This window comes from Triticum aestivum, chromosome 6A (genome assembly GCF_018294505.1).
Source record: "Triticum aestivum cultivar Chinese Spring chromosome 6A, IWGSC CS RefSeq v2.1, whole genome shotgun sequence".
In the NCBI taxonomy this organism is placed as follows: domain Eukaryota; kingdom Viridiplantae; phylum Streptophyta; class Magnoliopsida; order Poales; family Poaceae; genus Triticum; species Triticum aestivum.
Window position 1 is genome coordinate 460,065,890 of NC_057809.1, and position 71,940 is coordinate 460,137,829.

General features: G+C 47.0%; 3 protein-coding genes and 1 pseudogene across 3 annotated transcripts; 3 read left to right on the forward strand and 1 right to left on the reverse strand.

Moving 5' to 3' along the window:
• Nucleotides 1-3,618: 3,618 nt before the first annotated feature.
• LOC123127925 (quinone oxidoreductase-like protein 2 homolog) lies at nt 3,619-14,092 on the forward strand. Its single transcript, XM_044547785.1, has 6 exons — nt 3,619-4,054; nt 4,346-4,454; nt 11,951-12,042; nt 12,175-12,433; nt 12,953-13,096; nt 13,682-14,092. Exons 1-6 carry the CDS (start codon nt 3,708-3,710, stop codon nt 13,769-13,771), a joined length of 1,041 nt encoding a protein of 346 aa, XP_044403720.1. The 5' UTR covers nt 3,619-3,707; the 3' UTR covers nt 13,772-14,092.
• Nucleotides 14,093-32,942: 18,850 nt separating this feature from the next.
• Nucleotides 32,943-35,381, forward strand: LOC123127926 (pentatricopeptide repeat-containing protein At5g39350-like; annotated as a pseudogene).
• Nucleotides 35,292-37,052, forward strand: LOC123127927 (actin-depolymerizing factor 1). The gene is made up of 3 exons (XM_044547787.1): nt 35,292-35,438; nt 35,539-35,804; nt 36,576-37,052. Exons 1-3 carry the CDS (start codon nt 35,436-35,438, stop codon nt 36,724-36,726), a joined length of 420 nt encoding a protein of 139 aa, XP_044403722.1. The 5' UTR covers nt 35,292-35,435; the 3' UTR covers nt 36,727-37,052.
• Nucleotides 37,053-37,513: 461 nt separating this feature from the next.
• Nucleotides 37,514-38,351, reverse strand: LOC123130746 (putative cyclin-dependent kinase F-2). The gene has a single exon (XM_044550564.1). The coding sequence runs from the start codon at nt 38,016-38,018 to the stop codon at nt 37,530-37,532; it is 489 nt and encodes a 162-aa protein (XP_044406499.1). The 5' UTR covers nt 38,019-38,351; the 3' UTR covers nt 37,514-37,529.
• Nucleotides 38,352-71,940: the final 33,589 nt, after the last annotated feature.

Below are 71,940 nucleotides of genomic sequence, written 5' to 3' on the forward strand. Positions count from 1 at the left end.
TTGTGCTTCACCCTCTTGCCATGTTTAACAACATTTAATATTGTTGGGTACATAAACAGGATCAAACTAAATAACTTATCGTGGTGTTCCGTCAATATGCAACTCGTTGCATATTTGGGCTCCACTTAATTTGTAGGATTGTTTGTGCACTTTGCCATGCCATGCATACTTAAACCGGACATGCATCATACTTGATTGTGCATCATGCCATGATTATGTGTTGGTTGTTTACTATGTTGTTTGCTTCTTTCTGGTGTTTGCTTCTTTGGGTTGGTTCCGGTCACGTCGTGTTTGTGAGGACCCGTTCGTCTTCGTCCGTGTGTCTTCTTCATGGACTCGTTCTTCTTCCTTGCGGGATCTCAGGCAAGATGACCATACCCTCGAAATCACTTCTATCTTTGCTTGCTAGATGCTCGCTCTTTTGCTATGCCTATGTTGTGATACCTACCACTTGCTTATCATGCCTCCTACTTTGTTGAACCAAGCCCCTAACCCACTTTGTCCTAGCAAACCGTTGTTTGGCTATGTTACCGCTTTGCTCAGCCCCTCTTATAGCGTTATTAGTTGCAAGTGAAGATTGAAGTTTGTTCCTTGTTGGAACATGGAGATCGTTCCTTGTTGGAACATATTTACTTGTTGGGATATCACAATATATCTTACTTAATTAATGCATCTATATACTTGGTAAAGGGTGAAAGGCTCGGCCTTATGCCTGGTGTTTTGTTCCACTCTTGCCGCCCTAGTTTCCGTCATATCGGTGTTATGTTCCCGGATTTTACGTTCCTTACACGGTTGGGTAATAATGGGAACCCCTTGACAGTTCGTCTTAAGTAAAGCTCCTCCAGCAATGCCCAACCTTGGTTTTACCATTTGCCTCACCACCACCTACTTTTCCCTTGGGAGTCGCTCTCTCGAGGGTCATCTTTATTTTAACCCCCCCGGGCCAGTGCTTGTCTAAGTGTTGGTCCGAAATGGGCAGCCTGCGGGGCCACCTCGGGGAAACTTGAGGGCTGGTTTTACTCGTAGCTTGACCTATCCGGTGTTGCCCTGAGAACGAGATATGTGCAGCTCCCATCAGGATGTCGGCGCATCGGGCGGTGTTACTGGTTTAGTTTTACCCTGTCGAAATGTCTTGTTGTACCGGGATACCGAGTCTGATCGGAACGTCTCGGGAGGAGGTCTATTCCTTCATTGACCGTGAGAGCTTGTCATGGGCTAAGTTGGGACACCCCTGCAGGGATTTGAACTTTCGAAAGCCGTGCCCGCGGTTATGGGCAGATGGGAATTTGTTAACGTCCGGTTGTAGAAAACCTGAATTTGACCTTAATTAAAATGAATCAACAGCGTGTGTTACCGTGATGGTCTCTTTCCAGCGGAGTCCGGGAAGTGAACACGGTGTTGGAGTTATGCTTGACGTAGGTTGTTATAGGATCACTTCTTGATCATACTTTTATCGACCGTGCTTTGCCTTCTCTTCTCGCTATGTTTTGCGAATAGGTTAGCCACCATATATGCTGGTCGCTTGCTGCAGCTCCATCTCATACCTTTACCTTCCTATAAGCTTAAATAGTCTTGATCGCGAGGGTGCGAGATTGCTGAGTCCCCGTGGCTCATAGATACTTCCAAAACCAGCTTGCAGGTGCCGATGAGTCCGCGCAGATGACGCAACCAAGCTCAGGAGGAGCTCGTTGAAGATCTTGTCCTTTGTGTTGTTTCGTTCTAGTTGATCAGTAGTGGAGCCCAGTTGGGGTCGATCGGGGGCCTTTGTCGCATTTGGGGTTCTTCTTTTATTTTGGTTCCGTAGTCGGACCTTGATTGTATCTGGTTGATGTAATGCTTTATTCATATAATTGTGTGAAGTGGCGAGTGTAAGCCAATTATGTATCCCTTTCCCTTATGTATTACATGGGTTGTGTGAAGATTACCTCACTTGCGACATATGCCTTCAATGCGATTATGCCTCTAAGTCGTGCCTCGACACGTGGGAGATATAGTCGCATCGAGGGCGTTACAGATGATGAACCTCTTTGTGATCGTGTTCCCCTCCGACAGAGTGCCGGAATCGGGCTCTAGATTGGATCTCGTGGTTCTGGAACTTGCGGCGGCTAAAATTATGTTTCGTCGACTCCCTTAGGATTTCTGAAATATTTAGGTATTTATAAAGCCAAGAGGCGGTGGAGGAGACCCCCATGGGCCTCACAACCCATCAGGGCACGCCAGGGGCCTCTAGCGCGCCCTGGTGTCTTGTGGGCCCCACGGGCCTCCCCTTTGGTGCTTCCTTGGCTCCCAAGTTGTCTTCTGTCCAAAAAAAAATCTCTAAAAAGTTTCGCTGCGTTTGGACTCCGTTTGATAGGAATATTCTGCGAAGTAAAAAAACAAACAAAAAAACAGCAACTGATACTGGACACTATGTCAGTAGGTTAGTTCCCCAAAAGATATAAAGTTGCTATAAAATGATTGCAAAACATCAAAAATGATAATGTAACAACATGAAATGAAAAAAATTATAAATATGTTGGAGACATATCAGGAACGCGCTCCAGAACAATGCTCTATATGACCATACACTTTTGGCGGCTCAGATCCATATGAAGACCTTGATAGAATGTTATTATCACATTTCAAAATAATAATAATAACAATAACAATGATAATAGTAATAATAAAAATCGAGTTTACTTTTGATGGAATGGATTGAGCGGAAGTGTCCTTCTGCTCTCAGGTGCATGTGCACTCACGGTAATAGTAAAGTAAGATTTTTCTTTAAGGAAATGTGATATTTTTTGTAAGAAACATCATTTCTTTTACGAGGATTGTAACAAACATCGTTGAATGTCTCACATTCGTGCAAAGTTTCGTGATGGAATGAAATACATGGAGGATTGGTGAGAAAAGAACATTGCTTCAAAATATTTTCACAAATAGAAATTTTGGAGCTTTGATTTTGCTTTTTTTAATCTAGAGCACTGATCATATTTTTTTATCACAAACTTTGCACACATGTGAAACAATCGATAATGTTTGTACAGAAAAGTTCAGTTTTTTTCTTGCCTGTTTTTTTTTCGTATTTTACTGTTCATACGGGTGCATATGCACCCTGGACTAGACACTCCACATACAGGTCATATTTGTATGGTCATATTCTTTTGACGATGTTACTAGATGTGTGGACCTTTTATGTCAGTTGGTAGATGGGTCTTCGCTTCAATGACAAGCCCGTGTGTAGGTGACACGTGTCATGTGGTCCACCGTGTCGTCGATACATGTAGGGCTTCAGTACATTAAAACGAGAAATTGCTACTGAGATGGATATGGATTATCTATGCTCGAACTCTGATACACTCACATGAACAGTAAATCTGAAAAATAGTAAAAACAGTTAAAAAAATCTAAATACTTTTATGTCAACGTATGTTCTAACATCCTTTCGGAGCACTTATTTTCTGTTTTTCGACACAGACCACTATGCATGTTTTTTGGTGGCGAAATTTTGTAGGATGGCAGAGATGTTCATAAAAGGAAAACTCATTTTTTTATATTTTTGTTACTGTACAGTTGTTTCGGAATTTTGTGCATTTGTGCGGGTATTTGAGTGACACTTCCGAGTGTACGCAACCTTCCAACGCTGTAGTAGGCAGGGCGGTTGGTGGTGCGAAAGCTCCGTCCAAATCCGAACCTCCTCCAGAGTCCAAACCCCAACCTAGGAAATGGAGGCGCTCGTGGTGCGGAAGCTCGGCGATCCCACGCTGCCTCCCGGCGGCGAGGACTCGCCGTTTGCGGCGGTCTCCGGTGACCGACCAATTCCGGAGCTGTCCTCGCCGACCTCCGTGCGGGTGCGCGTGGCGGCAACCAGCCTCAATTTTGCGACGTTCCTACAAGTGCAGGGCAAGTACCAGGAGCGCCCCCCGCTGCCCTACGTCCCGGGGTCCGACTACGCCGGCGTCGTCGACGCCGTCGGCCCCGGCGTGCGCAGATTCCGCCCCGGCGACCGCGTCTGCTCCCTCGCTAGCGTCGGGTCCTTCGCCGAGCTTGTCGTCGCCGACGAGAAGGCTCTGTGAGTTTGTTCTCCCTCTCCTGGTTGGCAATTTCTGTAGCTAGTTACTCTTTGTTAGCTTCCGGTTGTTTGATCCACACAGATATTTTCTTCTTAGATGGACGCTCGAAGTATTTTGGTTTAATGCGTTAGCATTTGGTGCGAATCAGATAGCATAGACTTAGCAAAGGACCAAATGTATCACAATCTATAGAAAAATCAGCTTAAACGAGGCAACTTTAAAATAGCAAAACCTTCTAGTTATTGCGGTGAGTTTTACTGTTAAATCGGTACCATTTTATGGTGTTCCAGATACGCAGTCCCTGATGGATGTGACCTCGTCGCTGCTGGAGCATTACCTGTTGCATTTGGTACATCACATTTGGCCCTTGCCCACAGAGCTCAACTAAAGGCTGGTCAGGTGGGCTCCCCATTTGCTTCCGACATTATTTATGTGCCATTCTATCTGATATCTATTGAACATTCTTTATATGCAATTCTATATGTACTCCCTCTGTAAAGAAATATAAGATAAACGATCTTATATTTATTTACAGCGGGAGTATATGATATGCACTGCACATTCTTTATGTGGCATTCTTAATTGGTCTTTTACTTGGAGATGCACTGAATTAAATTTTAACTGTGCATTTACACTGGTTCAAATTCTACTTGGATTACGAATTATAAACAATGGTGTATCTGAATATGAATTGAGTTGGGTAACACTCCAATTCCTAGGAAGTTTTTTTTTTCGAGAATGACGGGGGAGCGGAAGCCCCATCGGTTGTTATATTACTCGAAACGACGTGGTGTCATACAATGTTTTCCATCGAGGAGATAAAAAACAACAAGATAAAGAGGCAAAGAAACAAAAGAGAGAGAGAGAGGTAAACTAAGTGCCCGAGATAAGGAAGGAGCGGAACAGGAGGAGCTGTTCGCTCGATCCAGTCTCAAAACGTTTGGACCAAAGAAGCGCATCGTCGGCCGCGCGCCGGAGAACGTCGCCGGTCGTGCAGCTGATGGAGTTGAAGACCACATTGTTCCTGGCTTTCCACACGTCCCAAAGCAGCATGTAGAGGCCATCTCGCCAGGCAGAACCATTAATTTGCGGCGCGGGCGAAGTAGAGAGAATTTCACCCACGGAGAGAAAGGGGCCGAAGCCAAGTCTGGCCCAGACCGGTGCCACACGAGGACAGGCAGCGAAGAGATGGTCCGCCGTCTCCGCCGCATGGTAGGAGGCACAAGTCGATGAAGGAGCGCAGTCTTTGGCGTACAGATTAGCCCGAGTGCTAAGCCGATCGCCAACCAAAAGTCTTGCAAAGATCTTGATTTTTCCAGGGAGCCGAGAACCCCAGATGTCGATGGAGTCCTGATCGAGCACGCCGTGTGGTGACAGGACGCGGAAAGCAGCCCGCGAGCTGAAAGCAAGGTTGCCTCCCCACGCCATGAAGCGGCGGTCATGCACGGCCAGCAGACGAACATCCCGCAGGAGTGCGTGCACGGCTCCAAGCTGAACGCCCGCCACCGTGGAAAGCCTCGGCTGAAGCGCGGGGCCGTCCTCCATGACCGCAGCAACCGAGGCGTTGGGCCGCGTCGAGTGGGAGAAGAGCGCCTCGAAGGTGAAACAGAGCGCACCCCCTGGGAGCCACCGATCCTGCCAGAAGGAGGTAGTGCGCCCATCACCAAGCTGCACCCGAGTGATGGATCGGTAGATCGGTAGCGCTGCCTGGATGATCTTCTGGAGGAACGAAGGCGCCGAGCAGGGGTCCCCAACATCGCCCCTGACGTGACGGAGGAACCAGAGCTTCCAGGGCGGGGAGCCGGGCCGATGAAGAGCGTCGACGAAGTTGAGAAGGAGGCACATATTTTGTCTCCGGAGGTCGCGCATGCCGAGTCCGCCTTCCTGCACATCAACGCACACCTTGTCCCAAGCAATTAAACAACGAGCACCGGAGCAGGTATCCTTGCCGGTCCAAAAGAAAGCATGCCGCCGACAATCGATTGCCTCAAGCACTCCAGGGGGCAGCATATAGGAACACATGTAATAGGTGGCAAGGTTATTTAACACCGCATTGCAAAGGACAAGCCTACCGCCCGAGGAAATGAGAAGAGCGCGCCAACCGGACAAATTGCGGTCAAATGATCTGATGAGGGGGTCTGTTAGGAGCTAGGGTTCTGTTGGTTCTAGGGCGGAGATTGTAGGGGAAAGATGGAGGAAGATGAGGTCAAGGGCGCGGCGGCCGGCGGCTGGGCGCCGTCCTTGCGTGGTGGAGAAGAGGCGGCGGCGGCGCAAGAGGCGGCTAGGGTTAGGTCTCCCGGCTCCCTAAGGGAAGCCGAGCAAATACTGATTGCTTCTTGCTTGATTAGATTGATACATCTCCTCTCCTTATATAGAGAGGCTTACTTGACTCCTAAGCAAACGACCCTAATACCGATAAGATAACTGGGCTAAGCCCCTAATAACGATAAGATAACTTGGGCCACAGCCCACCTAATATGCCGGTCATAACACTTCTCCCCGCCTGCACAAACAGCTCGTCCTCGAGCTGTAAGGCGGGGAAGCGCTTGCTGAACTCCTCGAGGTGATCAACCAGCATCAAACACCTCCGCGACAGCTGGGGCGGCCAGGTCGCCGAGCCCGGCGGCGACGGCGTCCTCCTCAATGTAGTCTGCAGCCTCCAGGTAGAAGAGTCGGGGGCAGACGTGGCCGGGCATGTAGGTCTCGTCGCAGTTGAAGCACAACCCTTGGCGGCGACGCTCGAGTAGCTCGGCCGAGGTGAGCCGGCGGAACGGGCGCGCCGCGGTCGCGGCAAGGGGTGCTGCGGAAGCCTGAGCAGGCCGACCCTGCGCGGGAACATCCGGCCAGGGTGGCGGCCCAGCGGCCCGGGACGGTGATGCCTGCTGGATGGCCACCGCGCGGCGCTCGAACGCGCGGGCGTAGTACATGGCCGTCTGGAGGTCCTGGGGTCCCTGCAGCTCGACGTCCACGCGGATATGATCTGGCAGACCGCCGACGAAGAGTTCGGCCCGCTGGTGAGCCGTCACGGCGGACGCGTGGCACGCCAGGGCCTGAAAGCGGTCGTGTAGTCCTGCACCGTAGAGGTGAAGGGAAGGCGGCCCAACTCCGCCAGCCGGCTCCCACGTATCGGTAGTCCGAAGCGAAGGAGGCAGAACTCGCGAAAACGCTCCCATGGGGGCATGCCGCCCTCGTCCTGCTCGAGGGTGTAGTACCACGTCTGTGCGGCGCCGCGGAGGTGATAAGAGGCGAGCCAGGTGCGGTCCGACGCGAGCGTCCGTTGCCCCCGGAAGAACTGCTCGCACTGGTTGAGCCAGTTGAGGGGGTCCTCGGCGCCGTCGTAGGTGGCGAAGGCGAGCTTGGCGAAGCGCGGCGGTGTCTGAGCATGACCGCCATGAGTGTACGGCTCGGCGGTACGGAGCAGCGAAGAGGATGGCGTTGGTCCGATGTGCACAGGTGGTCCGCAGGAAAGCGGTGGCCCGTCGAAGCCAGCGTGGAAACCCGCGGAGCCGGAGGGCCCGTCGTACGACAGGGAGGGCGCCGGCTGGTCGCGGCCATGGTGTAGACTGGCGGTGGTGACGTCCCGGGCAACCAGGCCGGAAGCTGGGATGGCGAGGGCGGGAACTGCACTTGCTGAATCGGCACGCCCGCCGGCACGGTTGTAGTCAGCCCGGTGCTGGGTGGTGGAGGCGCCGGCAGCGGCAGCTGCTGCTGCCTGGAAACGGCGGAGGTGGCGGGTGCGGCGATGGCCGCGGCCGGCCATTGTGGCCAGATCGGGGCGGTGGCGGGGGCTGGCTGTAGCTGCAGCGGCCCGACCAGCGTCACGGTGGCCCCGGGGTGCGGCGGCTGCCAGGGCTGCCAGGGCGGTGGCGGCGACGACCCGGGTGGCGTGGGTGACGCGGCGAGGGCCGGCGCCGGCCACTGCGACCATTGGGGCGCGGCGGCAGGCGGCGGCTGAAGCGGCCAGTGGTGGTGTAGAGGCCCCGTCGGCGCCGCGGGTGCCGAATACCACGGCAGGGCGGCCGGCCCGGTCACGGCGGCCGGCGACCCGTAGGGGCCGGCTAGGTATAGTTGTATCCCCTGGACGGAGGTGACGAGATCGTTGAGGACCCCGGTGATCTCCACCGGGGAGTAGACGGCGGCCGATGGTGCGGTGGAGGGCGCCGTCATCTGGGTGGTGGCGGCGCCGGAGAATGCGACCAGCGGCACGGACGGGGAGGGCAGCGGCGCGGTGGAGAAGGCCAGCGGCGTGGTGGTGATGGTCGGCAGCGGAAGCGACGGGATGGGCGGCAGCGAAGACATGATCGGAACTGAGCTACCTGATACCAAGGTGTTAGGAGCTAGGGTTCTGTTGGTTCTAGGGCGGGGATTGTAGGGGAAAGATGGAGGAAGACGAGGTCAAGGGCGCGGCGGCCGGCGGCTGGGCGCCGTCCTTGCGTGGTGGAGAAGAGGCGGCGGCGGCACAAGAGGCGGCTAGGGTTAGGTCTCCCGGCTCCCTAAGGGAAGCCGAGCAAATACTGATTGCTTCTTGCTTGATTAGATTGATACATCTCCTCTCCTTATATAGAGAGGTTTACTTGACTCCTAAGCAAACGACCCTAATACCGATAAGATAACTGGGCTAAGCCCCTAATAACGATAAGATAACTTGGGCCACAGCCCACCTAATATGTCGGTCATAACAGGGTCATAGGCAGAGATGGGGAGTTTGAGAGGGGAGAGAGGGAGACCTAGGTAGGGTTGGGGGAAGGTGGAGATAGGACATCCGAGGATGGAGGCCATTTCGGTCGACAGCTCGGGGGCGCAATGCATGGGAATGGACCCGGACTTATGAAAGTTAATAGAAAGCCCTGTCGCGAGGGCAAAGGCATCGAGAGTTTGTTTAAGATGAGTGACGGAGGGAATGTCGGCTCGACAAAGGATAAGGGTATCGTCGGCGTACTGCAGGACGGGGCAAGGGAGGGAGGGGTCGATTGGGTGCACTAGTTGCCCGGAAGTGCTGGCCGCCCTCATGAGGCGCTGAAGGACATCGGCAACAATAATAAAGAGATAAGGGGATAGGGCATCGCCTTGGCGAAGGCCGTTCCGGCAAAGGATCCAATCCCGAGGAACATTGTTAAGAAGAACTGACGTGTGTCCGGTTGAGAGGATGGCATGGATCCATCCACACCAACGGTCGTCAAACCCCCGCGCGGACAAGATCGTGAGAAGGCTAGACCAGTTGACAGAGTCAAAAGCTTTGCGGAAGTCGATTTTAAACACCACAGTGGGGACCTTGCGCGCGTGGCAGGCATGGAGGAGGTCAGCGGCGTAAACGATGTTCTCCGAGATGCGCCTTCCGGGAAGGAACCCCGTCTGGTCCGGATCCACCAGGGAGTGGATGTGCTGCTGAAGGCGGGAGCAGAGGGCCCTTGTGATGGATTTCATGATGCAGTTTTGCAGCGAGATAGGCCGGAAGTCTGAGGGGGAGCGAGCCGCCTCAGTTTTTGGCAGGAGAACTAGGAAGGCACGGTTGATTCTAGTAAGATCGATAGTGTTGGCAAAGAAGTCGTGAAAAACAGCCTGCACATCAGCAGAAAGGACGTCCCAAAAGGAGACATAGAATGACGGTCCAAAACCGTCCGGCCCGGGGCTAGACAGACGGTTCATGTCGAAAAAGGCGCTTCGCACCTCGTCCGCGGTAAAGGGGGCTGAGAGGGAGTCGGAGAGAGGAGTTGTGTCGGGGTACAAGTCGGAGAGAGAGAAAGTCCAGGCACAAGGGGTCGTGGTGCCGAGAAGAGTTTTGTAGTAGTCCCGGAGGACGGTCGCCTTGCCCTCATGAGAAGTGATTTCGCGGCCCTCGAAGGAGAGGACAGGGATGCAGTTCCTACGGAAGCGAGCGGAAGCAGACGCATGAAAAAACCCAGTGTTTTCGTCACCGTCGATGGCATAGCGGCATTTCGCTCTAAGTTTCCAATAGGAGACACGCTCCTTAACAGAGGCATGCAGAGCTGCAACTGTGAGGGTACGAAGAAGGGCCTCAAGAGTAGAGAGGTGACGGATCTCCTCAATACGGTCAAGGATGTCAATGAGCACGCGGCAATCGTTCTCGCGCTGGGCAGCCGGCGCAACTCGTCTAGCCCAACGTTTACAACTGAGGCGACATTGACGAAGCCGTGCCACAAGATGGGCAGTGGCATCAGCCCGAAACGCAGATAGCCAAGTGGAACGAATGGAGTTTCGGAAGGACGGATGAAGCGTCCAAGAGTTCTCGAACCGGAAAATACGTGATCTGGGGGCCGCCGAGGAGATGCAAGCAAGCAGGGGGACGTGGTCAGAGGTGGAGCGTGTAAAAGATGAAAGTGTGGAGGTGGGGAAAGCAGAGTCCCAAACGGTGTTAACGAGAACACGGTCGAGGCGAGCAAGAGTCGGGGAGGTTTGCCGGCTAGACCACGTAAAATGACGATCACGGAGAGGAAGGTCGATGAGCGCGAGATCGTTAATGAAATCATTGAACCATTTAGCCTCCGAGCGAGAAAAGTTGTCGTTGCTACGGTCATCAGGCGACCTAATGAGATTAAAGTCTCCCAAGATTGTCCAGGGAACGGGGTTGTGAGGTGCATGGCCGGCCAACTCGGCGAGAAAGGCTTCTTTGGCGCCGTGGGCGCAGGGGGCATACATGTTGGTGATCCTAAGGGGAGAGCTATCTAGGCAGATAGAGAGGTCAACGGAGAGAGCATGAGAGGTGGCAAAGTGGTGGGAAAAGGAGAAGACATTAGCGTTCCAGGCCGAGCAAATCCCTCCCGACGCGCCGACTGAGTCGATGGAGAGAAAATTACGGAGAGAGGGAGGAAGGAACGAGTATTCCTAGGAAGTTGCAATATGTGGACTCTCAGATTTTGCTCGTACGTTAGTCCTAATCCTAGCTGTTGTAAGAGGCCAAAGTCATTTCTTGGTCTTCAACTTTGAAAGTCGTTCCCTTTAAGCCTTAAGTTTTTAAAGTTCCATTTGAAAGTTTTCAACTTCCATGGTTGGTCACTTTTAGGCCTCAAATTGACTGTAAATGGGGTGATGTGTTCTCTTCAAATGACTTTGTATTTTTGGTATCACTTTGTACAGACTATGTTATGGGATAAACAGTAATATCTGATGGCCTATGCAAAAGATCAATTTTGCTCACACGTTTTTTAGGGATTATTCCGTTTGAGCTCCAGATCCTCATTTTCCAGCTCCACGCTCCTGACTCTTCAAGGATCCACTTAACTAGGGATCTGCTCTAATTAATGATTCATGAAAGCTGTTAGATAGCAGGTCCGTTCCCAAAACATAAACAGTGTAGTTTGGAAGCAAACAGACCATACCGCCTCTAGTTGTTACACAAACATAGCAACTCTAGGATTGCAGCATTCCAGTGGGCAAAAATCGATTCAGCAACTAGATACACTTCTGAAAGTTCAATCATACATTCATCAACCAGATCATAACTGTACATGGTTACATTGCATTGTCTCGTATTGTGATGGCAATGGGAGAAGAGAAGTTGCACGGTGGTAGGAGATTTTTATTTCTTTTGCGGGGGAAAAGGCTGCGTACTATAGACCCAAAGTGGTCGGACCCTTCCCGGGACCCTGCGCAAGCGGGAGCTACATGCACCAGGTTGCCCTTTTTTTGCGGGGGAATTTTGCGTTCTAGTTGATGGAACTACTATATTGCCTACTGTTAATATGCACATATATAAAGACCTGCAGTGAAGGATGTTAATTGTATATGCAGGTTCTCTTAATATTTAGGGAACGATTATTTATTAAGCATGTATATACCCCAACAAATATAAAAAATAAGTACAGTATGCGTTATGCATTTATCTGCTGTACCCCCTAGGCTTTGGTGATTCTCACTAATCTAAGTTGTAATATCAGGTGCTACTTGTACTTGGTGCTGCCGGCGGTGTTGGGGTATCTGCTGTACAGATAGGAAAAGTATGCGGTGCTATTGTTATTGCAGTTGCCAGGTGATTAGCAGTTTAGCACAACAAATTAAATTCTTCAATCCTTGTTATGTATTCTGGGTCATAGGTTGTTGTTATGTTACTTCATATTTGACTAATTTTTCTGGTCCATAATATTATTCGTATTGAGTTCAGGGGAGTTGAGAAATTGCAGTATCTCAAGTCAATAGGAGCCGATCATGTGATTGACTCGAGCAAGGAGAATGTTATTGAAAGTGCCAAGTCCTTTTTAAAGGCTAGTGGTCTCAAAGGTGTCGATGTTTTATATGACCCTGTTGGTGGCAAGCTTACTCAAGATAGCTTGAAACTTCTCAATTGGGGTGCACATATTCTGCTCATTGGATTTGCTAGTGGGGATATTCCAGTTATTCGAGCTAACATTGCACTTATTAAGGTATACTGGTGTATTGAGACATGAAGGTTAAGGTCTTCTGCTTTATATGTAGAATTGACTCAATGTTGGCTTTCAGTACTTATCTTAATTGCTCTGTGTATTGGTCTTTTTACTGCATTGCTAGAATCAGAAGAGCCTACTACATGTACCTAGAATAGGCATTCGACATGACAAACTTTAGCTTGCTAAAGAAGAGACACACCACTCAAGTCTGTTGATTCCTGCAACATCATATTGAAACTAATTTGAGAATCCATCAGTCAGTACCATGGATGCAATCATACAAGTTCATATCAAAATCATAAATGCAAGATAATGCAATACGATCAATCAATGTGAAGTTGTATTTATTTCAGTAAGTTAGTTGATAGCACTAGAATATAAGATGGCAATATTCGGAATTCAGTATATTTAGACGTTACAGCACTAGAAAAGAACTTACGTAGTAAGGATACTGTGAATAGTGATAGAACTGCTTTCTGCAGAATACTACTAGCTAATGGTGGTGTGATGTTTCAGAACTGGACAATTCATGGTCTGTACTGGGGAAGCTACTTAACTCACCGGCCAGCAGTACTCATCGACTCACTTAACGAACTCCTGTCATGGCTTTCAAAGGGTTTGATAACAGTTAAACTTTCACACACCTACAGGCTCGCTGAGGTAAGCGACATTAATAAACTTCACAATAGTTGCAGCAGGCTGGAATTTCTCGTTTAGTCATTACATGACTACCTGTGGTGCTTGCCTCTGCATACCTTAACATATCCTCATGTCAGAATTTTATGGTGTCTAAGGGCGTTTTGTGAACTATGGTTGGGTAAATTGTAATTGCATTGTTTACACCATTTGACTGCCATGTCGCCTATCTATATTCATTACATTGCTATCATTTGGTGCTTACAAATTCATAGTATTTCTGTTTGTGTGCTAGGCTGCTGGAACTATCTAAGAGAACACCACTTCTCCGTGTCTATGCGTCAACATTAATGTTTTGTTTCTAACATAAAAATTTCTACCAGCATAATTTGACCTAACGTGGTGGTTTTCATCACTTTATTTCTGGTATAAATGTATATCAGGCCATCCTTAGCAGAAATGTAAGTGGTCGGTGGTCATGCTCTTATCAGAGTAGTAGTTATACTCGTATATCGAAGCTCTTAAATAGTTCTTGGATCAAATCCAAGATTGCATGTACCATCTTTCAATATGTGGAGATTTACCGTATAACTTTTGAAAATTTTACAGGCCCATCTCGCTTTTGCTGACTTGAGAGATAGGAAAGCGGTCGGTAAAGTGATGATCGTTATGGGCTCCTCAGCAAAATCAAGACTTTGATGGATGAGTTCCCTAGGGTACCGGTTAGTTCTTTTCAGCTCCTGATTCTGGAGAATCGGATTCTGAGAAACTACCCACGGAATTAGCTGTGTGTAGAATCTGTTGTCCAATTCTTTTCAGCTGTTGCAGTCTGAGATTGCTGTATAATTTGTGTGCTGAAAGCCGTCGGATTGTTCTATAAGTATGCCAGGCTACCATAAATTTCATACAGGAGGGTGGCTGAATAATCCTCTGGGTGAATAAAAGCTTTGGGTGCTATGTAAAGTTTCTGCAAATTCTCTTATCTATACCATCTATATAGTGTGCCAATAGCTTCAAATATTAGTCGTTGGATATGCCCATCCAACGGTCAAGAGATAGCAAATCCAAGCATTATCATCTGTTGGATAAAGTTTTCAACACATAGGATTTTGCCACATGGCCTTCCAATTGAACCCCCAACTCTACCATCTCATGTGTTCTAGAAGCATCTATCCACATGCTTATCTGATGCTAACAATCTGGAGGTAAGAACCAAGTTGGATCTTGTCCAATATGATTTTAGGAAAGAAAAAAATATATTCAAATGTATTTTTCTATGCTTTTTATGTATATTTAAATGACGTGCAAAGCACGAACAATTTGCTAGTGTTGATAACAGCATGATAGGTTACCGAGATACAGTACTAGCTACACGAGCATGAACCTGGGTGTGCGTGCACCCAAATTGAAAATAAAAATTAAGAAGTCAAATATTTTTGAAACATTTTGGCAACATACATGGTCTGGCATAATACTCATGTTTAAAATTTCAGGACAAAATGATTTATGCTGTATTCTATCATATTACATAGTCTGGCATAATACCTGGCCATCTCTCGGGCCGGGCTTCGGGCCAGGCCAAACAAAGCCCGACACAAAAAACCCAGGCCCGAGCTTGGCCCGGCCCGGTTGTCAGGCCTAAAAATTGGGCCCGAGCTTGGCCGATCATGCTAAAAGCCCGTCGGGCCTCGGGCCATGGGCCGGGCCTCTTCCTTAAATGGCACAAATGACAGGCCCGGGCCCGGCTCGGGCATCGGGCTCAAAACCTAGGCCCGAGCCCGGCTCGTGGACAAGGCCGGGCCGGGTCGGGTTTTTTCGGGTCGGGCTGCCCATGGCCAGGACTAGCTGGGGATACTACAATCCCTCTAATCATCCAACCACAGGTTGGTTCGCACGTCCAGACAAGTCTAGTAGCCTCTCGGACCTAGCCAAAGTAGCAGGCTAGAATAAAAGCAACTACAACTACAAAGAGTAGAAGAAAGGAAGGCTGCACCAGGCAGCAAGTGGTTTAGCAAAACATCCAGAGCCAGCAAGCGAACAAGGGGAAACCTAGGCTATTACAACAAGATGTCATCCTCGCGCAGGAACTGAGATCACCCGGAGTGCGCCTTGAGCATGAGGCCAGCCAGTCCCCCTTTCACTCCAGCCTTGGTCCTCCCTACCACGCGATGCGCAGCAGCTCGCCTCTCCGCCGGTCCAGCGGGAGGAGACAACGCCGTAGTAACACCGATTGGTCCCCTGTACATAAGATCTTCCACTGATATAGCAGAGCACAAGCTCTCCCCAAGATCACCCGTATACTTGTCCACGGCACGCCATGAAAACAGATATCGTTACATATGGTCCAAATGCTTCAAATGGTAGCAATACAGGCAATGTTAATAACAGTCTTTTTTATTATTAGCACCCCATAGTTCCGACAGGGTTGTCATGCATTGTGGATATCCAAAATCAAAAGATTCAGCAACAATTTTCCAAATCTCTTTTGCAACCACACACAAAAACAAAAACAAATGGTTCACAAATTCATTTTCACAAGAAAACAAATAGGTTTTGTCATTCATAGGACGTCTCTTGGCCATGTTATCTCTAGTAAGGATCTTATTATGGAAGGCTAACGATATAAATACCAGGTATCTATGTGGTACCAAAATTTTCCAGAAGTTCTTCCAAATAGGAGTAGAAACCCCACCCCAATTGATCATATTATATAAGGACTTAACAGAGTAAATCGCAGACGCCTCCAGCATCCAAATAGGGTGATCCTTTTCATCCCTAAGAATATTAGTAGAGAGCAGTTGAAGCAACTCCTGCCATCTGACCAGGAAGTGCACATCCACACACCACTCGAAAGTAAGTTTCAGGGTCACACCATCCCTTACTTGTGCTACAGTACATTCTTGCTGTTGGCAAATGTCATAAACCTCCCAGAATTGGGTTTTTAGACATGAGTCGCCAGCCCAAGTATCATGCCAAAAGCTAATACTATGTTCATTCCCTAGTTTTCATTTATAAAATGGTCTAGCTCCAGCAAACGCCCAGGTGACTCCTTTCTAGAAAGGGGACCCAACATCAGGATTGGCACAGAGCAACTTAGGCTTGTCAGTCTTGTATTTGTGATTAACTAAGTTTTTTCAGTCTTTGTCACCACCCAAGAAGAATCTTTTAGACCACGAGGCTAACAAAGCCATGCTAAATTCTTGTAGATTAACCACACCTAAACCACTAAAATCTTTTTTTGGGATACAAACCCCCAATTGGCCAGGTGATATTTATGATTATCACCCAAGTTCCCCCAGAAGAAGTGAGCCATTTGTGAAGTAATCGCCTTAATAGCCCATTTGGGAAATTTTATAACGGACATTAGGTACATTGGGATGCTAGCAATACAGGTTTGTAGCAACACCAGCTTAGCCTCATAACTGAGTAGCTTGCCTCTCCACCCACAAATTATTTTAATGATCTTATCAATAATGGGCCGAAGGTCCTCTCTCCTCAATTTTATATAGTGTAGTGGGACCCCGGGTATTTGAGAGGGAAAGACCCAATTTTGCAGCAAAAGATTTGCGATATCATTTTTTTACTTGTTTCATCTAAATTAATGGGGACCAACTCACATTTGTCATAGTTGATCTTTAACCCAGAAAGGTTCTCAAAGCAAGCTAGCAACCACTTGAGATTTTTGCATGATCAACGTCAGGATCTAAGAAGAGTACAATATCGTCGGCATATTTGTAAACTAATCATGCTATTAGGAATGATGTGAGGAATAATCCCCGAATTTTTTCCCCTAACGGCCTTGGCTAAAATTCTAGAGAAAACATCCGCAAATAGATTGAAAAGGATGGGATAGATGGGACCCCCCTGTTTCAATCCTTTGCCACCCACAAAATATGGGCCAATAGTATCATTAATCTTAATAGAAAAAGAGATGTTCTAGAGTATTGATAAGATCGAACTTATCCATTTAGTCCCAAAGCCTCGAGAAGTTAACATTTTGACCAAAAAGTCCCAATTAACTCTATCATACGCTTTCTCACAGTCCAATTTTAGGACAACCCTAGGCTTGCCTGTCTTGTGAAGCTCATGGATAGCTTCATGAGCAGTAACTGCGCTTTCTAAAATAAATCTGGCTCTAACAAAAGTAGAGTGACATGGAGAGAGCGATCTATTTCCAATAGGAGACACTCTGTTGCACATAGCTTTACTAAAAATCTTTATTGAGCAATTGCTAAAAAGATAGGTCTAAAATTCTTCATATGTCTACTATCTGGTTCTTTCATAATAAGAGTAACAGTAGATTAGCTGGGTCTTTGTATATCTAAAGCACCACATTCAAAGTCCCTTATCAAGGCCATAAAATCTTTTTTATCACTTCCTAGAAAGTTTGATAAAAAAGAAAGGACAAGCCATCAGGACCAGGAGCTCCATTAGCATAAGATCCCATAATGGCTTCTTTGTTTTCATCTTCTGTAAAAGGTTTCTCAAGGATTTCATTCTCAGCTTCTGTAACAAGTTCTTTAGCAGACCAAAACTGATCACCCAAATGAATATTAGGTTTCAGTTCAAAACCAAAAAGGTCTTTGTAAAAATTAGTAGCAACCTCTAACATATCTTTTGTGGAATGAATGGGGCAATCAGGGCCTTCTAACACAGACATATGGTTTTTCCGCCTACGCTGGTTAGCCACAGCGTGAAAATTAGATGTGTTTTTATCACCCTATAATATTTTCCGGTCTCTGGATCTCTGCCACATGGTAGTATTTTTTTTTCATATTTCCTCCAATTCCTTTTTGATTTCATTCATCCTGAGGATATCCTCAGCAGAGACCCTATTTTGCTCAGAAAAAACATCAAGAATATCAAATTCTTGCAGGAGATTCTTCTTTTTTCCTCAAATAGCAGCCTCAAGGTTGATACTCCAACCTTTTAGCTTTTTGTCTGAAGAGTTTAGTTTTAAACTACCATGTTTCATGGAAGAACTATAAGGAGGGGGAGTAGCCCAAACTTGTTTTACCATTTTAGAGAAACCAGGTTGTCCCAACCACCATTTTTCAAATTTGAAAGGTTTGTTCATTTTACTGCTCCCAATTCCAGTGTATAGAAGGAGAGGGGCATGATCACTGCCAATTCTAGGGAGGACACAAAGAATGGTTAAAGAGAAATGACTATCCCAGTCAGTAGTGGAAAACACTCTGTCAATAGTAGCAAAAACATGGTTACCTTGCTTATTCCCCCAGGTATAAACCCTATTAGCCAACTTCATCTCCATGAGCCCCCATTTATTGATCCAATCATTAAATAAGAAAGCCCAGGAGTTGTTAATATTGCCAGATGATTTCTCCTTGGCTTCTCTTATCAAGTTAAAATCACCTCCAAATAGAACAGGATAGGACAACCCATCACACACTTCATGCAATTCAGCTATAAAATCTACCTTGTCAACAGCATAAGTTGTACCATATACTACCACTAGGTGCCAACAAAATCATTTTTCAGAGTAACAACTAGACAATACTTTCTGCACATAACACCAATACACTCAAAAGAGCACATTTTGTCCCGAAATTTTAAACGTGTGTATTATGCTAGACTATGTTTGGCACAAAAATGCTTTGAACTTTTGTTTTGTTTATTTCTTTTATTTCTATTTTGCTGAATTAGTGGTGTGTAGACCCATGTCCCAAAAATCCACATCGAGCATGGTGGTTTATTACTGCAGTGAATCATCAAGTTTAGGCAGAAGAGCTCGTATACAAACTGGTGGTTTCTAGTTGGTGCATAATAGCCCATTCAAAAACAGCCAAGATGACCGACATAATGGTAATGTGGTGATTAAAGAGATTGTATTTAAACCAACATGCAACTAAAACTAACAAAACTAGAAATATGCCCGTGCGTTGCTGCGAGATTTGTATAAAATAATAACGGTGCAAAACGTAAACCAGCCTGTGGTTGGAGTGATAGCCTGGTCCTCGCATTTTCCTGGATTTATTTCAGGATTTCTGATGATGCACGTTCAGTGAGAGGAGGCTACAAGGCGCCTGTAGTGACTTGGTCAATCTCAAGATGATATGCCGGCTCACTCTCTTGAATGTGCTCATAAGGATATGGTCTACGTGTGTATTTATGAGATAAGTGTATGTGTATATATTTGAGCATTTGGGTTTGTATTGTGTTCTAAAAAAAGGGTTCAAAACTCTAACATGCATGAACTGTACAAAAATATCTCCTACAGATGTTCGTTTTAACTGTGCAAAATTCTAACATGCATGAACTGTACAAAATATCTTTTACAAATATGTGTTTTTAGTGATTTTGAAAAATGCATAAGGGATCAACCTATTGAAGTATTGTGTCATCGCAAAAAAAGAAAAAATGAAGTACTACTGGGGAATGGCCCTTGCACGGTCGCAATATCCCTTCCTCTCATCCCTGCCGACAAGCGTCGTGGGATCTCCACCATTGCGGTGCTTACGGCTTGGTCCATTTGACGCCATCGTAATGCTATGATCTTCGACAAGATAGCTCCCTCCACCGCCGCTCTACTAGAGGCAATTCAAGAAGAGGCACGCTCCTGACCCGCGCCGGAGCCAAAGGGCTTAGCACTATTATTCCTGTAATGTAACTGATCTTGTAGGGCTGAGCATCCCTTCCCCCTGCTCGCTTGCATCGTCGTAGCGCCTTCTTATGCACGCAACCGCGATGTAAACCTGTACTTTCTATCCCCTATCAATGCAAAGATACGCTTCCAAGCGTATTCGCGAAAAAATATATACACACATACACTCATCCATATGAACACACATGCAGACCCTATCCCTATGAGCACCTCCAAGAAAAACCTTCAAAGAAATGGCACAATTATATCTCAAAATAAAAAGGTTTTTTAACTGACCATTTCTAAAAACAAGTGTTGTCATCTTCCAAAAGTTATCGATGCCTCCTTGCTCCGCTCATATCCACTTATCCAGCGGTTGTGCCTAAAAGAAAAAAAGGAGGCCAGCGGTAGCTAGCAATGACCCCATATCCATCCCAAGCACCCGGGTGCACTGCCCGGTCACTGCCCAAGCGCAAAAATCATATCCAACCACGCCGCTCAAATTCGACCCAAACGCTCGGACTGACCGACAGTCCCCATATCCGGTCCATATCTAGAACGAATATGGGACACCCGGACGCGTTTGCCACATAGCACAGACCTCAAGGGCCACATAGTCATAGGCAGAGACTGTCGGTCCGACGGACGCCTCCTTTGGTTCTCGCTGCAGACGCATTCATAGAGTCATGTGGTTCCGCTCCAGCGTGCCGCCTGAGGGAGCATGTCCGGCTATTTAAGCCGAACGGCGGCAACCCAACCCTAGCCCATCCCCATTCCTTCACTCTCCCTCCCACCCGCGCCGCCAACTTCCATCCACCTCGTAGTCGCCATCCATGGCCTGACAGAGGATTGCCACCTATGCCATGTTGACGTTGGAACACCAGTTGTAGCTCGAGGAGGAGATCCGGGCAAGGCACACTGCTCGTGTCGCTGCCAACCTGCCTCAGGATTCGCCGAAGTAGGAGGACCAAGATGAGGAGGAGGAGCCGAAAGTGGAGCAAGACCGAGGAGGAAGATCTGGAGGAGGAGGTGGAGCCGATTATGAGCTTCGCCATGGAGGACGCCATGACGGAGTTCGAGGTCACCCTAGCGTAGGAGTTGGTAGAGTAGACCGCTATCCTCAAGTCCATCCAAGATGAGGCCTATGTGGAGGCCAACCGCACTTCATCCGACACCACAGGGCGGAGATGTCGAGCTCTTTGCCTCTAGAATGGCTTGGAGTCAAAACATCAGCGAGTTAGAGTGACACATAAGGTGAATGACTGACTCAGACGTACTGCCATAACTCCAAGGGGTTAAACGCATTGTATATGTCCGTGATCCACTTTTCATTAATGATGGTCTCACATATGGTAGGCCACTTCAAATTCGCCTCGAGACTAGGAGAAGTAGCTCGAGCGTGATCTCAAAGATCGACCAGCCCTAGATCCATTGGTCCTCCCAAAAGAGAAGAGAGCAGAGGCTCCATAACCTAATATGAATATTTTGGCTTCAAGCAACTCCAAGATCCACCTTGAAAGTACTTTCTCGCGACAACCACAAATGGTGATGCTCTCTCCCAAGGATATTTCTGCAAAGCTCAATTGTAACTTCTTTGATTGTGACTATGCTAGGGGGACAATGAGGTTAGGGCATATACAATGGCAAACATCGAATGGAAGCCCCTATTTATCTGCGGACACGTCCGAATGTGTCCACGAATACCTCACTTTTTGGGTAATCCAATGGTATTCCTCAATTGTCCGCCCCTTTGTCCAATGAAGAGAGGATGGACCGTTAAAAGCTCCAGGACCAGACGGCTTTCCTGCAAGGTTTTTCCAATGGAATTGGGGTCTAATCAAAGATGATATTATCAAGGCTGTTCAGCAATTTTTTATTTCTGGAATTATGCCTGAAGGTATTAATGATACTACTATTGTTCTCATACCAAAGATTAAGAATCCTCAATCAATCAAAGATTTTAGGCCGATCAGTCTATGCAATGTTATCTACAAGATTATTTCCAAGTGTCTCGTTAACAGGCTATGACCGCTCCTTGATGGTATGATCCCCCCTACTCAAAGTGCGTTTATTCCGGGAAGGTTAATCTCTGCTAATGCTCTCATAGCTTTTGAATGTATGCATTCCTTAAGTACGCTTAAAGATTTAAGAGGGGAATTTTGTGCTTATAAGCTGGATCTTGCCAAAGCCTATGATCGTGTGGATTGGCAATTTTTGCAAGGTATGTTGGGGGCATTGGGTTTTGCGCTGCAATGGATAAAATGGATCATGACATGTGTTAGTTCTGTGAAATTTGCGGTGCGCTTTAATGGTCAATTGTTACATTCATTCTCACCTACCCAGGGGCTCAAGCAGGGAGATCCTTTATCTCCTTATTTATTCTTATTTGTTTCTGAGGCGCTCTCCTTGTTGCTTAATGACTCTTGTGCCAGGGGAATTATTCAAGATTTCAGGCTGAATAGACAAGCACCTGGCATTTCTCACTTATTATTTGCAGATGATAGCCTGCTATTTTTCAAGGGGTCTCTCGATCAAGCTCTAGCAATTAAAAATATTCTGACGATATATGAGAAGGGAACTGGACAGTTATTGAGCCCTGAGAAGTGTTCCATCATGTTTGGGAAAAAGTGCAGCTTGGAGAAACAAGTGACTATTATGGTTATCTTAAATATTACTGTGGAGGGGTTTGAGGATAGATATCTTGGATTATCGGTCCCAGAGGGTAGAATGAAGGCTGGTAAGTTTCAGTATACTAAAGACAAATTTTTTAAAGGCTTTCTGACTGGATTGAAAAATATGCATCATCTGGAGTCAAGGAAGATTTGATCAAAACGGTAATTCAGGCTCTACCAGTGTATGCTATGGGGATTTTCAAATTTCCGGTTTCTCTTTGTGAGGAGTTATCCCAGATTATAAGGAATTTTTGGTGGGGAGATGAAGAAGATAGAAGAAAAACACATTGGTTGGCGTGGGACAAACTAACAAGACCTAAAGGTAAGGGTGGCATGGGATTTCGTGATCTCAGACTTTTTAATCAAGCGCTTTTGGCCAAACAAGCGTGGCGGCTGGTGGTTTATCTGGACTCACTGTGTGCGAAGTTGATGAAGGCAAAGTATTATCCTCAAGGACATATTCTGGATATGGTGTTTCCGCATGCTACTTCGGTAACCTGGCAAGGTTTTGCTCATGGTCTGGAACTCCTAAAGAAGGGGATCATCTGGCGGGTCTGTGATGGATCGAATATTAATATTTGGAGAGATAATTGGATACCTAGGGGGCATGGCCTTAAAATTTCAGCTAGAAGGCATAATACCAGGTTGAAGTGGGTATCTGATTTATTCATGAGCGGACACAAGTGTTGGGATGAAAATTTGGTTAAGTATCTTTTCTACCCATATGATGCGGAGGAAATTCTTAAGACTCATATTCAGGCCTCTAGGGATGGGGATTATGTTGCGTGGCACCATGAGAAGAATGGTATTTTTTTCTGTTAAAAGTGCGTACAATTTTGCGCTTAAACTGAAGAATAGTCAGGACACCTTTGGCCAATCTAGTAGCGAACCAGAGGGGGAAAGGGGGATTTGGGATTTAATCTGGAAGGCTAATATCCCTCAGAAGATCAGGATTTTTGCGTGGCGAGTTGCAACTAATAGCTTGGCGGTCCAGATGAATAGAGTTAAACACCATCAGACTGATTCAGGTACATGTTCTATTTGTGGTGTAGAAGATGAAGACACTTTTCATGCTCTAGTGAGTTGTTCTAAAGCGCGTGCTCTACGACTGACATTGAGAAAGTTGTGGAATATTCCGGATGAAGATGTCTTCAAGTGCTCGGGACCAGATTGGTTGTTGATTTTGTTGGCTCAATTGAGTGTGCAGCAGAGGGAGCAAATCTTGTTTCTTTTCTGGTAAGCATGGCATTTGAGAAATGATTTAATTTTTGGGAAGGGGAAAGAATCTGTTAATGCCTCTGCACTTTTTTTGGGCAACTATTGGGCCACCTTCACATCCAATAACGACACTGTTCAAATGGATGCTAGCAACAAAGGTAAGTAGAAAGTGAGCGGTGTTGTAGCTGATTTTACACTGTTTAAAGATAATGTGATGTGGACACCTCCCCCTAATGACCATATTAACATCAATGTTGACGCCAGTTTTGTGGAGAGTCTTAGTGCAGCCAGTGTGGGGGTTGTGGCTCATAATTCTTTCGGAGAAATTATTGTTTCTTCGTGGGATTTTATTGATCGGTGTACCAGTGTGAATGAAGCTGAACTCCGCGCCTGCCTCGCATGACTTTATATAGGTATCATGCTTCACCAATCTATTATATTAGAGGACTGTGCTTTTGTACATTCATTTCTTGCAAATGAGAAGATTGACAGGTCCCCTCTGGCTGATCTAATGAATGAGGCTCTGAGTATATCTAGGATGATCCAAAATTTTAATATCTCAAAGATAAATAGGATTGCCAATAGGGTGGCACATGAGATTGCTAAGTTTAGCTTCGATACTAGGTCCGATGGGATTCTTTTTAATTCTATTCCGCTCTGCGTGGTGTATGCTGTAACGAATGATTGTAAGAACTTTTCTTTGGATTAATTAATATATGGGGTGTTTTTTTAAAAATGAAGAGAGGAGGGTACCCCCAACGCCGAGGGTGATGCACCGCAACTCACGTCGAAGGAGACCACCGGAAGCGCGGTACGCAAGACAATCCGGCGGGCATTTTTGTACACTCGAAACCTCACACGCCCGGGAGGGACCCCGTCAGGGCGCACGGCGGCTATGGGCTGCCCTAGGTTGGCCTGACCGCCCCTAGGGCTTCGAGGTTCGCCGCCCTGCAATGAAGAAGAACGAACGAAGAACGAGGAAGAAGAAGAACTAGGGTTAAGGAGAAAAGATAAAAAAGTGGTAGATGAATTGATCGATTGTGTGTTGTTCAATCGGCCGTCACCCCTTAGATATATAAGAGGCGGCTGGACTTCCCGTGCAAGGAAAAGGCTTGAATTCACGTCCAAAACCCTAGTAAAATTCGGATTGGTTTTGTCCGAACTTTCCAAAATTGTTTGGTTTAAACTGGCTGCACCTTGCGGGTCTTTTTGTGGTGGTAAACGATCTCGGATGGAAACTATCCCAAAAGCAATCTTGACCATTTCGATGAGATGAACAACTTTCATGTTGAACGTTATTTTATCAGAGGTCATATTGAGAATCAAATCGGTCGCGCAAAACAGGCTATTCCCTCGCGCTACCCATCAGACATGTGTCTGGTGGAGCGCGCCACATCTCGCCTCGTGACAGGGCTGCACTCCGATTGCTCTAACTTTTGTATATGGACTCAGATTTGGACGATTTTTATATCAAAATCGAATTTTTCGACGAGACGAAGACAACCCGTGTAGATCATTTTTCCATTTGAGGTCGTCTTGGGGGCTTAATCGGCCAAACTGTACTCTGAATATAAGATCTTAGTACCTTGAGCATAGTTTCGGCCTTCGAGATGAAATCAGACGGTGATGACCCAAACTTCAAAGATGTTCATATCAACAATACAGAACTCTTTCATATAGATCACTTTTTCACTTGAGGCCATCTTAAATAAGTTCTTGACCGTGCCAAAATCTGGTGTCAACACATGCCCCCTGTTTTTCGGCAAAACTTGGATGCCGAAAAATAATTTGCCCAGAGTTTGTTCTAAGGACGATGTCAACACTCCATCGTCCATTTATATATGCTTAGGGCGATAATTATATATTGGCCATGTCTTTGCTTAGGGCGATATTTATATATCGGCCACTTTGATTAGCAACAAAATACAGCTAATCGAATGTATGGTGATGAGGTAAAACCCTTGCATGTTGTAAGAAGTTATATTGCGTCCATGGATCAAAATAAGTCCATGGAGGGTAAGCAGTCATACCCGAGGATGAATTCCATGTCATCGGCATTAATGGCATAGTTGGAGAATGTGGATAATGTGTGCACCGAAGACGTTGAAACCTTCGGCTTGGTCGTTCATAATTTTCACTCTTTTCCTTCTTTACCTTTGTCGGACTTCTTGCAATGGAACTTTGCACATAACTCTTGTTTTGATTATTTCCTTTGGGAACCCATGCCATGTTTCTCTTTTCGAGCTCTTGTGCACTAAGTTTTTGTAATTTCTTTTTTTGCCAATACGATACGCCAAGTGAGCGCCCCGATTGTGATTTTGTTTGAGCTAATGACAATTCTTGTTTTACCTTGTGCACTTTCAACTTCTTTTGTTCAGATTTGGCACTTTGATTCTCGATAATTGATTGCTTCATCTCATTGCCTTTAGTAGCCAATGTTAACACTTTAATTGACTCTTTATCCTTTAAGATCAAATCTGAATTGGCACTCTTGCGACCATCTTTTTTAACTCGATATAATTGTTTGATCACCTCTTCCTTCTTTCTTGAGCTCCGGACTAATTCTTTCTTATTGAAACGGTCTTGAACATATGACAGCTCACTGAACGTTGATCTTCTTGAAGCTGCATAATAATGGTGAGATGGTCTAAAATATGATGGAGAATGTGCCATTGTATCATACGTGTCCCATGATGAATATCTATCTACATGAGCATAGAGAGGCATCCACGGCATCGGCATTGGCGACCAAAAATAAGGATATGAACACGTTGCATTAAAATTCTTTTCTTGCCAATACCGATCCTTGGATTTGCGCCCAGGGGTGATCTTGATGCTTTTGCATTACTCGGTCGATAAGCACCATTCTCTTTACTTTTATTTTCATATTTATATAATAACTGTGCAAAAGTGACCTTGGATTTCTTGTGCTTGTGCTTATTCCGGCCTTTATCTCCTTTTGTTTTGCTTGCATCGATCTTTGGATTGCTTTGTTGCCCCCCAATTCTTGGCGTCTTCATTGTATCTTCGATAGAACTCATGCCTTCAAGAATATTTTCATTGTGCTCTTGAACAACTTCTTTATTTGAAAGCTTGATCCCATCATCCACTGTGTTTTCCTTCTCATCATTTAATGAATCAGCTTGAAGAAGCCGATACAAAAACTTTTTGCCATCAGGACCAATCGAAATAAACTGGTCATCCTTTGGTGTCTCAACAAATCTCAATTGTCCTTTATCAATGGCCGGTTCGACTACTTGACGAAACATATTGCAATCCTCAAAATTATGTTTGAACAAATAATGCAACCTACAATACATTCGTCCTTGAATTGATGGCTTGACATGGTGATCAAGAATCTTTATGTAATTATTTTTCAGCAACAAATCAAATATTTGATCACACATGCTTGAATTGAAGGTAAACTCTTTATTCTCTAGCCGATCTTGCCATGAGAATGGCTTTGAAGTTAAGCAAACGAATGGTTTAGATTTTGCATTACCCCATTCGGCTATGTGTTGTATTTTGCACTCTATCTCTGATGTCTTTGAAAAGGAAATTATACCATCATCGATTTTCTCAACACAGTATAACCTTGGCTTTAAATTTTTGAAATCAAAGTAGTTAGAACATACATGTCTCAGTTGAGGCCATGCATAAGCCAAGTATGAAGCAAGCAAAGCTACCCAATTAGATATGAATTTTAAATAAAGCAATGGGAAAAACTTTGGCGGCAATAATAAATCACTATCGGTCTTTGTAAATGGCATAATAGGTTGATCGATATGTTCCATAACAATTTTATTGCTAACAAGTAAATTACCCTTCTTCATTGGTCTTTCAAAATTACTTATGAGAATTTTTCTTATAGAAGCATCAACAATAAAGTTGTGACCAAATCAGAAGATAGGTAAATCACTTGCTAGACATACCTTTTCAAACACTTTGGGAAAGCATGATGGTTGCGTTACTTGAACGATATGTTGTTCCTCTTTCGAATAGCTCCCCAACACCTTGTTGTCCTCTTTTTCTAGAACAGATTCGGCATACATAATATTTGATTCGGTCTCTTTCAATAACCGAATTAACTTTGTTATCCCAATCACCACTCTTTTTGATAATTCTATCCACATTCAATGGTTTCTCTTTTTGACATAATCTAGCTTGTATTGCAGCAGAACTAATAGGTTTCCCCTCTTTCATTAATTCATTTAGAACAACATTGCACTCGTCCCAAAAAGACGTAAGATTTTTCTTAATGACCCAATCTGGATAGAATTGCCCCCGACATTTTTAGACTCTTTCGATAACGAGATGTCGCCAAAATTCTGTAATTGTGTAGGGGAAACATTGTATGCCATGGTACTAGGTGAAGGAACATGTGATCCTATAGATTTTTCAGTTATTCGGCTATTAGCGTGAAGGTGCAAAGCCGAATTATGAATACCTATAGTTGCATATGGTACCAAAACATTAGAAGCATGAGGTGTAGCATATGATGGTTGAGGGTAATTGGCTGCATAACTAGTAGTAGCATGGCCAATTCCTCTATCCACCGGCATATTTGGATTAACATATTGCAAGCTAGTTGCCGATGAATAAGAAGGAGAAACACTTTGTTGCATACTATCAGAAGTTCCCGTGTGAGGTGTTTCAACTTTATTAACCGAACTCATCATATTGTTCATCGGCATATGAATTTCTGGGGTTGCCGATGCATGGGAGTTGGAATACATATGTTGCATGTTGCTAAAATTATATGAAGTTGAAGCATGAAGATTATTCTGAATCGGCTGTTGCGCATAACAAGATGCTTGATTTATAAAACTAGGGCTAGCCGACACATTATGCTGATTAAACGATCTAGCAACACCATATGCATTATTTGCATCTACATAAGTGAATTGAGTATTCATATTACCTTTGTAGATTGCAAACCCTAGATGATGCTCTCTTCGTAGCAAGAACGTGCTGGAGACCATTCAAAGTTTCGTCCCCAGCGGAGTCATCAAAAAGTGTGTTTGCACACGAACACGTCACTGTGTACCTCCAACGCCGAGGGTGATGCACCGCAGCTCACGTCGAAGGAGACCGCCGGAAGCGCGGTACGCAAGACAATCCGGCGGGCACTTTTGTACACCCGAAACCCCACACGCCCGGGAGGGACCCCGTCAGGGCGCGCGGCGGCTATGGGCTGCCCTAGGTCGGCCTGACCGCCCCTAGGGCCTCGAGGTTCGCCGCCCGGCAATAAAGAAGAACGAACGAAGAACGAGGAAGAAGAAGAACTAGGGTTAAGAAGAAAAAATAAAAAAGTGGTAGATGAATTGATCGATTGTGTGTTGTTCAATTGGCCGTCACCCCTTAGATATATAAGAGGCGGCTGGACTTCCCGTGCAAGGAAAAGGCTTGGATTCACGTCCAAAACCCTAGTCAAATTCGGATTGGTTTTGTCCAAACTTTTCAAAACTGTTCGGTTTAAACTGGCTGCACCTTGCGGGTCTTTTTTATGGTGGTAAACGATCTCGGATGGAAACGACCCCAAAAGAAATCTTGACCGTTTCGACGAGACGAACAACTTTCATGTTGAACGTTTTTTGATCAGAGGTCATATTGAGGATCAAATCGGTCGCGCAAAACAGACTATTCCCTCGTGCTACCCATCAGACATGTGTCTGGTGGGGCGCGCCACATCTCGCTTCGTGACAGGGCTGCACTCCGATTGCTCTAACTTTTGCATACGAATTCAGATTTGGACGATTTTTATATCAAAATCGATCGTTTGGACGAGACGAAGACAACCGTGTAGATCATTTTTCCATTTGAGGTCGTCTTGGGGGCTTAATCGGCCAAACTGTACTCTGAATATAAGATCTTAGTACTTTGAGCATAGTTTCGGCCTTCGAGATGAAATCGGACGGTGATGACCCAAACTTTAAAGATGTTCATATCAACAATACGGAACTCTTTCATATAGATCACTTCTTCATTTGAGGCCATCTTAAATAAGTTCTTGACCATGCCAAAATCTGGTATCAACAATTTGGTGACTGATTGGATGACGGTGCAAACATTTTGTTCCATAAATTTGGTGATCCTAATTAGAGTTGCCCTAGAGGACTATGTATGTGATTTAAGACCTCGGGATCAATCCAAACAAATGTGATGAGCCTTGTTAGGATTTGTACAATGGTTGATAAGATATTCTTATATTAAGTCTTGCATGTAATTTAGAGATGACAAAAAGACATGCCTACAATGAGTCATCTTTTAGCCTTATCTTCAGTAACTAGCTACTTTTTCTAAAAACATGATGAGACATATTTTTCTAAGAGATCATCTTTTGTCTTTTCTTAAAGGGCGATACTCTACGCCGGCGCACCGGCCAAACGATTCGGCCGGTCCACCTAGGATTGTAGGATTCCTAGCGATGCCAATGATTGCTATCCATCGGATATGCCTCCCCCACTTTGCCCTTCTTCTTCAGTGAGTGCCGCACATCAGCTACAGGAGGCTGCGTCGCTATCGACCCCCCGCCATAATCCCCCGTGAGGCGACTGAGTCCGAAGCACCGCCGCACGCCGGGCTTGCCGACGTTCGCCGCCGCTCGCCGCCCTCACGCAATCTCCTCCCCCCGCTCAAAAATTGATCCATGGAGGCACGAATCCTCGCCGGTTCCAGCATGAAAAATCCTCATGCGCGCCACCAGATGCAGCTCCCGTCTCGTTGATGATTGCAGCTCCGTCGTCATCCCCCGCTTGCAGCTCAGCTCCGCCGTCGTCCCCTGCCTGCAGCTCTGCCGCTGTCCCCTGCTTACAGCTTATCTCCGCGGTCGATGGACCAATGGAGACGACGAAGTAACTTGCAAAAAATCACTATATATGGTTCCAGCAACCAAATTTGCCGCTTGTAGCATTTCAAGTCGCTAGTTGAAGCTCATTTTGCAATGGTCGAAGCATTTAGGCCACCTGGTTCCAGCATATTACCCGCAGGTTCCTCATCGCCGTCAAGGTCGCAGTACCATTGTGTCCGCTGTCTACCACTATCTTAGCAAACTCTGTTAGTAGCAAACTAACATCTCTGGTAGTAGCAAAACTCCAATACGGTTGCAGCAACAAAAATCCATCGCCGCCGTCGAGCAACATCGCCGTGGATGGAAGTAGCAAAAATTGACTTCGGTTCCAGCAAAATCAAACATGGTTATAGCAAAAATAATTGATCGGAAAAACACAGGGATGTAGCATCTCGTGAGAATGAATGTAGCAATCGTCAACACCCGTGGTAACAAAAAACTGACAAAAAGGTTGCATCAAGAAACACAGTCCTGGGTCTCGCATATCATGAAGATCAGATGTAGCAAGAATTCGACAAACACATGCAGTAACAAAAAATCAAAACGGTTGTAGCAAAATTGTTTGCCAGTTCCAGCAGAAAAACACCATGGGAGGAGATTTAGGGCGAGGGTAGGTGGAAGCAAAAACATGAGCCGGTTCTAGCAAAATCAAAACAAGGTTGTAGCTAGACAGGACGTTGGTGGTAGCAATTTTCATTACCGGTTGTAGCATGTAGCACAAAAATCCGCGCCGCTCGTCCTCGCCAAATGTTGCTTGGAGCAGCGCTGTCCGTCCTCGCCGTCCATGGTCACCACGCTCATCTAGCCCCTCGTCTCCAGCAAACAAGGATGGTGGTAGCAAAAAAGTTGGCTGAATCCAGCAAAAAAAGAACACGGTGGTAGCAAATTAGGAAAAGATGAGCCCCGGTTCCAGCAAACAAAGGATGGTGGTAGCAAAAACTTGAATGGATCCAGCAAATACAAAACACGGTGGCAGCAAATTTTGGAGCTCTTTCCAGCAAAAACAATGATTCCAACAAAAAAAACATCGTCTCCGTTTGCCGGCCACCGGGCGCAGTCGCCATGGTCGGCAGGCCACCCGGCGTAGGTCCCAGGACGACGGATGACTGGTTCCAGCATGGTTCGTCGCCGGTTCCGGCACGCGGCACGGTCGTGCAGTAGGAGCCCGCGGTCGATAAAAAAAAGCATCGGCGTTGGCCAGGTCGAACATGCGACGATGTCCCCCTGTACAGCCCCGCCCAATCTCCCAAGCATGACGCCCTCGCATCTGGCTTGCTTCTCAGCTAGCAGCCATTGCTGGGATTAAAGGGAGAGTGTTGTTCGGCTCGACGGCGGCGAGAAGCTGGGCGCTGGGATATGGCAGCAGAGAAAGAGATGAGGAAAAAAATGAGTGATACACACGTGAGAGGATAAGGAAGGAAGATGCTTCAGCGGTGGGGTGGGGTGGGCCTGGCAGAACACGTGGCTTGCGTACGATCGCTGGATCGTACAAGAATCCCACGACGCACGCGAGACCGGCGAAGCGTTTGGCCGGTGCGCCGGGTATAAACACTTCCCTTTCTTAAATAAGAGAAGATAAGTCTTTTCTTATAATTTCTTTTCTCTATCTCTTCTCTATAGATATGCTAGTACAAGTTCTACATGTATTGTATGGCTTTTAGACGCACATGTCAGATTACCTAAGAAACAAAATATTGGAGCATCCATATACATGCGAAGCATCTATTGAACATCTCTAAAACATGCATGGGTGAACTGATTGCTTTTTAACTACATCCAAGATAGTTACGCAATGCACTAGGGACAAAATGATCTTTTCACATCACACCTAATCCCGTTAGTGCCTAAAATAGACCAAAGTGCCATATAAGGAATGAAAATTATTTTAGGTGTCAAATAGGGAAGGAAATTTTACTTTAGGCCAAATAGGGAAATAAAATTTAAGAAAAGGCCAAATAAGGAATTCTCTCAAGATAAAACCATTGTACATGCCCGCTATCTTAGGAGTACCACATAGGATAAATAATAAGGTGGAGAAGAAAAAACTCATAAGAAAAGGCTTGTCTTCTAAGAGAAGACCAGAGATGATCACTTAGCACAATATGTCTTACCACGTTTTAAAGACTAGTTAGTTATTAAAGATAAGGCTAAGAGATGACTCATTATACATGCCCTTAGATAGCTATAAGGCTGGTCATAGTGGGGAGTAACTTATACTAGTGTCATGCATATGACACTAGTCTAAGTTATTATCTTCATAGTGCAAAGTAATATAGTAGTAGTATCATAGATGGTTTCATTTAATAGTTTGTAGACTCATCTTGCCTTGAAAAACGCTATGTTATAGTAACATATTATGTTATTACTTCTCATTAACTACTTGTCACATAAGTAATTTTTTTTTAAAGTACACTATATTACTATCTAAGTTACTTTCACTATGACTAGCCTAAAGTGTTCGGACCAATGTTTGCTGGCGTTTATAACGGTTTAACTGAGTTACAACTTACAAGTACACTCAAAAAGAAGGACCGAAGATCCAAGCACCCGCGGCCCTCCTCTGTTCCTGAATGATACTCCTACCCAGCCCGCTCGTGCGGCAATGCCTCGCCCTCCTCCACTCCAAGAACGCGATCCCCCTTGCTCCCACCACCACCGCCCAGCTCCACGCTCTCCCCCTAACGTCCGGCCACCTCCTCTACAGCAGCATCCATCCCCTCTTCATGCTGCACCGCGCCAGCGGCCGCCCCTCAGACGCCCACAACCTGCTCGCGCAAATGCCCCACCCACCTCCGGTCTCCTTAACGAACTCGCTCCTCCGCTCCTATACCGGGCTTGGCCACCACAAGGAGGCCGTCGCTCTTTACTCGCGGATGCGCGGCTTCGACCACCTCACCTTCCCCTTGGCCGCCAAGGCCTGCGCCGGCCTCCGCCTCGGCCGTACACGGGCGTGCTGTGCACTGTCGCTCGCTCGCCGCCGGCTTCGGCGGCGACGCGTACGTGCAGAATGCGTTGATATCCATGTACATGAGCTGCGGCGATGTTGCCGAGGCGGAGGCGGTGTTTCGTGCGATGCAGAACCGTTCGGTCGTGTCGTGGAATGCGGTGATTGCTGGGTGCGTCAAGAACGGCTGTGCAGAAAGGGCGTTGGAGGTGTTTGGCGAGATGGTTGGTGATGGTGCCGGTGTTGACCGTGCCACGATTGTGTCTGTGCTGCCAGCTTGTGCGCGAACCAAGAATTTGAGCATTGGAAGAGCTGTGCACCGGTTGGTTGAGGAAAGAGGCTTGGGGGACTATGCCGCGGTGAAGAACGCGCTGATTGATATGTATGGGAAGTGCGGGAGATTGGAGGATGCTCGCAGGGTCTTCGATGGACATAAATATGACAAGAATGTTGTTTCTTGGACAGTGATGATTGGTGCGTACGTGCTGAATGACCGTGTGGACGAGGCCTTTAATCTTGGTTTTGATATGCTCATGACTGGTGGTGCACCATGGCCGAATGGAGTGACCATGGCGTATCTACTCTCAGCTTGTTCCAGCTTGCCGTCATGGAGGCGTGCCAAGTGCACGCACGCAATGTGCATTAGACTTGGGCTTGAATCAGACATCGTTGTTGAGACTGCACTTATTGACACTTACGCGAAGTGCCATAAGATGAAGATGATGGAGTTGACACTTGAAAATGGCTCACGGCGGACAGAAACATGGAATGCGGCTATCTCTGGTTATAGTCGCAGTGAACGGGAGAAGAAAGCTGTAGAATTATTTAAGCGGATGATTGGAGAATCGGTGCGCCCAGACTCTGCAACACTTGCAAGCATCCTCCCTGCGTATGGAGAATCCGCGGACCTGAGACAAGCAAGGAACATCCACTGTTACTTGCTGACTCTTGGGTTTCTTCGGAGCACATCGATCACAACTGGTTTAGTCGATGTGTATGCCAAGGCAGGTGATCTGGACATGGCATGGGCACTCTTCGACGGGCTACCTGAAAAGGATGTTGTTGCCTGGACCACTATCCTCGCTGGGTACGGTATGCACGGACATGCCCGAACTGCCATCCTGCTATATGAACAGATGGTGGAGTTGGCGGTGAAGCCGAACACCGTGACGTTCACCTCCCTGCTGTACGCTTGCAGCCATGCAGGCTTGATAGACGAAGGCCTTCAGCTATTTGAGGACATGCGTAGCATTCATGGCGTGGTGCCAAATGTCGAGCACTACCTGTCCCTGATCGACATGATTGGGCGTGCTGGGAGGATCAAGGAGGCCTACCGCTTCATCAAAGATATGCCATTCGAGCCAAGTACCTCGGTATGGGGTGTTCTGCTGGGTGCTTGTGTTCTACACAAAAATGTTGAGTTTGGGGAGATTGCGGCGAAGCATCTGTTTGAGCTTGAGCCGGAGAACACCGGGAATCGTGTACTCCTTGGGAACATATATGCTGCAGCTGACAGATGGAACGATGTTCAGGATATCCGGAAAATGATGGGAAGAGAGGGTCTCATCAAAGAACCGGGATCTAGTTTGGTCGAGGCAAGGTCTGAACAATGCCGAACAGCGATGTTATAGAATGTAAGTCTTGCACTCGCGTCAGATATTATCAAAACGGTTTTTTCTTTACTGACACCATAAAAAGGAAGTGTCTTTTTTAAGAGTAAATATACACCACCCCATGTACCCTTGTTTTGATGCTGCAACGATTTCTCTGAGGGAGGGTCTGTCTATTATAGGGACGGGTGGTAGCGCGCATGTTGGGTTGGACACAAAAGTTTCTGGTTCTCCACCAAGGAGGGGCCATGCTTGGTCAAAAGCCCCTCCCTGGACGTGGTGGCATCATGCAGCAGGCCTCCCTATATTTTGCCTCCGCTCTCCTCTCTTTCAGGCCTTCAAATCTTGCCCCTGCTTGCGCGGCTGCACATCCCCCCCCCCCCCCCTTCCTTCCTCTTCCCCTCGCCACGCCCCTGTTTGCTTCTCAACCCGAGAAAGGAAGGAAGGAAACAGGAGAAAGCATCAACCATGGTGAGTACAGCTCAACCTCATTCTTCCACAATGCTGTTCAAGGAACCGTTCCCTATAATGGGGTGTGTGTTAACATGTTATGGCGCCTCCTTGTTGCTAGTCGAATTCCGCGTCCGGAATGGCCGTTTCCGACCAATGCAAACTCAAGTTCCAGGAACTCAAGGCGAAGAGGAGCTTCCGCTTCATCGTGTTCAAGATCAATGAGAAGGTGCAGCAGGTGGTGGTGGACAGGGTTGGGGAAAAAAATGAGAGCTATGATGATTTCACAGCCTGCTTGCCCGCTGACGAGTGCCGCTACGCGGTGTTTGATTTTGACTTCGTCACTGACGAGAACTGCCAGAAGAGCAAGATCTTCTTCATCTCTTGGTAACACCTGCTCGGATCACAAATATTGTTTATTTATTTTATAAATGTTCATAGAGTGTTGCATTTTCATAGTATATTACAAATTTCTTATTCAATCTTATGAAAGGCAGTTGCTGGTCCAAATTTATGAATTTAGACGGGATTCAGTTTGATAAAATCACCTCTGCATGTTAGATCAATGTAGTTCGGTATTTCATTTTCTTTATCATTTGGTTTCTACAAGCCATAATTCAACACACCCTTTGCCACTTATTGAGCAAACTAGTGCATTTATTCCATTGTCCACAAAAAAGTACATATTCGTTTCATATAACACTGGTGACCTAAACCTGTAATTTTGTTAGATCAGCTTGCAAGGGAAACGGGAAGACAATTACTAGCTTATTTACCACACGGAAATTGGGAACATAAATCCAATGTAGGAAGCATGGATCTTAAGAAACTTATATTAGAATCTCAAGAATTTGGTATTAAATTTTTGAATTGAAATTTGTGTTACAGATCGTAACACCAAGGAAGACATGCCTTGATCTTTTCTACCTATATTATGGTGGGCAGTTTTCAGCGTGACTTCAAAGTAAAACTCCAGAAAAGGCCATATGCTGTTTCTTCTAACAAGCTGCTTCCTGGTTTCAGTGCTCTGGAGTCTGCAGTATCGTAAATCCTTAAGCATGATCGTGTAAATGCACGACAAAACAGAAGTGGTTCCTGCTATTTTCAGCTGAAAACTGAAGCAGCGTTTTTTTGTGCATCCTGCTGTTTCTTCCACAGGGCTCCTGACACATCAAGGGTGAGGAGCAAGATGCTGTACGCGAGCTCCAAGGACCGCTTCAAGAGGGAGCTGGACGGCATCCAGGTGGAGCTACAGGCGACCGACCCGAGCGAGATGAGCATGGACATCGTAAAGGGGCGAGCCCTCTGAAGAAGAGAAAATCCGAGAACAGCTACTTACTACGTACACCCACATCCAAACCCAGGAGCAGGAGCAGAGGAGGCCTTCATCTGCGCCGGCTCCTGTTCTTGCAGTTCCTCCCCATCCATTTTCCCTGCCATTCTTTTCCTGGAAGCGAAGTGCTGTGTTCTGTATGAGACTGTATGCCGTCTTCATTCTTGTTTTCCCCCGTGTTTGGTGCCATAGTCTCTGACTACTGCTGTAAACTAGAACATATTCGCATTTGATGCCAGGTGTGAAAGCCTAATGTGGCGTAGGTAACCGCCGATTTTCACAAAAGAAGATTTATTTTATCCCATCTGTTGTTCTTGTTTATCTACTTCCCAATACTGTGATCTGTCTATATATTTGTCAGGAACCTTTGCCGTCGCAACAAATCATATTTTCGGGTGCAAACAGACATGCCCAGATTGCAACAGATGCGCAATTGTTCCTTCAAATAGTTGTACTACATCGTTTCTGGGCAAGAGTAGATTAGATTGATTTCCCCCAAATAATTGTACATTGTTCCACAAAAGCTGGAACAGAGACGATTACTCTGCAATCTGGAAGGAACAGAGTGCATTGCAACATTTACAACATCTTCAGCTCTAGAAGTTTTCGGCGAATATGAATTGATCATCAGCTACTCCTTCCTGGGCAACTGGCGATTGCCACCTCCTTGCCGACATCAGCACCAGCGGCAGCAGAGTTTGAGGCGTCGGCGAACCAGGGAAGCTTGAGCGCGCCGGCAGCCGTCAGCTGCTTGTCTGGGTTGCATGCGAGAAGGCCCTTCATGACCTCATATCCTTCCCCGGACAGCATCTGTCCTCCGGGATCAGCTTGCGCAGCCGGCTGCGCTGCTCCAGTTTCAGCGGCGGCATCGTGGAAGCGAACGGCAGGGAGGTGAACCCCGGCCATGTTGCGTCGTTCGGCGTTCCCAGCACCCCGAAGATAGTCCAGAGATAGGCGAACTCCTCGGGGCAGTGGCACGCGCCGCAGCAGTATGTCGCCGCTGACGAGCTCCGCCATGAAGCGACCAGCGACCACGCGTCCGTGAGCGCGTCGTAGTCCGGCTTCCCCATGAGCATCTCCGGCGTGCGGTACAGCTTCGTGCCGGCCTGCTTGCGCGGCGGCTGCTCGGTTTCCGACATGGCCAGTCCGAAGTCGCAGATCTTCAGGACTTCCCCGCCTTCCAGGACAAGGACGTTGCCGGGCTTGATGTCGCGGTGGACAATGCGGGACTCCTGCATCCCCTTGGCGCCCGTTAGGAGCTGCCGCATGAAGGCGTGCACGGTGGTCGGTGGCCTCCGGGAGCGGCGCGCCGCGTTTCTCGTGCAGGAAGCGGCTGAGGCTCTGCCCGACGAACAAATGACGAGGCCGGCTTCGCCGGTGTCGGGATCCCGCACGGTGCAGTGGAAGCCGACGACGTGAGGGTTGCCGCTGCACGCCTCGAGGAAGCGGGCCTCCCTCAGCAGTTCGCGCGGGTCGGCGGGCTCGTCGGCGCGGTCCGGCGACGAGCCGAGGAACTTGATCGCGACTGTTTGACCTGTGGCGCGGTGACGGCCCTTGTAGACGACGCTGTAGGTGCCCTCGCGGAGGTAAGAGCATCTCCACTCGTCGGCCCACAGGCGCACCCGCGGATTGTGGTTTGGCCCTTTGACCGGAGCTTTTTTTGGCCTTGGGTAATCTAGTTCTCAGCCACGCTCCCACATTTTGGCCTAAAGATGCGTATAAATTCAAACTTGACTTTTTTTGCTACCTAAAAACGCCACAAGTTCTGCGATCAACGGTTGCCACAAAGTTCGGCGATCACCATGCCACAATTCGGTGGCCGATCATACTCGAAAGTTCGGCGTTCAAAAGGAAGGACGCGTAGGCAATGCATCAAACGGCGGCGTGCTCCTCCGGCGTCGGACTGGCGGGAGTCGGCATGCTCGGACTGGTCAGCGTCGGCGCGGCTTCTGTGCTGGGCGTTGTGGAGGCATCATCACTCGGACTTGGCGGCGGTGTTGGGGTCGACGTGGGAGTTGGTGCGACCGTCGACGGCATCTGGTTCAAGATGAGGCCGCGCTCCGCCAGGTACCACGCCTTGACCTGCTCATCCATCCTCGACATGTCCGCCCCCATCAGGAATGCCAGGTCAGTGTTCCTCTTCTTCGCGGCGACGTTGGTCCGGAGTAGGTCGAGCTTGACGGCGCTGTTCGTCATCAACGCCGACCACCACGCCTTGAATTTCTCTTCCCTCTGGGCGGCGTGGTTCTTGGCATCGGCAATGCACTGCTTGATGAACACGTGCAGGCGCTCGGGAGCCGGTGCGGCGTCCTTCGCCATCTTGGCTCGTTTGTTGCCGTCAGGGCGTCCATCCGCCGCCCCCGGCATGGGCGCGTCCGACTTGTATGTCTCCTTGGCCTTGGCGAGGGTGCGCCGGACATCCGTCCACTTCTCACACCTCTCGATCCGGGAGAACACGTGGAGGTACTTGAACTCTTGGTCGGTGCTGCTGTCCTGGCGATACATGGCGAATATCCGAACCATCTGCGCCGAAGAACAAGTGTCGGCGACGCACACGACAAAAAGAAGCGAGAGCCGGCGTCTGTGCATACCTGACCCTCGACGTTGGCGCCGCTTACCGGGCGAGCCGCGATCTCCTCGACGATCCCATGCCATTTGTTGTAGGTCGTTTGGATGATCGCCTAATGGTTTGACATGGCCTTTGAGCCGCGCTGCATCTGGATGTGGCGAAGTAGGGGTCGGCCAACTTGCGCTCGTCGAACTCTGACTTGATGCGCTCCCAATACGTGTTGACGTTCTGGTTCGTGTTGGTGATCGGTGTCGGTGTCAAAACCGGTCGATCTCGGGTAGGGGGTCCCGAACTGTATGTCTAAGGATCAATGGTAATAGGAGACAAGGGGGACACAATGTTTACCCAGGTTCGGGCCCTCTTAATGGAGGTAAAAACCCTATGTCCTGCTTGATTGTATTTGATGAGTATAGGGTTACAAGAGCTGATCTATCTCGAGATCGTCATGGCTAAACCCTAGATGTCTAGCCTATATGAATTCTGATAGCCTCTACGGACTAACCCCTTCGGTTTATATAGATACCGGAGGGGCCTAGGGTTGTACAAAGTCGGTTTACAAAGAAAGAAAACTACGCATCCGGACTGCAAACTTGCCATCCACGCAAAGAAGAGTCCCATCCGGACACGGGGGAAGGCCTTCTACCTTGTATCTTCACGACCCATCAGTCTGATTCACAACACACGGACCGGACTCTCGAGGACCCCTTAGTCCAGGACTCCCTCAGTAGCCCCTGAACCAGTCTTCAATGATGATGTGTTCAGCTCGCAGATTGCCTTCGGCATTGCAAGGCGGGTTCCTTCTCCGCATACTTCAAAGTAGTCTTCTGAGCAAGAGAACTGTATCTGGCTCTGTATAACAGTTAGAACCCTCAACCACAAGGGTACAATACTTAATCAAAATAAGGTATGTCTACTGATAACTTTTTCGGGAAATATTACGTCTGGCCTTTTTATTATTTCGAACCGTTTTTGGCCTCCCGCTTCGTGTTTTGAGGCGCAACCTCCATTGACACGTCTTGTCAAAGAAGAGATCGTGTCCCCTTATTGCGGATTTCATCAATACGGGTTTGGGTAATCCAACCGTGCCATTCGCACGACCCCTTGGAAACAGGCGAGTTTTAAGGCTTCTGGGGGCGCTTGATATTCACTGCCTATATAAGCGGATAAAGATCCATCTTTTTACCCCTCGCCTTCTTCCTTCCTCAGCCTTCCCATCCTCGAGCTCCAGTGCCCAAGCTTCAATCTTTTCCACCACCCAACCTCTCCAGCCATGGCCGGATCCGGTTCGCAGGGAAAGTAGATGACTTCCTCCGTCACGGAGAAGAACGTCAGGGAACTCCGGGAAGCGGGTTACCTGGCTGCGAGTATCGCGCACATGCTCCCTACCAAAAAGCAGATCATCCCCCCTCCGGAGCCCGACGAGAGAGTGGTGTTTATCCCCCACTTCCTCCGCGGACTAGGGTTTCCTCTCCACCCTTTCGTCTGCGGCCTCATGTTCTATTATGGGCTAGATTTCCGCGATCTAGCCCCAAATTCCTTCCTCCACATTTCGGCGTTCATCGTCGTGTGCGAGGCACTCCTCTGCATCCCCCACTTTGGCCTATGGCTTAAGGTTTTCAACGTGAAGCCGAAAGTGGTCGACGGGCAACATGCGGACTGCGTCGGCGCCATGGTGAGCAAGCTCCCCAATGTCACCTGGCCCAAAGGGGCCTTCGTGGAGACCGTGAAGGGATGGCAACGGGAGTGGTTCTACATCACCGAACCCCGCGGCGCCACATGGACAGCCACTCCTGAGTTTAAATCTGGACCCCCAATGCGGCTCACGTCGTGGATTAACAAGGGCCTAGATTGGGCATCGTCCAATGAAGTGATCGTGCTACAAAAGCGCATAAAAATATGATAGAGAAGAACACCAGTCTCGCTGATGTGATCCAGGTGATGCTTTTCCGCCGGATCCTCCCCTGCCAGCGCCGTCCTCTCCACATGTGGGAGTTCAATCCGAAAGGTCCACGGATCCTGCAGCGATTCTTTGGCACGACGCACGAAGAGATCTGGAAGCTGCTTTTCAAGGCCCAGAAGTCATGGCCGGAGACGACCGATGAGATCGGCCTCGACTGCGCTCATCTGGCCACCCCGGTAAGTTTTCTAGTTTCCGAACATAACTTCAGTTCGTAAATCAAAGGGTATGTTGAGCCTTCCATCCTTCAAACAGGGCTGGACAAAGAAGGCGGAGCAGATCTAGTGTCTGGCTCCGCTACCCGAAGACCCAGCCATTCCCCTGCTAACGAGGATGCTAGTCCCGGCGCCATACCAGGCGCCAGAGAAGAAGGCCAATAAGAAGGACAAGGAGGCCAAAGGTGGCCTCCGCCATAAAGGTACTTCGGACGCTGCGTCTGGAGATACCGAAGCTCCCTCCTCCTATGAGGGAGATGAAGACGAAGAGGAGGAGGAGGAAGAGAGAAATTCTCCCCTTAAGGGGAGGAAGAAGAAAAGGGCGGCCTCTATGGACCTAGAGGAGGAGGCGTCCAAGAGGGGAAAGATATCCCTTTCGGACGGCTTGGACTCGGATGCCAAAGCCATCCCCGAGTGGCGCCTGATATGTCTCCGTCGTATCTATAATTTTTGATTCTTCCATGCCAATATTCTACAACTTTTATCTTTTAGCAACTTTTTATACTATTTTTGGGACTAACATATTGATCTAGTACCCAGTGCCAGTTCCTATATGTTGCATGTTTTTTGTTTCACAGAAAATTCATATCAAATGGAGTCCAAACGGGATAAAAACTGACAGAGATTTTTTTGGAATATATGTGATTTTTGGGAAGAAGAATCAACACGAGACGATGCGCAAAAGGGGGCCACGAGGCAGGGGGCGCGCCCCAGGGGGTCAGGCGCGCCCTGGGACCTCATGGCCACCCCGTAAGGCAGTTGGTGCCCTTGTTCCGCCTGAAGAAAGCCAATATCTGGATAGAGATCGTGTTAAAATTTCAGCCCAATCGGAGTTACGGATCTCCGGGAATTTAAGAAATGGTGAAAAGGCAGAAAAAAACGTAGAAACAGAGAGAGAGAGAGAGACATATCCAATCTCGGAGGGGCTCTCGCCCCTCCGCCGCCATGGAGGCCATGGACCAGAGGGGAAGCCCTTCTCCCATCTAGGGAGAAGGTCAAGGAATAAGAAGAAGAAGAAGGGGGGGGGGCTCTCTCCCCCTCTTTCCCGGTGGCGCCGGAATGCCGCCGGGGCCATCATCGTGTGACGGCGATCTACACCAACACCTCCGTCATATTCACCAACATCTTCATCACCTTCCCCCATCTATCTACAACGTTCCACTCTCCCACAACCCGCTGTACCCTCTACTTGAACATGGTGCTTTATGCTTCATATTATTATCCAATGATATGTTGCCATCCTATGATGTCTGAGTAGATTTTCGTTGTCCTATCGGTAATTGGTGAATTGCTATGATTGGTTTAATTTGCTTGTGGTTATGTTGCTGTCCTTTGGTGCCCATCATATGAGCGCGTGCGTGGATCACACCATAGGGTTAGTTGTATGTTGATAGGACTATGTATTGGAGGGCAAGAGTGACAGAAGCTTCAACCTAGCATAGAAATTGATGCATACGGGATTGAAGGGGGACCAATATATCTTAATGCTATGGTTGGGTTTTACCTTAATGAATGTTAGTAGTTGCGAATGCTTGCTAATAGTTCCAATCATAAGTGCATAGAATTCCATGTGAGGGATGACATGCTAGCAGTGGCCTCTCCCACATAAAACTTGCTACCGGTCTAGTAAAGTAGTCAATTGCTTAGGGACAATTTCACAAATCCTACCACCACTTTTCCACACTCGTTATACTAACTTTATTGCTTCTTTACCTAAAACAGCCCCTAGCGTTTATTTACGTGCTCTTTATATTCTTGCAAACCTATCCCGTTACACCTACAAAGTACTACTAGTTTCATACTTGTTCTAGGTAAAGCGAACACTAAGCGTGCGTAGAGTTGTATCGATGGTCGATAGAACCCGAGGGAATATTTGTTCTACCTTTAGCTCCTCGTTGGGTTCGACACTCTTACTTATCGAAAGAGGCTACAATTGATCCCCTATACTTGTGGGTTATCAAGACCTTTTTCTGGCGCCGTTGCCTGGGAGTTATAGCGTGGGGTGAATATTCTCGTGTGTGCTTGTTTGCTTTATCACTAAGTAGTTTTTATTTTGTGCTCTTGTTTTCTATCTTTAGTTATGGGTAGGAAACGCAAAATACCAAAAAAATTAGTTGTACCTACTACACCAATGGTTGAAGAACCACTCAAAATCTATCACACTCCTGAAGCTTTTTACTTGGATCGTCTTCGATCCCTATGTGCTCGTGTTGAAACCCTAACTAGCTTAGTTGAGGGCAAATCTTTAGATGAGCATGCTTGTTATGTGCGACACCGCTTATCTCGAAAAGGGAAACTTTTACTGGATCAAATTCATCGCTTGCAATGCTATGCTTGGAATTTATGTGAAATATATGATTTTACTTGTTGTTCCGAAGACCCTAAGAAACACCTTCCCTACCAATGTGAGTTTAGTGATAATGGAATCGTATCTTCGTATGCTAAGGGTGTTTATAATTACTATGATGTTCAACAAATTGAAGAATTTGTTGCTTTTAAGGGTGCTTATGAAATTGCTTCTTTGATTGGAAAGTATGATGCTACTCTTTACAAATCTGAAAATTTTGCCATACTTAAATATTGTTATGATAATTATGCTTCTAATGCCTATGTTACACCATATATTGAGGACTCCTCCGCTGTCCAAGAAGAGACTAATATTTTGCAGGAGTCTATGGAAGAAGGAATTGATGAAACTGTGGGCTCATTGGATGAAAAAGATGATGAGGAGAGCGAAGAACAAAAGGAGGAAGAGCGGATTAGCTACCCGTGCCCACCTTCTAATGAGAGTAACTCTTCAACTCATACATTGTTTAATTTCTCTTTGTGCTTACCAAAGGATGATTGCTATGATGATTGTTATGATCCCGTTGATTCGTTTGAAATATCCATTTTTGATGATGCTTGCTATGCTTGTGGCCAAGATGCCAATATGAATTATTATTATGGAGATGAACTTGCTATAGTTCCTTATGTTAAACATGAAATTGTTGCTATTGCACCCACGCATGATAGTCCTATTATCTTTTTTTTAATTCTCCCAACTACACTATATCGGAGAAGTTTGCCCTTATTAAGGATTATATTAACGGGTTGCATTTTACTACTACACATGATGATTTTGATAGATATAATATGCATGTGCTTGGTGCTCCTACTTGCAATTATTATGAGATAGGAACTACATCTCCGCCTCTCCATGTTTCCAATATGATAAAATTGCAGGAAACTGTTTATACTATGCATTGGCCTTTACTATGTGTGCATGAATTGTTCTTTTATGACATGCCGATGCATATGAAGAGAGTTAGACTTCATTGTTGCATGATCTATGTTGCTTTGTGCTCACTACTAAATCACAAATCATTTTTAATTAAAATTGGCTTTGATATACCTTGGGATCCGGGTGGATCCATTACTTGAGCACTATATGCCTAGCTTAATGGCTTTAAAGAAAGCATTGCCAGGGAGACAACCCGGAAGTTTTAAAGAGTCATTTATTTCTGTTGAGTGCTTTTATGAAGTTTAAAAATAAAAAAATAAAGAGGGGAACCCAAAACTTTTCAAAAAGGAAAGTGAAAGTGAGAGAGACATGCATTGTTGAAGTGGGGGAGCTCCTTGAACTTTGTTCATGCTCACGAAAACTTTGTGAATCTTGATTACAGAAACTTTTCAATAAAAATAATTGAGGGAGTCCTGGATTAGGGGGTCTCCGGACAACCGGACTATATCCTTTGGCCGGACTATTGGACTATGAAGATACAAGATTGAAGACTTCGTCTCGTGTCCGGATGGGACTCTACTTGGCGTGGAAGGCAAGCTAGGCAATATGGATATGTATATCTCCTCCTTTGTAACCGACCTTGTGTAACCCTAGCCCTTTCCGGTGTCTATATAAACCGGAGGGTTTTATCAGTAGGACAACATACAATCATACTATAGGCTAGCTTCTAGGGTTTAGCCTCTTCGATCTCGTGGTAGATCAATTCTTGTAATACTCATATCATCAAGAATAAATCAAGCAGGACGTAGGGTTTTACCTCCATCAAGAGGGCCCGAACCTGGGTAAAACATCGTGTCCCCTGCCTCCTGTTACCATCCGCCTTAGACGCATAGTTCGGGACCCCCTACCCGAGATCCGCCGGTTTTGACACCGACATTGGTGCTTTCATTGAGAGTTCCTCTGTGTCATCGCCGTTAGGCTTGATGGCTCCTACTATCATCGATAGTGATGCAATCCAGGGTGAGACTTTTCTCCCCGGACAGATCTTTATGTTCGGCGGCTTCGCACTGCGGGCCAACTCGCTTGGCCATCTGGAGCAGATCGAAAGTTATGCCCCTGGCCACCAGGTCAGGTTTGGAAGCTTAAACTACACGACCAATATCCGCGGAGACTTGATCTTCGACGGATTCGAGCCTCTGCCTTGTGCGTCACGCGGTCACGATGAGTATGATTTAGCTCTGCCATCGGATAGTGTTCCAGAAATCACACCGGCAGCCGCTCCGACCCTTAATTCGGAGCCAGTTGCGCCTCCCATGGACGGGTGGATAGACCCCGCCAGAAAGGCCGCATCCCCAACGGCGATCGAGCCGAATATCGATCTTACCCTTCACGAGAGCCGTGTTGTTAAACTGCCGGATACTTCTCCGGCCACGGACTCCGAACCGCCTGCGCCCGTTGCTATCGAATCTGGTTGGGCGCCGATCATGGAGTTTACCTCCGCAGATATCTTTCAGCACTCGCCCTTCAGCGACATACTGAATTCATTAAAGTCTCTCTCCTTATCAGGAGAGTCCTGGCTGAACTATGTCCGGCAGGATTGGGATGCGGATGACAAAGAAATTCGCCGCCCACCCACCACCCACTTAGTAGCCACTATCGATGACTTAACCAACATGCCCGACTCCGACTCCGAAGACATCCACGTTATGGACGACGATGCAGGAGACGAACAGGAACAACTGCCCACAGGGCACTGGATGCCCACTTCATCACATGACGTATACATGGTGGACACACCAAAAGAAGACAACAACGAGGAACGGAAGGACGCAACGAAGGGTTGTCCCCTCGAGAAGCAGTCAAAGCGGCAGCGTAAGCGCCACTCCAAATCCCGCCTCGGCAGAAACAACGATCATATAGACCCAGTGTTAGAGCAGGGTGAACCATCGCCGGACCACGGCAACACGGAGAATCAAACCGAACAACCCGACTCTGTCAAAGATAATAGTCCGGACGACATCACACCAGACAGACACCCGGAGCAACATAATGCCCGTAAAAGGCTTGTTGCCACCGCGAGGAGTCTAAAGAAGCAGAAGCAAAGGCTCAAGGCTGCGCAAGACACACTCCGAATCAGATGGAGTAAAGTACTCAACACAACAGCAAAGTACGGCGGTAGTCGCCCCACCAAGAGCTACCCGAAGCGGAAGTTGCTACCTGAATTCGATGAGGAGGCCTTAGATCCCCCGCAACCAGAAATTAAAACGGCCATCTAGCCGGATAGACGACCTCACGGCCAACATAATGCGGCAACCGATGCCGCACACAAGCCAGTACGCGATCCACGCGAGGGCTCGCATCAAAAGGACGACACAACCAGATCCATCTACGGACCATGCAAGCGCGCTCCAGCATGCAACACAACACAACACACATCCAAACAATGCGGTACACCCAAATACAGGGGTGCCGCACACCCCCTATGTTTCACCAATGAGGTGCTAGACCATGAATTTCCAGAGGGATTCAAACCCGTAAACATAGAGGCATACAACGGAACAACAGACCCTGGGCTCTGGATTGAGGACTATCCTCCATATCCATATGGCTCAAGGAGATGATCTCCATGCCATTAAGTATTTACCCCTCAAACTCAAAGGGCCAGCTCGGCACTGGCTTAAAAGCCTCCCAGAAAGCTCCATTGGAAGCTGGGAAGAGCTCGAAGACGCTTTTCGGGCAAATTTTCAAGGGACTTATGTCCGACCTCCGGACGCGGACGATTTGAGTCATATAACTCAACAGCTCGGAGAGTCAGCCCGAAAGCTTTGGAACATGTTTCTTACTAAAAAGAACCAAATAGTCGACTATCCGTATGCCGAAGCCTTGGCAGCTTTTAAGCACAACGTCCGCGACGAATGGCTTGCCAGACACCTGGGCCAAGAAAAGCCGAGAACAATGGCAGCATTAACAAGCCTCATGACACGCTTTTGCGTGGGTGAGGACAGCTGGCTAGCCAGATGCAGCACCAGCGACCCAAGTACATCCGAAGTTAGAGATGAAAATGGGAAATCACGATGCAGCAAAAAAAATAAGCGTCGGAATAAAGAAGACAGCCCGAAGAGCACGGCGGTAAACGCCGGATTCAGAAGCTCTCGGCCAGGTCAGCAAAAGCTGCCCTCTAAAGGCGCCAGAGATGAACTGTCCAGCCTAAACAAAATTCTGGACCAAATATGTCAGATCCATAGCACCCCTGATAAACCCGCAAATCATAACCACAGAGAATGTTGGGTCTTCAAGCAGTCCGGCAAGCTCAACACCGTAGACAAGGGGGAGGATACACCAAGCGAAGACGAGGATGAGCCTCTCAAGCAAGACACTGGGGAACAAAAGAAATTTCCACCACAAGTCAAAACAATGAACGTGTTACACGTGATCAAGGGGAGAAACAAAGCGGCACTCCCAGAGAAATATGCCCAAGGGCCTATCACCGCGGAGTCCTGCCACTATTCGTCTCAACCAGTCACTTTCGACCATCGGGATTACTCAGCAAGTATCTGGCGTGCAGGATGGGCTGCCTTGGTATTAGACCCAATAATTGACGAATACCATTTCACACGAGTCCTGATGGACGGTGGCATCAGTCTAAACCTGATATATCAGGACACAATCCGCAAAATGGGGATAGACCCAACGAAAATTTGCCACAACAATACTACCTTTAAAGGAGTAACGCCAGGCCCAGGGGCTCATTGCACGGGATCCCTGCTACTAGAGGTTATATTCGGCTTCCCCGATAACTTCTGTAGCGAAAATTTAACCTTCCACATTGCTCCGTTCCAAAGTGGCTATCAAGCACTACTTGGAGCGAAGCTTTTGCTCGCTTTAATGCAATACCGCATTATGCTTCCCTCATGCTTAAGATGCTTGGTCCACGTGGCATCATTACAGCAAATGGAAATATTGAGCAATCCCTGCGCGCCGAAGAGAGTGCGGTTGCCTTGGCAGCCGCACACTAGAACGACCTCACCAACTAAAGCATTAGATAGGTCGTCAAGACTACGGAGGTTAGACGAGTCCGACGTAGCTATATGTAATTCATACAGGTTTGATGGCCACACCCCTATTACAAATACAAGGGGGTCAACGCGCGCAGACAAGTGGCAATTTTTACTCATCTTGAATTGTACATGGTTTCTTTAAACCTACCTTTTTGCACGACAACTTTTCACCTAAGTTTCTCTCTTTTATAGATGACCATCGTGCTACACCCATCCAGGATACGACACAACGGAGACACATGCGCAGACGTGCAACAGGGACCCATTCCAAGGATACTTTTTAGATTAAGACCCTGCGTAAACCTTTCTTACTGTCTCTTGTTGATACACATCCCTCGGATTCTCAGTACTATTGAGAAGGATGCTGGCGTCTTGGCATGTGGCCATGTCAGAATAATGCACGTACCTGGACACCAGGGGCTTCTTACAAAGGGCACTGTTTAGGCTCGGTTTATACCATAAAGACCGAATACCTTAGGGAGTGTTCGGCATCGTGAGTTTGGCCTTATATGCATCAGCTCCGAATCATGTCTTTGGTCAAATGTTGGGTTTGCCCGGCTCCTGTGTTTTGCTGCCTTACGTTCCGCTCTATCGGCTAAGGCGGCACCAGGAGAACTACTGCGATTGTGCCCCGGGTCATCCGGACGAGCACCTCAGTAGAGAAAGCCGAAAACTGACTGTCATGATATAGCGTGAGACTGGTCAACCACTCGATGACCTATCGGAATGTTAGAATTCCTCCGCCTTAACGAAGGGCCGTTTCCCGGCCAGGCATGTACGCACCCCGAATTCGGGAGAGTGCGGAGCCACCAGGGGCTATATAGTAGCCCCACCGTCAAACTCCTATGGCTAAGTGAAAGTGTTAAAGCATTATAGTCCGGTTGCCTCGTTCGCTGCGCTATCACCTCCTTAATAGGACCAAGACGTTGGATTAAGTGTGAACACGCGTCTTCTGCGAACACCTCCGCATTATATGCGTGGGGGTTGAAGTCGACGACTGCAATCTTTCAGGTTATATACATATATACATAAACAGCCGCACAGGAGGCATCATATTACTTCCAGGCAAAAGTATAAATATAGCCTTAATAAATTTCATAAAAACATTGTGTTTACAATGGGAATACATGTCACTCAAACATAATATTCTTCGAGCACTGGGCCTCTATCAAACGAGCACCCTCGAGAACTTCTTCGAAATAATGCTCGGCAGCCACTCGGCCTATGGCCGAACCCTGCGCCGCAACAGTGGTAGCATCCATCTCCGCCCAGTATGCTTTGACACGGGCAAGGGCCATCCGCGAGCCTTCTATACACGCCGACCTCTTCATCACATTGATGCGCGGCACCGCTCCAAGGAACTGCTGCACTAAGCTGAAATAGCTGTTCGGCTTCGGTTTTTCCGGCCAAAGATGATCTACGACGGACCTCATGGCGAGTCCGGACAACCTATTGAGTTCGGCCCATTCGGCTAGCTGATCATTCAATGGAAGCGGACGCTCTAGAACGTTAAACTGCGACCAGAACAGCTTGTCCACTTCACGATCTGTTTGATCTCGGAAGTATTCGGCCGCATCGACAGCGCTCGCCGCCAAGTCCATATACGCGTCTGCCGAACTCCACAGCCGATCCAGAGGGGCATACCGCGGATCTTCAAACTTCCTCCGCAGCATAAAGGGCTTCCCAGCCGCAATATCCCTGGCTTCACGCAGCTCCTCCTTCTTCGCTCTCATAGCAGAGCGGGTGTCTTTGGTCGCCATCGTGGCCTTTTCAAGGTCCGTCGCCTTCACTCGGTTTTCTTCTTCAAGGAACTGGCAACCGTCGGTAGTGTCTTTTAACTTTACATCCATCTTGGCCATTTTCTCTTTGCTCTCATAATGCGCGGCCTTCTCGGCTCTCAACTCTTCGGCCGCCTTCAAAGCAGCCGCATTACTACTCCTTGCTTGTTCTTTGGCTCGGGCAAGTTCCGCCCGAAGGGTCTCCATGGTGGCAGCTCCATCTGCAGTCACAACATATTAAAGATACTGGCATCATGCTGCTCTTACTATGTGACATTCACCAGAAAACATTACTTACCCTGTGCCTCGTCAAGCTGCTTGTTAACAAGCTCGATGTCGGCATCTGCCGCATCCAGTTGCCGCTTTAGTTCGGCAAACTCATTAGTCCGGCTAGCCACCGGAGCTTCCACCACCTGCACATAAAGGCAGTTTGGTTATTACCTGGGACTATGATCCTCTGTTCGCCGCCGTTCTCGACGACAACCAGAGTCTCAGGGGCTACTATCTACACAGGGCACACCTAAAAATGTGCGGTACTATCAAAAGTATATCATTTCACGTACCTCAAAGCCCGTCAGTAGACTCATAAAAGCTTCATGCAATCCGCTTTCGGCGGACGAAATCCTTTCCATCACCGTACCCATCAACATATGGTGTTCTTCTGAGATGGCCGCTCGCTCCAACAGCTCCCTCAGTACGTCCGACCGCATACCAGACGACGCCGAACTCTTTTGTTTGCTCTATTCGAGAGCCGGACGCTGGGCACTTTGGGTGACTATAGGATTATCTTCTGGCCTCACCGGATATGGAGAGTCCCTCCGTGACGACACTTCAAGGTCGCCCGCTTCTTGAGCGGGGGAGTCCAAGGGAGGCGTTTCGCTCTCCATCATCTCCGGAAAAAGATCCCCCGAAGACGAGCTCTGCTGAGAAGGGCTAAGATCCGAACTGCAAGATAAATGCTTCGGTTATTTTCCTCAGAGGTAAGGCAGTATATCTTCACCAATAAAGTACTTTTTGATTACTTACAACTCGTTAGAGGGCAGATCCCCACGCGTACTTTGTGCGGCAAGAGCACCCTCCAAGGCAGGACCCTCTGGTGGAGATTTCTTCTCCCGTTTGGAAACCTTGGTTTCCGGATCTTCAGAGGTAGTCCTCTTCCTTCCCCGGGGTGAGAGAATGTCAAATTCCTCCCCTTGGTTATCCTCCCTCACGGAGGCGCCCGTTCCCTCGGTCGGAATAGGTAGCGGTGGAGGCCCGCTTTCGCCCTCTTTATTTCCCCCTTTATCTTCCTTTGAGGGCTCCGGGCAAGGCGCTAGCTCGAGCATCTTTTCCAGTACCGGATTTTCCAAACCCTCAGGAAGGGGGGCCGAACACCGAATCATCTTCGCCTTTGTTAGCCAGTCTTGGTCAAAGAGCAATTCCTCAGAATGATGTCATGATAAATGTGTTGGAAATATGCCCTAGAGGCAATAATAAAATGGTTATTATTATATTTCTTTGTTCATGATAATTGTCTATTGTTCATGCTATAATTGTGTTATCCGGAAATCGTAATACATGTGTGAATACATAGACCACAACACGTTCCTAGTGAGCCTCTAGTTGACTAGCTCATTGATCAAAAGATAGTCATGGTTTCCTGATTATGGACATTGGATGTCATTGATAACGGGATCACATCATTAGGAGAATGATGTGATGGACAAGACCCAATCCTAAGCATAGCTCAAAGATCGTGTAGTTCATTTGCTGTAGCTTTTCTGAATGTCAAGTATCATTTCCTTAGACCATGAGATTGTGCAACTCCCGGATACCGTAGGAGTGCCTTGGGTGTGCCAAACGTCACAACGTAACTGGGTGACTATAAAGGTATATTATAGGTATCTCTGAAAGTGTCTGTTGGGTTGGCACGAATCGAGACTGGGATTTGTCACTCCGTATGACGGAGAGGTATCTCTAGGCCCACTCGGTAATGCATCATCATAATGAGCTCAATGTGACCAAGTGGTTGATCACGAGATCATGCATTACGGTACGAGTAAAGTGACTTGCCGGTAACGAGATTGAACGAGGTATTGGGATACCGACGATCGAGTCTCGGGCAAGTAACGTACCGATTGACAAAGGGAATTGTATACGGATTGATTGAATCCTCGACATCGTGGTTCATCCGATGAGATCATCATGGAGCATGTGGGAGCCAACATGGGTATCCAGATCCCGCTATTGGTTATTGACCGGAGAGGCATCTCGGTCATGTCTGCATGTCTCCCGAACCCGTAGGGTCTACACACATCAGGTTCGGTGACACTAGGGTTGTTGAGATATTAGCATACGGTAACCCGAAAGTTGTTCGGAGTCCCGGATGAGATCCCGGACGTCACGAGGAGTTCCGGAATGGTCCGGAGGTGAAGATTTATATATAGGAAGTCAAGTTTCGGCCATCGGGAAGGTTTCGGGGTAATCGGTATTGTACCAGGACCACCGGAAGGGTCCCGGGGGTCCACCGGGTGGGGCCACCTATCCCGGAAGGGCCCCATGGGCTGAAGTGGGAGGGGAACCAGCCCCTAGTGGGCTGGTGCGCCCCCCTTGGGCCTCCCCCTGCGCCTAGGGTTGGAAACCCTAGGGGTGGGGGAGCCACCCTTGCCTTGGGGGGTAAGGCACCCCCTTGGCCGCCCCCCCTAGGAGATTGGATCTCCTAGGGCCGCCGCCCCCCCTAGGCACCCTATATATAGTGGGGGGAGGGAGGGCAGCCGCACCCAAGCCCCTGGCCTCTCCCTCTCCCTCCTGTGACACTCCTCCGTCTCCCTGCGCTTGGCGAAGCCCTGCCAAGATCACCATTGCTTCCACCACCACGCCGTCGTGCTGCTAGATCTTCATCAACCTCTCCTTCCCCCATGTTGGATAAAGTTGGAAGAGACTTCTTCCCAACCATACGTGTGTTGAACGCGGAGGTGCTGTCCGTTCGGCACTTGGTCATCGGTGATTTGGATCACGACGAGTACGACTCCATCAACCCCGTTCTCTTGAATGCTTCCGCGCGCGATCTACAAGGGTATGTAGATGCACTCCTCTCTTCCTCGTTGCTAGATGACTCCATAGATTGATCTTGGTGATGCGTAGAAAATTTTAAAATTCCACTATGTTCCCCAACAGTGGCATCATGAGCTAGGTCTATGCGTAGTTACTCTGCATGAGTAGAACACAAAGCAGTTGTGGGCGTCGATATTGTCAATTTGCTTGCCGCTACTAGTCTTATCTTGATTCGGCGGCATCGTGGGATGAAGCGGCCTGGACCAACCTTACACGTACGCTTACGTGAGACCGGTTCCACCGACTGACATGCACTAGTTGCATAAGGTGGCTGGCGGGTGTCTGTCTCTCCCACTTTAGTCGGATCGGATTCGATGAACAGGGTCCTTATGAAGGGTAAATATAAATTGGCTATTCACGTTGTGGTTTTGGCGTAGGTAAGAAACGTTCTTGCTAGAAACCTATAGCAGCCACGTAAAAACTTGCAACAACAATTAGAGGACGTCTAACTTGTTTTTGCAGCAAGTGTTTTGTGATGTGATATGGCCAAAGGATGTGATGAATGATATATGTGATGTATGAGATGATCATGTTCTTGTAATAGGAATCACGACTTGCATGTCGATGAGTATGACAACCAGCAGGAGCCATAGGAGTTGTCTTTATTCATTTATGACCTGCGTGTCAACATAAACGTCATGTAATTACTTTACTTTATTGCTAAAGCGTTAGCCATAGTAGTAGAAGTAATAGATGACGAGACAACTTCAAGAAGACACGATGATGGAGATCATGATGATGGAGATCATGGTGTCATGCCGGTGACAATGATGATCATGGAGCCCTGAAGATGGAGATCAAAAGGAGCAAATGATATTGGCCATATCATGTCACTATTTGATTGCATGTGATGTTTATCATGTTTTACATCTTATTTGCTTAGAACGACGGTAGCTTAAATAAGATGATCCCTCGTAATAATTTCAAGGAAGTGTTCCCCCTAACTGTGCACCGTTGCGAAGGTTCGTTGTTTCGAAGCACCACGTGATGATCGGGTGTGATAGATTCTAATGTTCGAATACAACGGGTGTAAGCCAGATTTACACACGCAATACACTTAGGTTGACATGACGAGCCTAGCATGTACAGACATGGCCTCGGAACACGGAAGACCGAAAGGTCGAGCATGAGTCGTATAGAAGATACGATCAACATGAATATGTTCACCGATGTTGGCTAGTCCGTCTCACGTGATGATCGGACACGGCCTAGTTAACTCGGATCATGTTTCACTTAGATGACTGGAGGGATGTCTATCTGAGTGGGAGTTCATTGAATAATTTGATTAGATGAACATAATTATCATGAACTTAGTCTAAAATCTTTACAATATGTCTTGTAGATCAAATGGCCCACGTTGTCCTCAACTTCAACGCGTTCCTAGAGAAAACCAAGCTGAAAGACGATGGCAGCAACTATACGGACTGGGTCCGGAACCTGAGGATCATCCTCATAGCTGCCAAGAAAGATTACGTCCTAGAAGCACCGCTAGGTGACGCACCTGTCCCACAGAACCAAGACGTTATGAACGCCTGGCAGTCACGTGCTGATGATTACTCCCTCGTTCAGTGCGACATGCTTTACAACTTAGAACCGGGGCTCCAAAAGTGTTTTGAGAGACACGGAGCATATGAGATGTTCGAAGAGATGAAAATGGTTTTTCAAGCTCATGCCCGGGTCGAGAGATATGAAGTCTCCAACAAGTTCTTCAGCTGTAAGATGGAGGAAAATAGTTCTGCCAGTGAGCACATACTCAGAATGTCTGGGTTGCATAACCGCTTGACTCAGCTAGGAGTTAATCTCCCGGATGACGCGGTCATTGACAGAATCCTTCAGTTGCTTCCACCGAGCTACAAGAGCTTTGTGATGAACTTCAATATGCAGGGGATGGAAAAGACCATTCCTGAGGTGCATTCAATCCTGAAATCAGCAGAGGTGGAAATCAAAAAGGAACATCAAGTGTTGATGGTGAATAAAACCACTAAGTTCAAGAAAGGCAAGGGTAAGAAGAACTTCAAGAAGGACGGCAAGGGAGTTGCCGCGCCCAGTAAGCAAGTTGCCGGGAAGAAGCCAAAGAATGGACCCAAGCCCGAGACTGAGTGTTTTTATTGCAAGGGAAGTGGTCACTGGAAGCGGAACTGCCCCAAATACTTAGCGGACAAGAAGGCCGGCAACACTAAAGGTATATGTGATATACATGTAATTGATGTGTACCTTGCCAGTACTCGTAGTAGCTCCTGGGTATTTGATACCAGTGCGGTTGCTCACATTTGTAGCTCAAAGCAGGAGCTGCGGAATAAGCGGAGACTGGCGAAGGACGAGGTGACGATGCGTGTCAGGAATGGTTCCAAGGTCGATCTGATCGCCGTCGGCGCGCTGCCTCTACATTTACCTACGGGATTAGTTTTAAACCTCAATAATTGTTATTTAGTGCCAGCTTTGAGCATGAACATTGTATTAGGATCTCGTTTAATTCGAGATGGCTACTCATTTAAATCCGAGAATAATGGTTGTTCTATTTATATGAGAGATATGTTTTATGGTCATGCTCCGATGGTGAATGGTTTATTCTTAATGAATCTCGAGCGTAATGCTACACATATTCATAGTGTGAATACCAAAAGATGTAAGGTTGATAATGATAGTCCCACATACTTGTGGCACTGCCGCCTTGGTCACATAGGTGTCAAACGCATGAAGAAGCTCCATGCAGATGGACTTTTAGAGTCTCTTTATTCCGAATCATTTGACACGTGCGAACCATGCCTCATGGGTAAAATGACCAAGACTCCATTCTCAGGAACAATGGAGCGAGCAACCAACTTACTGGAAATCATACATACTGATGTGTGCGGTCCAATGAGTGTTGAGGCTCGCGGTGGCTATCATTATGTTCTCACCCTCACTGATGACTTGAGTAGATATGGGTATGTCTACTTAATAAAACACAAGTCTGAGACCTTTGAAAAGTTCAAGGAATTTCAGAGTGAGGTTGAGAATCAATGTGACAAGAAAATCAAGTTCTTGTGATCAGATGGTGGGGGAGAATACTTGAGTCACGAATTTGGCACACACTTAAGAAAATGTGGATTAGTTTCACAACTCATGCCGCCTGGAACACATCAGCGTAATGGTGTGTCCGAATGTCGTAATCGCACTCTATTGGATATGGTGCGATCTATGATGTCTCTTACCGATTTACCGCTGTCATTTTGGGGCTATGCTTTAGAGACTGCGACATTCACTTTAAATAGGGCTCCATCGAAATCCGTTGAGACGACACCGTATGAATTATGGTTTGGGAAGAAACCTAAGCTGTCGTTTCTAAAAGTTTGGGGATGCGATGCTTATGTCAAGAAACTTCAACCTGAAAAGCTCGAACCCAAGTCGGAAAAATGCGTCTTCATTGGATATCCTAAAGAAACTGTTGGGTATACCTTCTACCTCAGATCCGAAGGCAAGATCTTTGTTGCCAAGAATGGGTCCTTTCTAGAGAAAGAGTTTCTCTCGAAAGAAATAAGTGGGAGGAAAGTAGAACTTGATGAAGTATTACCTCTTGAACCGGTAAGTGGCGCAACTCAAGAAAATGTTCCTGAGGTGCCTGCACCGACTAGAGAGGAAGTTAATGATGATGATCATGAAACTTCAGATCAAGTTACTACTGAACTTCGAAGGTCCACGAGGACATGTTCCGCACCAGAGTGGTACGGCAACCCTGTCTTGGAAATCATGTTGTTAGACGACGGTGAACCTTCGAACTATGAAGAAGCGATGGCGGGCCCGGATTCCGACAAATGGCTGGAAGCCATGAAATCCGAATAGGATCCATGTATGAAAACGAAGTGTGGACTTTGACTGACTTGCCCGATGATTGGCGAGCCATAGAAAATAAATGGATCTTTAAGAAGAAGACAGACGCGGATGGTAATGTGACCATCTATAAAGCTCGGCTTGTCGCTAAGGGTTATCGACAAGTTGAAGGGGTTGACTACGATGAGACTTTCTCACTCGTACCGAAGCTAAAGTCCGTCTGAATCATGTTAGCAATTGCCGCATTCTATGATTATGAGATGTGGCAAATGGACGTCAAAATGGCATTCCTTAATGGTTTCCTTAAGGAATAATTGTATATGATGCAGCCGGAAGGTTTTGTCGATCCTAAGAATGCTGACAAGGTGTGCAAGCTCCAACGCTCGATTTATGGGCTGGTGCAAGCATCTCGAAGTTGGAACATTCGTTTTGATGAGATGATCAAAGCGTTTGGGTTTACGCAGACTTATGGAGAAGCCTGCATTTACAAGAAAGTGAGTGGGAGCTCTGTAGCATTTCTCATATTGTATGTGGATGACATACTGTTGATGGGAAATGATATAGAATTCTTGGAAAGCATAAATGCCTACTTGAACAAGTGTTTTTCAATGAAGGACCTTGGAGAAGCTGCTTATATATTAGGCATCAAGATCTATAGAGATAGATCGAGACGCCTCATTGGTCTTTCACAAAGTACGTACCTTGACAAGATATTGAAGAAGTTCAAAATGGATCAGTCAAAGAAGGGGTTCTTGCCTGTATTGCAAGGTATGAGATTGAGCACGGCTCAATGCCCGACCACGGCAGAAGATAGAGAAAAGATGAGTGTCGTCCCCTATGCCTCGGCCATAGGGTCTATCATGTATGCCATGCTGTGTACCAGACCTGATGTAAACCTTGCCGTAAGTTTGGTAGGAAGGTACCAAAGTAATCCCGGCATGGAACACTGGACAGCGGTCAAGAATATCCTGAAGTACCTGAAAAGGACTAAGGACATGTTTCTTGTGTATGGAGGTGACGAAGAGCTCGTCGTAAAGGGTTACGTCGATGCTAGCTTCGACACAGATCTGGATGACTCTAAGTCACAAACCGGATACGTGTATATTTTGAATGGTGGGGCAGTAAGCTGGTGCAGTTGCAAGCAAAGCGTTGTGGCGAGATCTACATGTGAAGCGGAGTACATGGCAGCCTCGGAGGCAGCACAAGAAGAAGTCTGGGTGAAGGAGTTCATTACCGACCTAGGAGTCATACCCAATGCATCGGGCCCGATGACTCTCTTCTGTGACAACACTGGAGCTATTGCCCTTGCCAAGGAGCCCAGGTTTCACAGGAAGACCAGGCATATCAAGCGTCACTTCAACTCCATTCGTGAAAGTGTTCAAAATGGAGACATAGATATTTGTAAAGTACATACGGACCTGAATATGGCAGATCCGTTGACTAAACCTCTCCCTAGAGCAAAACATGATCAACACCAGAACTACATGGGTGTTCGATTCATCACAATGTAACTAGAATATTGACTCTAGTGCAAGTGGGAGACTGTTGGAAATATACCCTAGAGGCAATAATAAAATGGTTATTATTATATTTCTTTGTTCATGATAATTGTCTATTGTTCATGCTATAATTGTGTTATCCGGAAATCGTAATACATGTGTGAATACATAGACCACAACATGTCCCTAGTGAGCCTCTAGTTGACTAGCTCGTTGATCAAAAGATAGTCATGGTTTCCTGACTATGGACATTGGATGTCATTGATAACGGGATCACATCATTAGGAGAATGATGTGATGGACAAGACCCAATCCTAAGCATAGCTCAAAGATCGTGTAGTTCGTTTGCTGTAGCTTTTCCGAATGTCAAGTATCATTTCCTTAGACCATGAGATTGTGCAACTCCTGGATACCGTAGGAGTGCCTTGGGTGTGCCAAACGTCACAACGTAACTGGGTGACCATAAATGTACATTACAGGTATCTCCGAAAGTGTCTGTTGTATTGGCACGAATCGAGACTAGGATTTGTCACTCCGTATGACGGAGAGGTATCTCTGGGCCCACTCGGTAATGCATCATCATAATGAGCTCAATGTGACCAAGTGGTTGATCACGAGATCGTGCATTACGGTACGAGTAAAGTGACTTGCCGGTAACGAGATTGAACGAGGTATTGGGATACCGACGACCGAGTCTCGGGCAAGTAACGTACTGATTGACAAAGGGAATTGTATACGGATTGATTGAATCCTCCACATCGTGGTTCATCTGATGAGATCATCGTGGAGCATGTGGGAGCCAACATGGGTATCCAGATCCCGCTGTTGGTTATTGACCGGAGAGGCGTCTTGGTCATGTCTGCATGTCTCCCGAACCCGTAGGTTCTACACACTTAAGGTTCGGTGACGCTAGGGTTGTTGAGATATTAGCATATGGTAACCTGGAAGTTGTTCGGAGTCCCGGATGAGATCCCGGACGTCACGAGGAGTTCCGGAATGGTCCGGAGGTGAAGATTTATATATAGGAAGTCAAGTTTCGGCCATCGGGAAGGTTTCGGGGTAATCGGTATTGTACCGGGACCACCGGAAGGGTCCCGGGGGTCCACCGGGTGGGGCCACCTATCCCGGAAGGGCCCCATGGGCTGAAGTGGGAGGGGAACCAGCCCCTAGTGAGCTGGTGCGCCCCCCTTGGGCCTCCCCCTGGGCCTAGGGTTGGAAACCCTAGGGGTGGGGGCGCCACCCTTGCCTTGGGGGGCAAGGCACCCCCTTGGCTGCCACCCCCCTAGGAGATTGGATCTCCTAGGGCCGGCGCCCCCCTAGGCACCCTATATATAGTGGGGGGGGAGGGAGGGCAGCCGCACCCAAGCCCCTGGCCTCTCCCTCTTCCTCCCGTGACACTCCTCCGTCTCCCTGCGCTTGGCGAAGCCCTGCCGAGATCACCGTTGCTTCCACCACCACGCCATCGTGCTGCTGGATCTTCATCAACCTCTCCTTCCCCCTTGCTGGATCAAGTTGGAGGAGACGTCTTCCCAACCATACGTGTGTTGAACGCAGAGGTGCTGTCCGTTCGGCACTTGGTCATCGGTGATTTGGATCACGACGAGTATGACTCCATCAACCCCGTTCTCTTGAATGCTTCCGCGCGCGATCTACAAGGGTATGTAGATGCACTCCTCTCTTCCTCATTGCTAGATGACTCCATAGATTGATCTTGGTGATGCGTAGAAAATTTTAAAATTCCGCTACGTTCCCCAACAAAATGAACGGCGGTGTGTTCGGCTAGATGATTACTTACTTAGTCGGTGGTACGGTTGCTGCTCAGGCCCACGTCCTCGGTAGTGTCCGGACACTCTATTTGGGGTCCGAAGAATGATTTATACATCTCCTCGTGCGTCAGGACAAGGAAATTCTGAATAGTGCACGGTCCTTCTGGGTTGAACTCCCACATGCGGAGGGGCCGGCGTTTGCATGGCTGGATTCGTCGAACCAGCATGACTTGCACCACCATAACCAGACTGAAATCTCCTTCGAAGAGATCTTGAATGTGGCTCTACAGTATAGGCACGTCCTTGGCTGGACCCCAGCTCAGCCCTCTGCTAATCCATGACATCAGTTGTGGTGGAGGGCCCGAGCGGAAAGCAGGGGCAGCCGCCCACTTGGCACTTCTGGGAGCTATGATGTAAAACCACTCCCGTTGCCATAATCCGGACACCTCTGGAATGGAACCCTTTGGCCATGGAGCTCCAGCGATCTTGCTTATTAATGCGCCTCCGCACGCTACATGCTGCCTCTCGACCATCTTCGGCTTCACGTCAAAGGTCTTGAGCCATAGGCCGAAGTGAGGGGTAATGCGGAGGAAGGCCTCACATACGACAATAAATGCCGAGATGTGGAGAAAGGAGTCCGGGGCTAGATCGTGGAAATCTAGCCCGTAATAGAAGATCAAACCCCCAACGAAGGGATCCAGAGTGAGGCCTAGACCTCGGAGGAAGTGGGAGACGAACACGACGCTCTCGTCGGGTTCGGGAGTAGGGATGACCTGCCCTCTGGTGGGCTTCCTATGCGAAATCTCGGCGGTCAGGTATCTGGCCTCCCTCAACTTCTTGATATCCTCTTCCGTAATGGAGGAGGGCATCCACCGTCCTTGAAGGCTAGATCCGGACATGATTGAAGGTCCGAAGCACCTGACCTGGGCTTTGGGTGTTAGAACTCGAGGCGGGGGAAGGATTCGATTGAGCACGAGAGGGAAAAAATTAATAGCCTTGTCCCTTTATAAAGAGGGTGAATATCAAGTGTCCTCTCCGTAGCCGTTTGGGACTTGCCTATAATCTAGGAGTCCTAGACACGGTTGAGTTACCCACGACCGTATTGATGAGAATCCCATACTTAGGGGAACACGATCTCTGCTTTGACAAGACGTGTCAAGAAACCGCTTCACGTTATGTGTGGAGCTGGTTAAAGAAAAACGGTTCAAATAATCACCGAGCCATGGCATGATGTCATGTTGCCAAAACGTGTCAGCAGATTAAGATTTGTGGAAATATTATTCTCTCTACGGTGGTATGTGGAACTTATTTTGCAGGGTCGGACACTATCATTGTATTCAAATTCTTCTGTGATGTGTTCGGAGGAGGAACCCGCCTTGCAATGCCGAAGACAACACTGCGCGCCGGACTCATCATCATTGAAGCCTGCTTCAGGGGCTACTAAGGGAGTCCTGGATTAGGGGGTCTCCAGACAGCCGGACTATATCCTTTGGCTGGACTGTTGGACTATGAAGATACAAGATTGAAGACTTCGTCTCGTGTACGGATGGGACTCTACTTGGCGTGGAAGGCAAGCTAGGCAATACGGATATGTATATCTCCTCCTTTGTAACCGACCTTGTGTAACCCTAGCCCTTTCTGGTGTCTATATAAACCGGGGGGTTTTAGTCCGTAGGACAACATACAATCATACCATAGGCTAGCTTCTAGGGTTTAGCCTCTTAGATCTCGTGGTAGATCAACTCTTGTAATACTCATATCATCAAGAATAAATCAGGCAGGATGTAGGGTTTTACCTCCATCAAGAGGGCCCGAACCTGGGTAAAACATCGTGTCCCCTGCCTCCTGTTACCATCCGCCTTAGACGCACAGTTCGGGACCCCCTACCCGAGATCCGCCGGTTTTGACACCGACAATAATTATCCCCCTGTACAATTCCATTGTATTATAAAAATAATGTGCCAAGATTTGCCTTTAGGATGTTTACATTGCTTGTTGGTTTGTGCGGTGCAAAATAGAATCTTTGGCTGTAGTACGCGATTTTACATTTTTACTAGAACGTCAAACGGTTCTGAAACTTTTTGCACTGTCTTTATATAAAAAAATTATTTTTTCTAATTATTTCAGAATTTTGGAGCACCAGAGGTATGGTGAATGTTCATATTATTACAGACTGTCCTGTTTAAGACAGATTCTGTTTCTGATGCATAGTTTGCTTGTTTTGATGAAACTATCGATTCTATCAATGGATTAAGCCATGGAAAAGTTATATTACAGTAGCTAAAATGAAAAAATAAAATATGAATTGGTTTCAAGAGTACTAAGAGTAGTGATTTGCATTATTATACTAATGGATCTTACCGAGTTTTCTGTTGAGTTTTGTGTGGATGAAGTGTTCGAAGATCGAGGAGGTCTTGATGTGAGTAGAAGGAGGAGAGGCAAGATCTCAAGCTTGGGTATGCCCAAGGCACCCCAAGTAAATATTCAAGGAGACTCAAGCGTCTAAGCTTGGGGATGCCCTGGAAGGCATCCCATCTTTCTTCAACAAGTATCGGTATGTTTTCGGATTGGTTTCGTTCATGTGATATGTGCAAATCTTGGAGCACCCTTTGCATTTAGTTTTCATTTTTCTTTTATGCACCATGCTGGGATGAGATTACCATGGTTTATTTATAGAATGCTCATTGCACTTCACTTATATCTTTTGAGTATGGCTTTATAGAATGCTTCATATGCTTCATTTATATCATTTGAAGTTTGGATTGCCTGTTTCTCTTCACATAGAAAACCGCCATTTGTAGAATGCTCTTTTTGCTTCACTTATATTTGTTAGAGCGTGGGCATAGCTTTTGTAGAAAGAATTAAACTCTCTTGCTTCACTTATATCTATTCAGAGAGTTGACAGGAATTGATCATTCACATGGTTAGTCATAAAATCCTACATAAAACTTGTAGATCACTGAATATGATATGTTTGATTCCTTGCAATAGTTTTGCGATATAAAGATGGTGATATTAGAGTCATGCTAGTGGGTAGTTGTGGATTGTAGAAATACTTGTGTTGAAGTTTGTGATTCCCGTAGCATGCACGTATGGTGAATAGTTATGTAATGAAGTTGGAGCATGAGGTATTTATTGATTGTCTTCCTTATGAGTGGCGGTCGGGGACGAGTGATGGTCTTTTCCTACCAATCTATCCCCCTAGGAGCATGCTCGTAGTACTTTGTTTCGATGACTAATAGATTTTTGCAATAAGTATGTGAGTTCTTTATGACTAATGTTGAGTCCATGGATTATACGCACTCTCACCCTTCCATCATTGCTAGCCTCTTCGGTACCGTGCATTGCCCTTTCTCACCTAGAGAGTTGGTGCAAACTTCGCCGGTGCATCCAAACCCCGTGATAGGATACACTCTATCACACATAAGCCTCCTTATATCTTCCTCAAAACAGCCACCATACCTACCTACCATGGCATTTCCTTAGCCATTCCGAGATATATTGCCATGCAACTTCCATCATCTTCATATACATGACTTGAGCATCATTGTCATATTGCTTTGCATGATCGTAAGATAGCTAGCATGATGTAACACCCCGAGACCGTTGCGCCAGGTGTCTTCCAGTTATTTGCTGTTGTTGCCTTGGCATTTGTTTGCATATTGCATTTTTTGCCATGTCATCATTCGCATTGCATCATCATGTTTTTAAAACTTGCATCCGCCCTGGTCTCCTTGTTCTTTCCGTTGTCCGTTCTGAGCCCCGACACACTTGCACGCGCCCACGACATGTCCAAAATAGTTTTTTATAAGTGACAGGAAAATGTTCTCGGAATGGGATGAGATTTGGCGTGCGGTCTTGTTTTGTTGTAGGTAGACCGTCTGCCAAGTTTCATCGCATTCGGAGTCCGTTTGTCGCCCCAACGGATAACTATAGCGGCAGTATAGCCGGTCTTTTCGTCGGATGTTTTTGGTCTCCGGAAACCGTGCCGGGCTGCATCTCTCCCCTCTTCTCTTAGACCAATCTGCTCTCCACATTCCACCTAGGACCAGCCTACCCCTCTCTGCGCTGCGCATAGACCTCTCGTGCGCGTCCAAAACTTCCCCGGACCAAACCCGGGCAGTCGTCACCGTTGGATTCGGATCATCCCCAAACATCTACATTACATCACCGTTTTCTTATTTGGACTCCCTGCCTATTTTTTCTCTCTCGACCGTCCGATGTAGATTAGACGGACCAGATCAGCCCCTATCCAAAAAACCTATTGCTATACATAGTCCAACCCTAGACCAATCCCTAAAACCTAGGCTTCTTGTCCCACCGCGCCGCCACCCGCTCAATCCCCATCGGGATCACCAGCAGCCAACCACCATCCACCCCATCGATCCATCTCCAGTCAACGACCGCCGACGCTAAAATCCCGCTGGAGCCCGAGCTCCACTTCCTCGCCCACCATCCCCACCTCCTAGATCCTCACGTCCCCGGCGCCCTAGCTGGACCTCGCCGGAGCCGCCAATTAACGAGGATGACCCCGCGCCCCTGTCTTCCTTCTTCCCATGCTCCTGTTCCTCCTTCCCTCACATGCCTCTCTATGACTTGCCACAACAGGGAACAGTCGCCGGTGCCCTGCATCCTGTCACGCGTCCGCCGTGGCCGTGGAGCACATCGACGTCGTCCTCACCTCCCTGCAGGAACCGAACATCGCCGCCGCCCATGGAACTCCTTCACCATGGACACCAGGTCCCAAGGTCCCCGCGCCCGTCCTCACAGTCTCCTGCAGCCTCCTGCTGTCGCGATCCCGTTTGCCTCCTCGAGCCGAAGCTCGCCGCCACCGGCGACAGCAACAACAACATCGTCGTCACCCTCTTCCTCTCCTCCCGTGCGCGCGTCCACTCAACCCCGTCGCCCTCCGTCTTCAGAGTCGCGCCGCCTATGCTCCTCCGCCTGTCCAACAGCAGCAGCATACCCCAACGCCCGCTCCTTTTCTCCGCTCGCGGGACCAAGCCCGAGCCTCTCGTCCCTAAACGCCACTGTGGCCAGCCGCCGGAGCCCGACTGGACCATGCTGCAGCTCCTCTGCCCCTTCCTTTCTCTCTTTGTCCTTCTTCTCTGTCGTTTCTCTCTCCCTCCCTCACGCTTCACTCTCTGTCTCTCAACGCAGGAAGCCCACCATGGACAGTGTCTCTCTAGCGGTTCGCGTTGCCTACTTCGCTCCGGGACTGACTCCCTCCACCTCGATCCGGTTGCTGCTGTCGCTCCAAGCTCCACCGTCACCTGCCCGCGTCCCGGTCGCCCGCCTCCGCTTCCACTACAATGAGCAGGAGCACGTTCGTCAGGCGCCCTCCTCCCCTGTTCCTGCTCGAGTGGGCTGCGAGCCTCTCCAAGGCCCAGCTGGCTCTGCATGCCCCAAGCCTCTCCACCGACTGGGATTTGGCCCATGGTGAGGCCACCTCCAGTGCCCATGCTCATGTTGGGCCGTCTAGTTTCGTCCCGTGGTCATTTTTTTCATTCTCTGTGTTTTTCCTATTTTCCAGAGAAAGCAGTTCTGCAGAAAACCCCCTGCTGTTCATGCATATAATAACTTAATAACCGTGCATCGGTTTAAAATGATTTATATATGAAAAATTCTTAGAATTTTGTCTAGTTTCATAATATGCTACTTTCATCCATGTTTAAAATGTTAAAAATGTTGTTTGTGTTTATTTTCCATATTGCCATGCTAAAACAATTTAATTCATAACTAATAAACCGTAGCTCGGTTTTAAATAAATTATATATGTAAATGGGGTAGAAAAATGCATAGTTTATCATGGTGGCTTTACTTTGCATGTTTAATAACTCTAAAATTGTGTATAGGGCAGAACAATACCAAATCCATATTTTGCACATGAGGATTTTTCCGGGCTTGTTGCTTTTTGTTCCGGCCTCATTTAAACTTGCCTAGATAGGTAGTTTTCATATGCTTCACCTCTTGCCATGCTAAAAAACATTTAATATTGTTGAGTACATAAACGGGAGAGAACTAAATAAGTCATGTGGTGTTCCGTCAATATGCAACTCGTTGCATATTGAGCTCCACTTAATTTGTAGTATTGTTTGTGCACTTTGCCATGCCATGGCTCTTTAAACCGGACATGCATCTTACTTGGTTGTGCATCATGCCATGTTTAAGTGATGGTTGTTTACTGTATTGTTTTCTTCTTTCCGGTGTTGCTTCTTCGGGTTAGTTCCGATAACTTCGCGTTTGTGAGGATTCGTTCGACTTCGTCCATTTTTTTATTTCATGGACTCGTTCTTCTTCCTTGCAGGATCTCAGGCAAGATGACCATACCTTCGAAATCATTTCTATCTTTGCTTGCTAGTTGTTCGTTCTATTGCTTTGCCGCTCTACCTACCACTCGCTATATCATGCCTCCTATATTGCCATGTCAAGCCTCTAACCCACCTTTCCTAGCAAACCGTTGTTTGGCTATGTTACCGCTTTTGCTCAGCCCCTCTTATAGCGTTGCTAGTTGCAGGTGAAGATGAAGTTTGTTCCATGTTGGAACATGGATATTGTTGGGATATCATTATTATCTCTTATTTACTTTAATGCATCTATATACTTGGTAAAGGGTGGAAGGCTCAACCTTATGCCTGGTGTTTTGTTCCACTCTTGCCGCCCTAGTTTCCATCATACCAGTGTTATGTTCCTTGATTTTGCGCCCCTTACGCGGTTGGGTGTTATGGGAACCCCTTGACAGTTCACTTTGAATAAAACTCCTCTAGCAAGCCCCAACCTTGGTTTTACCATTTGCCTCACGACCACCTACTTTTCCCTTGGGAGTCACGCTCCCAAGGGTCATCTTTATTTTAACCCCCCGGGCCAGTGCTTCTCTAAGTGTTGGTCCGAGCCAGAGCCACTTGCGGTGCCACCTCGGGGAAACTTGAGGGCTGGTTTTAGCTTGACGTAGTGTTCATCCGGTGTTGCCCTGAGAACGAGATATGTGCAGCTCCTATCGGGATGTCGGCACATCGGGCGGCCTTGCTGGTCTTGTTTTACCATTGTCGAAATGTCTTGTAACCGGGATTCCGAGTCGGATCGGGTCTTCCTGGGAGAAGGAATATCCTTCATTGACTATGAGAGCTTGTGATGGGCTAAGTTGGGACACCCCTGCAGGGTTTGAACTTTCGAAAGCCGTGCCCGCGGTTATGGTCAGATGGGAATTTGTTAATATCCGGTTGTACAGAATTTGACACTTAACTTAATTAAAATGCACCAACCGCATGTGTTGCCGTGATGGTCTCTTTTCGGCAGAGTCCGGGAAGAGAACACGGTTCTTGTGTTATGCTTGAACATAAGTAGTTTCAGGATCACTTCTAGTTCACGACCGTGTGTTGATTCTCTTCTCGCTCTATTTTGCGTAAGTTAGCCACCATATATGCTAGTGCTTGCTGCAGCTCCACCTTACTACCCTTTCCTACCCATAAGCTTAAATAGTCTTGATCTCGCGGGTGTGAGATTGCCGAGGCCTCGTGGCTCACAGATACTTCCAAACAGTTGCAGGTGCCGATGATACCAGTACAGGTGGCGCAACCGAGCTCAAGTGGGAGCTTGATGAAGATTTTGATCGTTGTTTTGTGTCTTGTCCGGTTGATCAGTAGTGGTGCCCAGTTGGGACGATCAGGGATCTAGCTTTTGGAGTTTTCTTCTTTTATTTTGGTTCCGTAGTCGGACCCTGATTGTATTCTGGATGATGTATGTTTAACTTGTATTGGTGTGAAGTGGCGATTGTAAGCCAACTCTTTATCACTTTCTTATTCAGTACATGGGATTGTGTGAAGATTACCCCTCTTGTGACAAACCTACATGCGGCTATGCCTCTAAGTCGTGCCCCGACACGTGGGAGATATAGTCGCATTGTGGGTGTTACAAGTTGGTATCAGAGCCTTCCCCGACTTAGGAGCTCCCTGCTTGATCGAATCGCTGACATTGTTGAGTCTAGAACAAAATATTTTGAGTCTTAGGATTATATATATCGGAGAGTAGGATTCTTTTTACTCCTCAGTCCCTTCGTCGCTCTGGTGAGGCCTCCCGACGTAGAGTTTTGAGTTTTCTCTCCTCAAATTTCACGAATTAGTTTTAGGATCACGCGGGTATCTTGGAATCGTTCCGATGGTTTTGTGACAAGAACATTGTTCTTGGTGCCTCCTGGCATTTAGGGGTTGTGGCAGTGTCCCAGGGAGTTGAGCTCCGAGGTGTTGTCGTCACAATTTTATCGTTGCAATTCTGGAATACCTGAGTTCGCCGACATCGAAAATCTCTTTTATGCAGTTGTTTGTGAGATAACCTCGACGCCACCCAGTACTAGGGCGGGAGTTCAGGAGTATTGCCATAACTCGTATAATAGATGCTTTTCGAAGGTTGAGGTAAACGATTTCCGAAGGTTTCTTGGTTATGTGTTGAAGGATGGATACAGCTAGATGTAGGATTTGTTAGTTTGGGTGAGATATTATGCTTCCCCTGTATCCCCAACACCTGATTGCATAACCAGAAAGTTTCGGGATTTTATAAGTGGGAATTCAAGTAGCTCCTAGAATATCATTCCAACAAGCACATGATACGATATGGGATCTATCATATGTTTGTTCCGGCTTATTTCCTAAGCCAATCCTTTGTTTTTGTTTTGAGTTGTGGTTTTCGAGTTGCTTCAATGGCAAGTGTTGATTCCATACCTTTCCTAAACGGTGTTCTCATATTTCTATGTGAATACTAATCCCTCATGATAATCGAGATTGTCATGTCAATCCTTTTCAACCGGCGTGTTTCTCTTCAAGTGGATCCGATCATTTTTTAACATTCGCAAGATCAATTCTAAGTTTTCTCAACGGTGTTTGTTTCATTCGTCCCAAGTTGTCTTTGTTTTTCCCGCCCACCCACCCTTTTTCTTCAAGGATTCAGATTTCTTAATCAAGTATCCTTTTATTGATGGGAAGCCTCTGCATTCTTTTCCGTCAATATTCTTATCCGGTGATTCTCAGGAAGTTACTAAGGAAGCCTCAAGTTCGTCACTCTTAACTCATTTTCTTCTCCGGTGGATTTAATTCAAGCTTTGTCGATCAAATCCTTTGCTCGGTTCTCATGCCGGTGCACCTCGTAATCATCCACTTCTCTCTATTCAATTGTTCCGGAGTGCTCAAGTTATCTTGAAGATTCGTGTTTCCACTTTGCTTTCGTTCAAGCTCTTTCGAGGATGTTATCTCATTCAAGCCATTTAATTCAACCGGTGCAATCTCTCTTTTCAAGTAATCTTTTCAACGGTGTTTCTTTTGAGTGGGCCCTAACCCACAGGTGTTTTCCCAGGATATTACCTGACTCTTCTAATCTTCCCGGATTTACTCTCAAATTCTTTTCCAAGTTTGACGTAAGAATGAATTATCATCAGTCATATGTCTTTCTCCAAGATCTTTCAAATTCTTTTCATCGTTGGTTCAACCTTTCTAATTTTCATCCTGGAGTCTCAACAATTCATGGTGGTGTTTCTCGTCATCATTCTCGGGTTTGTGAAGACCGGAGAAGAGTTTCTCTTAAATCTTGGTCCATTCTCTTCAAGATTCATGGTTCTAGCTTGATGCCATCCTCTCATAATTGTTTTCGATTGTGAGAATTCTTTTCACCCATCTGGAAAAAATTCAAAAGTCTTTTCAGTTTGATCCTCCGAAAGCCATCAACTCAGAATTATTCATTCTCAACTTTCAACTCTCATTCTCCAAATCTTACCGGTGCATCGCTCAAGTATTCTATATTCAGCCCGTGATCTATTTGTTCTCACGTATCTAAATTTCCTCAAGTATCTTCGTTCATCTTCTAATTCTTTTCGGTGTTTCTTTATCTTTTCTTCATTCATTTTCAATCCTTACGGTGGTTTGTTCAAGGTTCCTCTTCATACGTTATCATTTGTTCTTCCCAATCTTACCGGTGGATCGTTGAAGTCTTTTCTCAAGTTTGCGCCATATCTATCTTAATCCTTTCAATGAGAATAAGTAGTATGCCAAATCCATTGCTTGTCATCAATTTAATTGGTGAAGGATGAGCATAATGTAATTCTTATTCTTGCTTCATCGAGTAAATTCAATTCCTTATTCCGGAGGTTCATAAAAAATTCTCAGTTTCAATTGTTTCATCTTTTCTTCTCCCGGAGTTCCAAGCTCTCTCAATTATATCACCGCGAAGATCCATCTAAATCACTACAAGGCTTCACCTTGTGTTTTCAACTTCTCTTTCTTTATATCATCATTTTGTTACCGGAGTTCTTCATGGAGGTTCTACATGGTGGTTCGTCAAGGATTCATTCCATTCTTCAATTGTTCTTCAACATATCTCTCGAAGTTATGATCTGCCAAGCTATACTCAAAATTAAAAGGGTGCTCAACACATGTTTTGTTTTGAGAAGTTCAAGTATTCTTCATTTTGCATTCCGAAGTGCAATTCTTCATATCTCATCTTTTGAGGTGGTGTTATGTCGTTGTTGATAACTTCCATTCGTGTTTCATGATTCACAAGTTTTTTTTCAAGAGTGACATATCTAAATCCATCATTTTCTCTTCGCCCAAGACATCTTTTCAACCCATCAATCTCTTCATTGGATTTATCTTGGATTATATTTCACCTAAAGCTTTCCCTAAGGATTGTTGCTATTTATGGTGCTTATAAATGACCCAAGTTCTTCATTTATCCTCCCGGTGAAATAAGTTTCTCGTCTCCTTATTCATATCAATCCATCGTTTCTGTTAGGGGCAGAATTTCACCACAGTTTTGAGATATTTTCCATAATCCCACAACAAGCTTACTCTTTTCGTTGTTGGTTTTCCAACAACTCCGTTCGACCCTTCTCCTAAGGATGCCTTTTCAAGCTCTTTTGTGGCAGAAGTTGGCATTTTCTTCTCCATTCTTTCTTTCTTTCCAATGATCTATCTTCTATTCTTTCTTCCGGAGTCATTGTGATGTTTCTCTCTTTGTCCCATCATCTCGTTTTGCCAAGATCATCCTGTTTCCGTTGCTTATCCATTCAACCGGAGTGTCGTGTCCAACATTCAAGTTCTCTCATCTTATCATGTTTTCCCCCCTTCTCAACCAGAGTGTTGTATGAAATCTTTCTTATCCCTTGTGCAATTCTTTCAATAGTTCCGGTTGCAATGTGTTGTTGATTTCATCAAGTACTCTATAATCTTTTCAAGTTCATG

Coding starts and splice junctions, on each gene's coding strand:
- LOC123127925 (XM_044547785.1), top strand. CDS start 3,708: ATGGAGGCGCTCGTGGTGCGGAAGCTCGGCGATCCCACGCTGCCTCCC. Junction 4,455..11,950: donor CTCAACTAAAGGCTGGTCAG/GTGGGCTCCCCA, acceptor TTGTAATATCAG/GTGCTACTTGTACTTGGTGC. Junction 13,097..13,681: donor ACACCTACAGGCTCGCTGAG/GTAAGCGACATT, acceptor AAAATTTTACAG/GCCCATCTCGCTTTTGCTGA.
- LOC123127927 (XM_044547787.1), top strand. Junction 35,805..36,575: donor AAGATCTTCTTCATCTCTTG/GTAACACCTGCT, acceptor TTTCTTCCACAG/GGCTCCTGACACATCAAGGG.
- LOC123130746 (XM_044550564.1), bottom strand. CDS start 38,018: ATGCGGCAGCTCCTAACGGGCGCCAAGGGGATGCAGGAGTCCCGCATT.